Source organism: Typha latifolia, chromosome 4, assembly GCF_019914945.1.
Source record: "Typha latifolia isolate L0001 chromosome 4, TyphaL0001v2, whole genome shotgun sequence".
Taxonomy (NCBI): Eukaryota; Viridiplantae; Streptophyta; class Magnoliopsida; order Poales; family Typhaceae; genus Typha; species Typha latifolia.
This window is the reverse complement of record NC_133089.1, coordinates 10400553-10472641: the sequence shown is the minus strand read 5'-3', so window position 1 is coordinate 10472641 and position 72089 is coordinate 10400553. Positions and strand designations below refer to the sequence as shown.

The following is a 72089-nucleotide window of genomic DNA, read 5'->3' as shown; positions in this document are numbered from 1 at the left end:
AGCTTATTTAGTAATTTATTTATTATTTTATCGAGTAAAAACTGCATTGTCCCTAATTAATCAAGATAGTGTATGAATTATAAATTTAATTATAATTAAACCTTGTCTATACTTATAGTTATTTAGCCTTTTATTTTATTTTATAATTATATATTTAGAAATACTCTCATATAAAAGGAAACGGACCTCTTCTCCTTACGTTATAACTAATATTTTATGATAATAATATAATTATAATATTTGAATCGTATCTATAATATAGACCTAGTTATGTAATAAAAAATAAAGAGAAGTGATTCTAAACCTAATAAACATTTATATTATAATTGAATTAATTCTAAATAGATAAACGGCTAACATCATACTACTTAAATATTTTTAGATCCCGAACCCTATTATGTGAGACCCTGTGGACCTTGACGATGAGTTGATGTTTGACTGACGGACGTGAGAGATACGTGGTTTGTCTTCTAATCAGACTATGAGTAGTCTTATCCCCTAGATGTCTTTCTCAAATTAGGTTATAGTATATATTATGTACATGCATATTTTGGCATCCAGCATGATTATATGTATATAGAGATGATTATAGTCGAGCATATTTTTATCATGCATAGAATTATGCTGATCTTGGATATGAGTATGGTGATGATAAATAGAGATGATTAGAGATGATTATACTATTATGACTTTGTGTCGGAGTGATTTCTAGTATGAATGTGTATGTGATAGACTAGCAGGAGTATGCATGTATTAGGTACATGGTTGGAGTCTACATTGCATCATTTTTCTCTTGATTCCTGTTCTACCTAAATTCCTGCTATGCATTGACTCATTATCGTACTGAATATATGCATGTGATCTGGCATTTAGAAGGAAAGCATGAAATGTGATTGATAGGATAGTTGATAGAAAGCGTGAGGATACCCGAGTAGGCACCAGGGTTAGGGGTGCCTGGAGTGATGATTATGGTCGCTGATATGCGATATCTCGTGGCCCATGTCCGAGGTCAGTTAAGTCTATGCGCACAAACAATCAAACACATGTCGTTCGCTAGGGTATATGTGGCGAGTTATCCTCACGAAGTTTCTATCAACTATGTGGGTGTCCGGTTTGGATGGATGTTGATACCATAGCAGGTGGTGGGGTATGATTATATTTGAGATACTCTTGCGGGTGGCGGAGTATGCTCTGAGCCTTCGAACATGATGTTGAGACCGGGTACCGGGTGTTGACTATGCACAGTGGTCTAGTATGATGATATTATACCAAGATGTCGGTGATGATTGTGATGTTGAGAAATGCATATGATTTTATTATCATCGGGTTACCTAATTATCGAGTGATCAATATGAATCATATATGGTTGCATTTGATATCATAGCATGGTCATGGTCGGCATGCATCATGTGTCATATTTGAGAGATAGTTGTGATGATAGTATATAACATGGAGATCTGTTTACTCATTGTCAAGGATTATATACTTCTTATCAGTTACGACATGCTATCTAATTTTTATTTATATATTATTAAGGATACATTCATATACTCATTCATGACATGATGCTCTTGCTGATTCATATTATCCAGTATATGATTTACTCTCTGTTTGGCATCACTGATTCGGGGTAAGATCTATTCACTGAGCCTTTTGCTCATGACTCTATTTATTTCTTTCTTTTTAACCCCCACAGATATTATAGTACGTGATATCGCCTTGAGATACCCTGATGAGATATTTTAGAGCAAAGATGAGGTAAGCTATAGATACAAGACGATATAGATGATAGTTTATATAGAAATTGAGTTGTACTAGTATTTGATATTTGTACTCTTTTGTATTAGACGATGATTTGTATGATAGAGGTCGAATCATGGTGTACTATTGTACTAGTCATTTTACTTGTATCTTGATGGTTTGTTGTGGCCTGTGTGGGTCCTGTCAGATTATGTAATGGTTTAATGTATATTATTGTGGACGGGGACATTCATATGTTAACAGGTTTATATTGGTTAATAGTATGATTTATCTGGTGATGGATTATGTGATCATGGATATGTTAGCAAGTTTTATTTAATTATGTCATGATTATATGTGTACATGAGAGTATCTATGCGTGACCGACCTTGCTTGACTTATCATAGGCACCGCGTGGGCGTGGGCGTGCATGTGCCCGTGCCGAGTGGGGGCATTACAGGCAGGGTATGATTATGATTGAGATACTCTTAGTGTATGGCAGGGTATACTTTGAGCATACGGGCAGGATGTTGAGATCTGGTACCGGGTGTTGACTATGCACAGTAGTCTAGTATAATGAAATTATATTGAGATGTCAATGATGATGGTGATGTTGAAAAATGCATATGATTTCATTATCATTTGATATACCTGATTTTCAAGTGGTCATTATGCATCATATGTGAGTGCATTTGGTGTCATAACATGGTCATGGTCATCATGCATCATATGTGTCATATTAAGAGAGTTATGATGATGATATGATATGGAGATATGTTTATTTATTATCGAGAATTATATACCTTTATCAGTTATGATATAATATCTAGTGATATGTTTATTCATTATCGAGAATTATATACTTTTATCAGTTATGACATGATATCTATATTTTATTTATGTATTATTGAGGACACATTCATATACTCATTCATGATATGATGCTCTTTCTGATTTATATTATTCAGTACATGATTTCCTCTTTGTTTGGCATCACTAATTCAGGGTAGGTCTATTCACTGAGCCTTTTGCTCATGACTCTTTTTATTTCTTTTCTAACCCCTAGATATTCTGTTTCATGACAGTGACTTGAGATATCCTGAGGAGATATTTTTAGAAAAAAAATGAGGTGAGCTATAGATGTAAGATGATATAGAAGATAATTTATCCAAATATTGAGTTGTACCATTATTTGATATTTGTACTCTATTGTTTAGACAAGGATGTATATAATACAGGTCGAATTATAGTGTACTCATGTATTAGTGATTTTAGTTGTATCTTGATGGTTTATCGTGGCCTATGTGAGCCCTGCTAGATTATATAGCTGTCTAATATGATTGTTGTGGGCTTGGATATTCATACGTTAACCAGTTTATTTGGTTAATAGTATGATTGATTTTTGAGATGGATTATGTTGAGTACAAGTGTATCTCTGCGCAACGAGCCCCGTCCGACCTGTCGTGTGCGCGCATGCTGTGTGGGTGCGTGGGTGTGCACGTGTACGTGCCCATGCCGAGTGGGGGCGTTATATTCACACGGCTAAATGAGTGAACAATATTGACAATGAGAATGCAAGACAACTAGTCAAAATAATAGAGTGGAAGATCTTGCTTGCTTCTTGGTGATGAAGAACAACTTTTAATGAAAACCCTAGATGAGATTTCTGAAGCACACAATTGATGGAGCAAAAACTCTAAACCTATTTAGAAGATAACAGACAATAGGAATGATGGATATCCCCCCAAAAATCATATTTCCTTCTTAATTATGAAAAGGAAAAATCAATTTTCTATTTAAACTCATTAATTGTAGTCTTTTCAACTGTCCAACCATCCTATTGTACAAATGGCAAAGTTGAAAGGAAAAAAAAAGGTTTATGCCTCATCTACAATGGAAACCGAAAATGAGTTTGAGTTATAAAAATAAAAAATCTACCATGTTTTTATTGCAAATTCCGATAAATAGTCTTTTTTAAAAAAGTTAAAGAAAAAAAGAGAAATAATAAACTCAATGAGATGCATTCTAAGTGACAATCTTGAGTTATGAGCTCCACCAACCAGCCTCGGAACTCTTCTCATACCTTTACTCCAAAAGAGCCTCTTGATCTACCTCATCTAGATTTGCATGTTGCATCCCCCTTTCGAGGAAAAGTCTTTGTCATTTGAGGTGAACATTAAGGGGTAGACCAAAGAGCCATCCTGTAAAAACCCAAGTAGGGTTATAAAGAAAAAAAGGTGGCCTCGCCACACGCCCACTACCGCTGCTGCAGCGAACTCGCTGCGACCAGCTGGCCGTGGTGGGCCCCAGCGCTGCCACCCTTTTCCCCTCCACCGTCTCTTTCTCTCTCTCTCTCTCTCGCACTCCTTTCTCTCATTGCCGACACCTTTCCTGGAGCCGCCGCCGCCAGTGAGGTCTCTCACTCCCCCTCTCTTTCCTTTTCTTCCTCTCTCTTTCTCCCTCTCTCTTTCTTGCCTTGAGCTCGGGCTTGTCGTAGCTGAGCAGTCGGCGAGAGGTCGGCCGTTGGCTGGCCAACAGCAGCCGAGCCCCTCCCCGCCAGCCCAGGTTCACTCCCTCTCCCTTCTCCTTCTCCTTCTCTTCTCTTCTCTTCTTCTTCTTCTTCTTCTTCTTCTTCTTCTTCTTCTTCTTCTTCTTCTTCTTCTTCTTCTTCTTCTTCTTCTTCTTTTCTTTCTTTCTTCTTCTCCTTTCTTCTTCTTCTTTCTTCTTCTTCTTCTTCTTTCTTCTTCTTCTTCTTCTTTCTTCTTCTTCTTCTACCTCAGCTATTCCCCCTTCTGCAACAGTGCTGGGCTCGGCCTAGCACTGTAGCAGACAGTGCCGAGCCCAGCACTATGACAAGGGAATTGCTCCCTTTTAATTTGTTACATTAATTATATGATTTAGTTTCTAAAATTTAGGTAAATCAGTTTGTCTAGATGGTAGATTATTTTGATAATTTATACTCACTAGTATAAGTATTAGCTAAGTATTTTAGTATAATAATTTATTAATTATAGTTATAAACACTTGCATATGATTATATATAGTTTAGCCATTGTTTATTAGATTAATGCATGTAATCATTTTGATAATAATCTTATATTTTATATAGTTAGTTTTATTAAAAATAATTAAATTATATAAGTTTCTATCAATGTTTATGTATGCTTATACATGCATATATTTAATATATTTGAATATGCAATGTGTTTCTAGCACCTTATTATTATTATATATTATTTTATATGCAATAAAATGCTGAGCTCAAATAATTATTTTTATATTTATGGATAACGATTATTATATGTATGATCAGTAGCTAGTTAAGTAAATGTAGTAATTGCCAAATAGTTGAATTATAGTTAGTTATTTTATGTACATATATTTTAATTATATTATTGTATATCTGATTCTTTTATGCTTAAAGAGGTTAATTATTATATGCCTAATATATAATTAGAATAAGGACATCTTAATTATATATATAATGTATATCATGTTATTTAATAAAATCAAATAATTTATTATATTTTGCACCAATGAATTCTAAATGGGATAAACGACTAACATCATATTACTTAAATATTCTCAAACTCTGAACCCCCTTATGTGAGACCCCGTGAACCCTAACGATGAGTTGATGTTTAACTGACGGATGTGAGAGATACGTGGTTTACATCTTCTGATCAGTGTGAGTAGTCTTATCCCCTAGACGTCTTTCTCAAATTAGGATATATTATATATTATGTACTTACATGTTGGCCTCCAGCATGATTATATAACTTTATCTAGAGATGATTACAATCGAGCATATTTTTATCATGCATCTAATTAGGCTGATCTTGGATATGAGTATGATGATGATAAATAGAGATGATGAGAGATGATTATACTGTTATAATGTTATATCCAGTTGATCTGTAGCACGAGTATATATGTAATAGATTAGCATGAGTATGCATGTGTTGACTACATGATCGGAGACTACATTGCATTATTTTTCTCTTGATTCCCATTCAACCTAAATTTCTGTTATGCATTGACTTATTATTGTACTAGATATATGCATATGATCTGTCATTTAGAAGGAAACCATGAAATGTGATTGATATAATAGTTGATAGAAAGCGTGAGGATACCCGAGTGGGCGCGAGGGTTAGGACGCGCTTGGTGGATGATTAATCGCTCGACATAGTCACGATCCTGTTGGCCTTACGTCTGAGGTCGCTAGTCTGTGTGCGTAATAGACATTCAGACACATGTCGTTCGCTAGGGCATATGTGGCGAGTTATCCTCACGATGTTTCTATCAGCTAGAAAGGTGCCCGGTCTGGATGGTTGTTGATACCCTTAGCGGATGGTAATGTATGATTATATTTGAGATACTCTTTACGGATGGCAGAGTATGCTCTGAGCCTCTGGGCATGATATTGAGACCGGGTACCGGGTGTTGACTATGCACAGTGCTCTAGTATGATGATGATATATAGAGATGATATTGATGACGGAGATGTTGAGAACTACATATGATTTTATTCTCATTTGAATACCTGATTATCAAATAGTCAATTTACATCATATATGGTTGCATTTGATATCATAGCATGGTCATAGATAACATGCATCATGTGTCATACTTGAGAGAGAGTTATGATGATACTATGACATGGAGATTTGTTTACTTATTGTCGAGGATTATATACTTTTATCTACATTTCAATTATATATTATTAAGGTTACATTCATACTCTCATTCATAACATGATGCTCTTTCTGATTCATATTATCCAATACATGATTTACTCTTTGTTTACCTTCACTAATTCGGGATAAGGTCTATTCACTGAGCCTTAGCTTATGACTCTCTTTGTTTTCTCCTTTCTAAAAACCTAGGTGAACGAGTGGAGCAGGTTACTCCTTTAGAGATCTTGCTAGTAGGTGAAGAGTAGAGTGTGGTTAGTATTATGCGCTATATAAGTTATCTTATTTGATGTATTAGTAGATATCCTCCAAAGTGTGTCTTTATCTTTGTCTTATATTTTAGCATGTGACTTTGTACTTGTATAATTATATATATACCACCGTTGTGTATATGTTGTGGTGAAAAGCTCTTGAAAATGTGTTATGGCCTGTATGGGGCCTAAGTAGGGTTATCCGTGTACTGTTGACTGTTAGACTTGTGTTATTCTTAGTTTAGATATTGTGGATAAAATTATAATGTTGATACAAGTTTATTTGATTGTTAGTAACTAACCAAATAGTCAGGTGCCACGCACGTGCCATGCACATGTTTAGGGTTTGAGGGTGTTACACATCCAGTAGCTAAATAGGGAACAACCGGTTAAATCTTCACTAGAGGTAGGGGCAGGAGGTCCTACATCTTGGGCCTAACTATTCAAGGGTGTCCATACCAATTTAGGGAAGAATGAAGCAAGGCAAACTTGTACATCTATCTTGAAAGGCTTCAATCGTCTTCATCTAGTAAGGTTAATTTGGACCTTGATTGATTAAAGGAAAGTCGTGTTGAGCGGAGATTTAGCCTATTTGGTAAATTTTTGGGTCACCCTCCCCTCCCCTCCTACCGACCTACTTGATCAAATAGACTGGTCGCTACGAGAAGTTGGCCAAATCTTTAGATGTTATCGGTATGGTTACTGGTTTGTTTGCTTTTTGGTTCTCATCTGATGCCAATATGTTGAATGTTTTGAACTAGAGGCCCTTGGTCATTTTGGGGTCTCGTTCTAAATCTCATTCCTTAGGGGCTTAATTTCTAACCTCTAAGTGAGGAGATCTTGATGGCATCGATGTGTGTTGAGTTCTTGGGGCTCCCAGGAGAATACTGGTCAAAAGACATTTTGATGAATGTTGCCTCCAATATAGGATGCCCTATAAAAATTGGTGCCTATACTAAGGCCAAGACCAGAGGTAAGTTTTCTCGGATTTTTATTAAGATAGATTTAGCTAACCCTCTTAAGCAATCAAAGCATGTCAAGCTTGATAGGGAAAAGGTGTTTCAAGCTATGGCTTATGAAAATCTTCCCGTGGTCTCCTTCTGGTGTGGGCAAATTGGCTATAATTTGAATAATTGTCCGGATCTAAGTTTGCATTAGAAACTGAAAGATCTTATGGCAACTGTCCTTACTTGGGATCCTCACAGTCGAGGTCAGTTGACCATGCTACTTGAGGCTCCTCTGTCAAACTCCTTCGATCCCTAGATCTTAGTCCCCAAAAAACTCCACAAGAGTCATAATACTGGTGCTGTTAGGTCAAGCAGCACTAGTAATGGCGATCCAGCCATCTCTACGACCTAGCAGGACCATTATGGGAGTGGTCCTCTAGCATCACCAAGTGCAGTGATTTGAGATTAGCTAGTAGTTGATGCTTCTTTTCCCTTAGGTAATCGTACAGTCTCTAGCTAGCATGCGCAGTCACGTGGCCTTCGTACACATGGTAAGCAACAAAGGATGACCCATGTGCTATCTCTGGTCGTCCCCAATCATATGGAAATTCAAAATGGCTCTCGTTTGGGTTCTCAAACTATTTTGCATGTCACTTCAAATCTGAAGCCCCATTCTCAAAATCCCTCCTCACCTCAAGCCTAACTCACTGACTGATACACTTAGTTAGGATTTTATTTAATTAGCTAAATTCAGTTCTGTGTAGTTTTGGAAAAATATTTGTAGAATATTCTACACATATCCAAATAATATCAAACAGTTTAGTAAGGTCGCCAACCTCTAGATATACAACTTTGATATTCATGACTTCTCTAGATTGGGAATCTATCTATGACAAAATGAAAGCTTAATCCGAGTGTTAATCGGAGAAGATAAGGAAGACTAGTTTAGTTAGTTTGTTAGAGTTGTTTAATTTAGTTGATGAGTCCTTAGGGTGAGCCTCTATATATATGTGGAGGAAACTCTAATTGGAGTATGATAATGATAATGCAATTGGATTATTGATTTCTTGCCTCCTATCTTCTCTCTAGACTCTCTCCCTCCTCCCTCTTCACCATCCTTCCACCTCTACCGTTGGCAATGATTCTTCTAACTTCTAATCTCCCTCAACTATCGAGCCATCCCTCTTCTTTGGGATCTCGACACTTCGTTTCCTTCATTTATATCCCTTAATCACATCCACCATCCACCTTCATCTCCATATCTATCCATAACCCTAACATCCACTCCACCCATCATCACTACCATCACCCATGTTATTCCGTATTTTATTCCAAGTTATAGTTAGAATCTGCAAAGGGTTTAAATATGAAAGCCGTAGATCATGAAGTTACGGATCTAATACACTTAGTTTTGTAATTTTCTAACTATCGAAAAATATTTGGTGAATATTTTCTCACGGTTGTGTGGACTGATTCCTATAATACATCCAGATCTTGAAAGAATCGTTGCGTAGCCTATCTTTGGTTCGAGACCTCATCAATTAGTATCAGAGCTTATCATTGACATTCATATTAATCATACCACTTTACCTAGAAGTGCCTAAGCTGCCTCACCTATCACTTTGAAGCTGAAGCTCTAGATTCAAAACCCTCTCTTGCCTCAGGCCAACCCGCTGCCACTCATAACACTAGCCAACTATTTTGCCTCGAGCCCATCCCATTGGCTCTACTCAAGTCACGAGATCTGGGAAATTTACTACCCTTAATGCTGCTATTTCTTTGAATGATGGGACAACCTCTAGAAACTTGTTCGTTGACTTGACCTCCTCTTGCAGTGATTGGATGGCCATTGGTAACCCTTATATCGCTACTTTTGCCCCCGATCCTAATAAACCCTAACTCAATTGCTCTCCCTTTAGATCAATCTATCTTGTCCAACTCTTTTTTTCTCTCCTCCCTCACATTCTTTTGGTTTTTCTCCGTATCTTTTCATCCTTCCTCCCCCTTGCAAATGATCATGCCACCTAGCTTCCATGGTATCCAACAAGCTCAGCAACGCACCATGGAGAATATTGTGGACATTCCTAAAGAGCCACATGATTCTAATCTTCTGTTAGCTCTTTGGTCGGTCTCCCGCAAGCAAAACAAAAAAGCCTTGGCCGCTCATTTTCTTGTAAAAGTTGGGGCTCTACTTAGTCCTCATAAGAGCAAGAGTAATTAAAAAAAACCCTTCCGAAGTTGCCAAGCCAATAGAGCCCCTTGGGGTCATGGAAGGATGTTCTAAAGACTCCATGATGATGGAGCAGAGACTGACATCACCATGGTGGATTAATGCATCTTATATCCTAGAATTGTAGGAGGCTTGGCAAGGAGGGTCGTGCTTCTCTCTTAAACCTTCTTCACTATTTTAATCCAAATCTTATGATTTTGTTAGAAAGCCACCTCGCCGCTAACAAATCTCATGGTTTCCTTTGTACATTCAGATTGGCACGAGAAGATGCCTTTATGCCGGGCTCTGGAGTAGCCAGAGAGATTAAGTTCTCCTTAGTACACTCCTCTTCTCAGGCTATGCATGGTATCATCTCGCAATTAGGTAAGAACTCTTTGATGGTCTTTGTGGTCTATGTTAGTACTCATTCTCTCATTTGTAATTAGCTCTGGCATGAAATGGGTTTCTTTAAGGTTGGTACAATTCCCTGAATTTTAGTATGTGATTTTAATTGTATGCTCAATCATGATGATAAATTAAGGGGTTCTCAATTCATGTTAACTTACTCCATTCAAGTTTTTCAAAATTTTGTGGCTAAATATGCTTTTATTGATTTGGGTTTTGTTGGTTTACCATATACCTTGTGTAATAATCGCTATGGTAGTAGTAGACTTCTTGTTCATTTTGATCAGATTTTCTTAAAGAGCAATTTGCCTCTGATCATTGCTATTTACTTATCTCACTTGGCCCTGACCCTAAACTGTCTAGGGCGTTGTTTAGATTTTAATGGTTCTAGTTGGATTACCTAGAAGTTCGACAACTTGTTATTGATCATTAGGTTGACAACCGAGATACAAATATAAATTCCCCTATAGTGATCATTCACAAGGCTCTGATTAATATCAAATTTGCTGTTATTAATTGGAACAAAACTTGCTTAGGGAAACTTGAAGTAAATTTGCAAGATGTTAAGGACCAAATTGCTGATATTGAATCTCGCAAATTTTTAAATATCCTTTTAAATTATGATAGTTTAAATTTATCCTTTTACAAAAAAAAATATTGCATTTCTTCAACAAATTAGTATCAAATGGCAAAGTAAATCTAAGGTAAAATGGATTGCTGAGGATGATGACTATACTGCTTTTTTCATCTTGCTATTAAAATTTGTCATCATATGAATCATATTTCTGCTATCAATTATGGGGACAACAATAGTATATTTGATTCCCTAGATATTGAAAAAGAGTTTGTTTCCTCTTATAAGAGGCTCTAGTTCAATGAGGTCAGGTGAAATAATCCATCGGATGACATGATTGGTCTTTGCGTCCTTGTCTTGAGGATGTTTGCGATGATGACTTCACAAAATTTTTTAGTGAGGATGAAGTGAAAAAAGTTTTTGGTCGATGCTCGCTAGAAAAGCCCCTAGGCCTAATGGGTTTCACATTGAATTTTTTAAAATTTTTTGGATATTATTAGGACTAATGTTTGTAATTCTTTGATTTTTCTTTCAAAACTATGGTGCTCTCCCCCTTAGTTGGGGGTAGATGTTTATCACTCTCATTCCTAAGCGAGCTAATCCAACTTGTGTGATTATAGGTCTATTTCCCTTTATAATGTTATATATATGATTCTGGCTAAATTACTCGTTGAGAGGATTAAGCTTGTCTTGGATACTATTATAAGACCTAAGTAGATTGTCTTCGTGGCAAGTAGAGATATCCATGATAATATTATTGTTGTGCAAAAAATTTCTCACTCTATTAATCTTAGTAGCAATAGCTAAATGTTTATCTGTATTTCCTCTGCTAGTTTTGTTTTGAATTTGAATGGTAAATTCTCTTAGTGGTTCAAAGGTGAAAGGGATATCAGAAAAGGTGACCCTTTATCCCCCTTATCTTTTTTTTGATGATTTGGCGCTAATTAGCCAAGCTATCCTTCTACATGATATCTCCCCTTTTTAAATAAAATCATATCTTTAAAATGTATTTCTATTTGATAAATATATGTATTAATTGACAAAAATAAAAGTACTTTTTCCCAGTAATTTTGCACCTGTTGATAAAAATAATATTTTAAATATGCTCCAAATAAGGGACGGAAGCTTTTCTTTCTTCTATTTGGAGCTAAAATTTCGCCCAAAAGATTACTTATCAAAGATCATAAAGACTTCCTTGCCAAAATTAAAGGTAAGTTTGCTGGTTAGAAAAGGCCTAATCTTAACTAGGCGTGTCGTCTTACTCTTATTAATGTTGTTATTAATTTTATGCCTGTGCATTTATTATCTTCCACTTGAACTCCGATTACCATTATTAATAGAATTAGTAAGCTTATTAGGAAGTTCTTATGGGCCAAAGGGGATGGGTCTACTAGCCTTCATCTATTGGGTTGGGATACTGTTACTCGACCTCGGGTTGATGGTGGTCTTGCCATCTGTTGATCTTAAATGATGCGTCTGTCCTTAATTACGAATAAGGCCTTATTGATTTTGAATCAAATTCTAGATCTATGGATTGCTTTAGTTTTGGCCAAGTATGGCATGCCACACCTGTGGAAGCATACTTTCCCTAAGCGATATGCCTAAAGTTGAAGTTTGTTTCTTAACTCACTTTATGTCATTAAAGATGGCTCCACAAGATTATTAGTAATGGTAGATCTACTTATATGTGATCTAATCCTAGTTAACAAATATGCCCATGGATAAGTGGCCCACCTATTTTAATCTTATGATGTGGGATAAAAATATGTTTGTCTCATATTTGGAATGAAGATAAAATTAGACTTCTGTTTAGGCCTTGTCTTGTTAATCAAATTATGATGTGGGATAAAAATATGTTTGTCTCATATTTGGAATGAAGATAAAATTAGACTTCTGTTTAGGCCTTGTCTTGTTAATCAAATTATGAGTATCATGTTACCTTTAGACAACATTGACGATTAGTGGATTTGATAGCCTCACCCCTCTAATAAGGCTACCTCTAAGTCCACGTATTAATTTTTTAGATCCATAGTTTTGAGATTGCCTTCGTGGGTGGCAAACCATTTGGTCACTCCCTTCCCCCACTCCTTTCCCCCTGCCTCCCTTCCCCCCCCCCCAAAAAAAAATCAAAGTTTTTTTGGAAGCTTAAATGGGGCTAGTTGCCACTAGTGACTACCTTCATTTACTAATGATTTCTAGTTTTTTTGGAAGCTTAAATGGGGCTAGTTGCCACTAGTGACTACCTTCATTTACTAATGATTTCTACTTAGGGGAGTTGCCGAATATGTGGGCTAGTTAATGAGTTTATAAATCATTTGTTTTATCTTTATCCCTTTTGCCACCTACATTTGGAATCATGCCTAGACTATGTTCAATATTCACAACGATAGCTCCAACTAGGCAAATGGGGGTGGGTTACCTGCTCGAAGGTCCCTGCCTAAAAAAAGCCTTTTCTCCTTATTTTGATTAGCACTGTCCACTAATAAATATGGAAGATTCAGAATGAAAAGTTTTTAATGGAGCATCTAAGACCCCTTTGCAAGTCTGTAACTATGCTTTAATCCTAACTTGAGAGTATTTTAATATTCTTTACACCGATATCACCAAACCTAATAAGCCTAATTCTATCATCATAAGGATATCTCCCCCTTTGAGGTGGATAATAGTAAACACTAATGAGTCCATTAAAGACCTTTTAGAATTGGGTGGTGCTAGGTTTGTAGCCCGGTGTTCTAATGAATTGGCTTTAATTGCGGGATATAAATGTTAGCATTTCCAATCACGGATTGAAGCTAAAGCTTGGGTAGTTAGGGAAGCACGATCTATTGATCATCCCTACTAGTTTGGATCGAGAGGGACTCTTAGCTGCTTGAGTACGTGTTGAATTGGCTGCACGATTCAGGATGGACTATCAAATGTATAGCTAATGATGTTTTTTTTTTTTTTTTCCCTTTTAAACTATTTTCCACAATGTAGCTGTCGATTGGTTACCGAATATGGAACGCCTCTCAAGTTTTGGGTGCTCTTGGGAAGGGTTCTTCTCTGCTACTCTCTAGTAGTGGCTTTTCCTGTATTCTCGTGGCTAAGTTCTAATATATTTTTTCGTTATTTTTTCAACAGAAATATATTAAAACAAAGATGCATTCTGAATACGTGTAACGTTGCAGGATACCCACTTCTTATTCCTGTGGCCAAAATATGCCGCGCCTATCTAATGCCATTGCCAACTCCAGCGGTAGTGGATAGACCGGCGCCCCCTCCACTCCAACGAGAGCAGAGGAGGCAAAATCCAAAGCCGGCGACGGGTAATCCCTTAAATGGCCACAGACTTTTGCCGCGTCCCCGACTTCCTTCCGCATCCCAAGTCTCCGCAAGCATGGAGGCATCGTCCGCGCTCGGCTCCTCATTCTTCCAACGAGACCCATCTCTTCCGACGGCGGCCTTTTAGTCCCCTCACCACCGCCACCACCACCTCGCCACTTTCTTGGTCCCCGCGCTTACGCGGAACAGAATGTAAGGCCGTTTCCGATGCCGGAATCGCCGCCGATCCCGGGCAAGACCGTCTGATGAAGGTACTCTCGTCACCTACTTACGCTTGAGCTTTAGGACGAAGGATTTAAGCTTTAATTCTTGGAAATTGGACAGCTTGGTGGTTGACTGTACAATGATCTTAGTTGGGACCATTTTAGCAGAGTTTGGTGTAGAATTTTCACACAATACCTTGAATTGTCTAGCATTTTTGCTGGGAAAACCTTTCATTAACATCTGCTTCTCCATATCTTCGCACGAATAGAACGTTGACTTAAATTTAACATGTCCAGAGGGAATAACTCAGGAATTTCTTGAAATTCTTAAAAGCTTTAACTCTAGAACGAAGATTATGGATTTATTTGGAATGAATATCTCATGAGAACGTATATGTGATACCCTACTGACTTCTTGAGGGTTTGTAAATTTATTATATAAGAATTTCGGCTGTATGAGTTTTGTTATCCATCTTCTGTAGTGTCTCTGGGGCCTGAAGAAGGAGGGTTGCACCACATTGCCTGACAACTAATATAAAGCAATAGCCTGCACAGACTCTTTATAGAAGCTGATATTCTTTTGATGATTTGATGAGAATAGTCTTTCTCAAGTGATCTTTTGGTTCTACTATGGAAAACCTTGTAAGATGTCATGTCTGTAGGCTATCCATCTTATGGTTGCGTATGAAATCCTTAGGATAAGGGGGACTGGGAATCCAAGGATTATCCCTTTGGATTGCTAATGTTGTGTTTATCCTCTTACTCTTTTTTGCATCTGAACTACGCTGGAGATAGAATGAAGTAATGGAATCCAATCCAATGCCATATGCCATTTTCACTTAACCTAAATATGATGACTATTCAAAAGGAAAACATAATTGAAGTCAGTTTTTTGTTCTATATAGTCATCAGATAAATATCACAAGGATGAAATTATCATGTTTAATTATATATTTAATCAAATCTGCAAACATGTCTGAAATTTTTGAATCTGCATGTATACAATTAAAATATAAAAGCAAGTAATATCACGTCCAGAATCAAGCAATTAGTCAAATTTTATATTACTAAAAAGCATGCCTTTTATGACAAAACTGGAAAATATAACCACATAAGTGAACAATGTCCTAGAAAACCATAATTACTAAATTAAAAATAGTAATTAGAAAGTTTCCTACATCAATTATATTGATTAGGTCAAGTATCCTCCCCATAAATGAAATTCCGATTGCAATATGTACTGATTTTATTGGTTTAAGAGTTGACAAACCATGGGTAGGACAATGCCCTCTCAAAAGTGCCTGGAAGAACATTTTGAGTGGTCATGTGATGTCAATGCTACCATAGTGATTTCAATCTTATTTGCTTGTCAATTATCAACTAGTTTTTATAAAGCACACCATCATTAGAGTACTTTTACAATATTTTGTAGTTGCAGACTAACAATTTGGTCTTCTCTTGTGCAGGTTCCCATACCAAATATTAGAAATTTCTGTATTATTGCTCATATTGATCATGGGAAGTCAACCTTAGCAGATAAGTTGTTGCAAATGACTGGCACTGTACAGAAGAGGGAGATGAAAGAACAATTCCTTGATAACATGGATTTAGAGAGAGAAAGAGGTATCACAATAAAATTGCAGGTAAGCTTGATAATGTAATCTTGGCTATTTATGAACTATTATGAAAACATCTTAATTTTGGTCTATAAGTTTTACAGATACTTGTTTCATTGTTTTGGATAATAGCAACTAAATTCTATTTTTTTTTTTTTTGTTTACTCCTTGTTATATCTGCTGAACTTTGTAATTTTCTGTTCTTTATATTGTTTTGAGTTTAATCTATACTTTTACTTTATAGACTTTTAGTTTCTCAATAGTAGAATAAGGGTGTCATTGACAATAAAGCTTTTCTCCATGTACCCAATTGGTTATGGTTTAAGTCATTGTAACTATTGCTCCAGTAATGTGGGTAACACTGCAAATATCTTCGTCTTCAGACACCGCACTTTTTGGAGCCTTATGCTGTGAAATTCCTCTCTCTTCTTGATTTGAATGCAAAATTGATCTACTCATGAACCGATTACAATGACAGTCATCTGAAGAACAAAAGATATTCTCATAGAGTCATAGTTATCCCTTCATAAATAGCAGGGCTTAAAATCTGCATCTAGTTTCTCAAATACACAATCACCTATGTCAATATAAGTAAGAAATGGCAACTTTGTGGCCAAGTCTGTCATCCAAATCTGAGATCCCTCTCCATTTTCCTTAAATAGCCACTTTATTACTTTATTTGATTATTGCATTCTTACAATAGGAACTTAGCCATCAAAAGGGTATCAAAAGTGGTATATATGGGCCTGTAGAATTAGATGATCATCCCTCTGTTAAAGAAATTCTACAATAGTTTGATTACCATTGCTGTGTCCCATTTTGTTGCATGAATCCTTTGTGCAAATTTGGGTAATCGCCACAGCAATATGCCAAGCTACCAGGAGTTTAGTCCTACTGAAGTGAAAGTGCGGATGTATCCCAACTATCTCTCAATTTCTCTACCTGATTGTATTATGATAATATATCTGCATAGTTGGGTAATGACCACATTTCCTGTTGCCCTTGTTTTATCTACCGTCCTATCAAAAGTTGAATTGCATTAGGGGCCAGATGGGGAAAATTGAAGAGTAGAAGATATTAAGGGGTTTATTGTGCAAGATATCCTGGAAATCAATGTCCTCTGAATGGATGATTGGGTAGCTATTCCAACAATGTGAATAGAAGATTCCTAGTGGGAGAAGCTTTCTTGTTCTCGTAATCTTTAGTAGGTTATAATGCTGATTCTCAAAGATCTGGCTGTTATGACCTTTCTAGCCAGTCAAAGTTATGTAGGCCATTTCTTGGCAACTAAGCACTAAGGTTGGTTCTTGTAGTTCTGTAACATATGTTCTAGGATACCAGGGCTAGGAGCAATAGTGTATATGGTAGGCTGATGAAATAGGAGAAGAGTCAGAGGAGAAAGAATAGTATTGTCAAGAATTTGACGGTTAAATAAGCAACATCAAGCAAGATATCTGAGACGACCTTCTAAAGTGTACATGGGATAGAGAAAGATGGAAAAAGATGGTTCTCAGTTATTTTTTCAGGATTGGAGGCAACTACTCTACTGCAACTTTCAATAATAATCACTTTTCGTTTGTGTGCCAAATACTTACCAACTAGATAATTATCTTTCACAATATAGAGAATGAGATTTCAGTAGTTTTGTTAAGGAGGGAAGGAGCAAAGAAACCCTAATGCAATAATGGCTACGTGAAGTTGGCAACCTGATATTAGGGTCAGTTAGAGAAGTTTAACCAGTTACCCAATTGATTTGGTGCTTGCCAGAGCAAGAGCAGTTGAGACTGAGACTGTGGAGTTCTAGCAGCATTTCAAAGAACAATATTTAGCAGAGAGACAACTGGTCCATAGTCTAGTAGGTTTAACTATAAATTCCTGATTAATTATAAAGGATGGCTTCTTTTCCAATGTCAAAGGTGAGGAATGCCACCTGTCTTAAGACTTTGACAGGCAATGGATGATGGTGTCCCTTTTGAGATGAAGATGTTTGCTCTCCCTTTTCATTCAAAGAAATTATGAAAGTGGAGTTCAAGATTTTCAAGGAGATCGAAGTAATTAAGAACTAAGAACATATGTTACAATTTACAACTGCTTGTAGAAAATATCAGTTGATGAAGGTAAGCTTTTCCAGCAAGGAAAAGAAGTTCAATTTTCTAATCCTAGTCTTTATTGAGCCATTTACTTAATCTAGGTAACATTGCATGACTAGGAAACAAGATAGATCTTGTTCCAAGTTTTACACTTGAGAGATGCGATTCTTGAGAGTTGTGAGCACAACATGATACATAGAAGTCGATAGAAGTCCATATTACCTGTGTCCTCTGTTACATTGATTTTCTGTTAATAATGCATGTGCATGCATTATATTTTTCTCATATATTCTTTATCATTCATGCACTTTATACGATTAAATGGACCATAATCTTACTTAATAATTTGCTTTCTTAGATTTAATGTCATTCTGTTTCATTCTCTGTAGGCAGCTCGCATGCGTTATGTAAGAAACAATGAGCCATACTGCCTTAATCTAATTGATACACCAGGACATGTTGATTTCTCATATGAGGTAGGGTTCAATTCTCTATCGTTATCTTATAAATTTAGTTTAGTAGCGGCAATTTGTTTCTATTCTCATAATAAGTAGAACTTCATTGTCTTACAAATCTTTATCTTCTATCATTTATGAAAGTATTCAAAGAGATTAACATAGTACCTAAACAAGCTGTGGCACTTTCCAGCAGCTGGCTGTGCAGACATCTTCAGATTGGCATGGTTCATGCTAGTGCTTACATTTGACACCTATATAGATTATGGAGGAGTTTCGTATAATCCTTTGTAGTGATATTATTGATTGTCAGAGCTCTTAGGGAAACATAATTTGGGACAGTGGAATCTATTTGTCTGGAAACAAATGGATGCATTCTGCTCCTCTCTATTAATAATTCGGAGTAATGGATGTCATTCTGATTATTCTATTACTATTATGGCTAGAAACAAATGCAGGAATTTTCTCTTCTAGGAGTTTGATGTTGTAATGGTAGCATCACATACTACATGAAATCATATATCATAAGTTGATATCAGAATTTTCTTTTGTTTTTTGACCTTTCTGATAGACTCCACAAGATGGATATGTAATCATCAATCAGTTACAAGTTAATTGGAATAATTTTATTTCATGTAAGTAGAAATTTAGATCATGGTTCAGCTGAGTTGAATTCCTTGTGGAAATGAAAATGCATTATTGGATAGATGTATAAACTATAGCATGGCAGTGGCAAGTACTTGGCATTTTTAAGTTGCAAGCTGATTTCAAGATATAGTATCGACCTATGATATCTGTTAATTGGTTTGGCTCATTAATATCATTTTGTTTCATTTTATAAGTTCTTTTTTGTGATAGTATATTTACATCGTAAACTATGTTCCAGTATCACTTGTACCTGAACTAAAAACTGGACACAAGGACCCCCACCCCCTGAAATATTGAAATGTTTCAAAAACCCCTTCTGTTAGTATGCTTTTTTCATTTTCTGTCTAAAATTAGCATGTGATTATCATGTGAATAGTTGTAACTCTCATTACCCTTCAGTTGGAGGGAGAACTAATAGTTGGACAACATTATCCTTCTGTGGGAGGGAAAACCTTTGGCTCTCCCTCTTTTGCTGACCTAACTAACCCATTGCAACTTATCTTATTCCATTTTCTCCTCTTTCATTTAACCTTTCCCACATGTAAGCCCTCCTAATCTTTCAACTTCTCTCCGTCCCCAATCTTTTCTTCTACTAAGCAATTTCTCTTTAGATAAATGTAGCCACCTCTCGGAGATGACTTCAAGCACATGTAGTATGAGTAGGCAGCCATGTGGGGGAAGTGATGTGCCATTGTGAAAATAAAACAACAACAATGAGGATCTCATTCACTAAGCAATACGCTGGAAGAAGGTTCTGGGGTTGCTTTAATTTCAAGGAAATTATATCAATCAATTAGATTATTTTCTAGAGTACATTTTACTCATTTTCGTTACATTATATACAGAAAGTAGATTTCGGTGGTTTTTTATTTTTATTTTTTTGGGTTGATCCACCTAAAGGAAGGGAGAATAATTCGATAGATAGCTTTGATGCATTGTAATTGGAAAAGCAAGTCTTAGAGAAATTGTTAAGCATGGAGGCTAATCAAAAGTTATCTAGAAAAAAATGTTGTTATGTTTGAAAATTGTAGGATTAGAGAGAATCGCAAAGAGTTTAATAGGATTCTACATAGAAGAAAGGAGGTTGATTTAGGGAAATTCTGCCTTCAACCCACCTATAACAATGAGCAATATAGTTATTTTCCATTTTACATCCATTAGCCAATAAGAGTTGGCCATGTATTTATAAATATAGGGGGCAATTTAGTAAAGTTATCCGTTAACAGGGGGTAACTCCCTATGAGATTTTCAATAGTTCAAGGAGTCCTCATTTTTGGTTTTTTAGTTTAGGGGGTATAAGTAGTACTAGGTCATAATTTAGGGGTGTAAGTGTAAATTAGCTTATATAATATGCATATGTCTGTTTCTCCACATAGTCTAGTCATAATGTCCCAAAAATATATGGTTTCTACTTTCTACTTATTGACTTTAACATTCTCATAGTTCACTTACGAAATACTCATAGTTTATTTCTACTAAAGAAATGTGTACTTGTGAATACAAGAAAATGTTGCAATTAGCTATATTATATCTAAAGCATTCTACTAAGATCATGTATCCTATTGGTGGCTAGGTATCTCGTTCTCTTGCAGCGTGTGAAGGTGCTCTTCTAGTTGTTGATGCTTCCCAGGTGCAATTTTTTCTTCTTTACTAGTAAGTTTCAGAAATCAAGTTTTGCCATAAAAAGTTACATCCAGTCATCTGGCACTGATGTGACTAATTAGATGCTTCAGAAAATAAATATATAGATTACATTGCCAGCAGTTTTCATTTAGTTGTTGTGATGATTCAGGGTGTGGAAGCACAGACTTTGGCTAATGTTTATCTGGCCCTGGAAAACAACCTGGAGATTATACCTGTGAGGGCATTCTTTATATCTACATTATCTTCTTTTTCAAGGTTTTCATTAATGGTGTCAGATATCTCATAATTTTGTGTTACAACAAATAATTCCTTCGACTAAAATTTACCCAAGTACAATGACTAAGGGTTACAGGTCAGCAATCTGTATCATCCTCACAGCAGTAAACTAGGTTTGCTTTATTTGTTTCAGAGCTGAGTCTAATTTAATCAATATTTGAAGAACCCTGTCATAAGCCATCCTTGTCTCAAGTTGGTGTTCTCCAACCTTATCCGAAATCAACCATATGCAGTTCCTTTTAGGATGGGTCGAGACAGTTTGGTTAGACCCTAGGTCGTTGTGTTGCAATTCGTAAAGTAGGTGGCTTTGAATAAAAATCATATTGAATTGCGCATCAAAAAGACAATAGATTCATTACATCCAAGTATTTGAATTGGGCTATGTTGGACTAGATCTCGGTTGGGTTTGGGTTTCCAACCTAAAGCAAGGCAATATCTTGAGCCCATTCCAAGCTTATACATTCTGTTGGTTAGAAATTCTTCATTCTTGTTCCTTTAGTTTACTTTGCATTTGTATGATACCACTTACAATCCAATCATAGTGTTGTATGCATTTTCCTATTGATATCTCCATTGGATTTTTCGTTCGCTATGTTTTCTTTCTACTCCATCAAACATCAATAGCCATGTTAATCAGCAAGGTCGGCATAGGTCTGTTTGTAAATCATGTCAGCGAATTATCGGCATTGATACAGGAAGAGTATCGGATACTCTCACGTGCACCCAACCCTTGCCACTAGGTATTTAGCATATCTTAGTTCAAAGAGACCATCCCTTTCGATACTCTTTTCCTTCTCTTGCTTGGTCTATATAAGTTACAATTGAAATTTTAGAAATCAAAGGTGCAATTTTTGTCTCAACAAAATTAATTGCTCTAATTTGAAAAAGTCCGAATAATTTAAGGAAAATCTCAAATTCAATCATAATTCCTGTATTATTCAAGTAGGTCTTAACACTTTCTATGGGAACTTGGATGTGTTCCACTAATATCTAGTGCTAAAAGACTTTACTTTAATCCCTAAAATATATTTTAAGACTATTAATGCCTTTAGTATGGCAATCCCTGCTAGAAGGTCTTGCTCATTAGCACTTAGATATTCTGGTAAATTTGTTTAAAATATCCATATTATGGATAATGCGTTAGGTAAATTGGATTATGGGTAGTCATATTAAGGTCGTCTTTAAGCTCAAGTCAAGAAGAGCACTATTCCTTCGAGTATAAAATTTCTGTCAATACTGACAACTCTAAGTCTGCGTTTAATAAATGTGTTGGGGAAAGATCTTAATGCTTGTAATATAATAGACTGAGTTTTAAGGAATTTTCACTTAGATGTGAGGACTTCAGGACTTTATAATTAGTTTATAGCCAAATACCACCTATTGGTTCCTGTTTGGTTGAAGTATAAGGGACCAATATCTAAGGATTGTCCTGCCAGTCGCATGTGCCATTTGGTACCCTTTTGGCACGGGCCTTTGGCACTGCCATCCTTGCCCCTATGCACAAATTTGAGATCTCTTGTTTATGGTTTGTAGCCAACCAATCTATTTTTTATAGTTTGTAACCAGACATCACCTAAATCTAGGATAACTGTATCATAGCTAGTGATTTAACGTTCCTATAGTATTACTAATTCCATGGATACAAAACTCTTTATTCCTATTTTCTAATTCCAACTTAGAATTGGAATAAGGGAGAGATGCCTTAACCATGTTTAAGATTAACATAGATATTTATCAAAATATCCCTGAAAGAAGTTACACTCTTTTAAAAGCATCAAAGGTATTTTTGATATTTGGCCTAAGTCCTCCTTGTTTTATACTTTTAATAATTAAATACCTCTTTATCCATGACACCCTCTATTTTAGTATTATAACCAAACATAAAAAACATAATTAAGGATAACTCTTTTCTAGTATAACACTAGTCATAAATTACCTTATTCTTCAACCAAATGAGTTTAGTATAATTAATACCATGATAATTTTCCTATACTATCACTAATACCATGGTTACCAGACCCCTTATCCCTGTTTTCTCATTCCAATTTTGAGTTGGAATAAGGGAGATGAGACTTAACCATATTTTAAAGTTAACATAGGTATTTACGGTCAGGGGTATTTTTGATATTTGGCCTTAATTTTCCTCCTTACTTTTATATTTAGCAATCAAATACCTTATTCTTTATGAAATTTGTTAAATACCTCATTATCCATTACACCCTCTATCCTAGTATTGTCAATTTGCAACCAAGCACGAAAGGCATACTAAGGGATAATTCTCCTCTAAACCATGAATAAAAAATGAGTATAACACTACCCATAAATTATATCATTATTCAACCAAACAAGGCCTAGCTTTCCTTAAGAAAAATTAAAGGGCTAGGAAATTGTTTCTATTTGAGTGTTGGATGACATTTTTGAGGGAAAACTTTCCACAGGAAATCCCCCTTTCCCAAGGAAAAAGTAAAAAAAGAAAAAATAAGTCAAATTTTTTTCTTTACACTCTTTCCCTCACTCTTTTCCTCAATCTCAGTTTCCCATCTCTCCCTGTGCCTCTCCTTCTCTTACCACTGCTCTCTTCACTCCTCCACCTATCACCATTTCTCCCTCCTCATCCTTTGTCCACCACCACCACCACCACCACTACCTCCTCCCATCTCTCTTCTTTATAGTTTTTCCTTGAAAATTTCCTAAACTATCCAAACAAGATAAACTAATGCAACCCAAAGAAAAAAAAATCACAATGATCCTTTAGTTGCAGTTTTTCATTCATACAGATTGATATTCTTATGAATTTCTTTTCCTAATTTACCCAAGTAGGCCCTAATTGTTAATGCATTCCTTCCTATTGAGGCCATGAAAGCTAAAGTTAGAGGTTCAATAAATACTTACATTGGTACTATGTTTATGAGATTCACATGAAAGTGGATAAGGCAAAAGACCAAATTGTTTAGTTAGTTGATTATGCTATGCAAGGATTGATGTGCCAGTGACACATGATGTGTCAAACCTAGCTCAGAACAACTTAGTGTGCTATTGGCACATTGGCATGAAATTAAGCAGGTTTTAGACCTTTTTTAAGTTTTTGTGCCTAAAATAGGCTTCAATGGCTAAATTGAAGAATTTAGCAGTAATTATTGGTGTAACAAATGCAATTTTGTATAGAAATAAGAATATGACTTATTGGGAAGGTACATTAGGGGATCCCATATTTTAGATTCATGGCTGAAAATTGAACCGATAATTGTAAAGTTCATGTTGAAATCAACTGTTATGTAATACATGAAATGGATGTTACTACAATTAAGCTCTAATTTTATTTCTTACATAATTTTTCCTTAATTTTGCTCCTTTTTTTATTTTATCAGAATACCTAATTGCATGGTGATATCTTTGGTTCCCTTGAGCCCTATGCAAGTACTCTATCGCAATGACATTCCTTGACATACTTTTTTCACCCTTACTGTAACCATTGACATAGTTGTAATTCTTGAGGTTATCATTTAAAATTGAAGTATCATTTAGTCTGAGTTCGCCCTTTACTTTGGATGCAATAGAAGATAATTATTTAGCACTGATTTTGATTATTGAACTAACAACCTCCAAATTCAGATCTTCTGCTAGAGATATATCTTTGTGCAGGCATACATGTATTATAATTTGAGAAACTTAGACTAATTTGAAGATTCTTTGCAAATTATGGCCTGTGTCCTAATGTAGGTTTTGAACAAAATAGATCTGCCAGGTGCTGAACCTGATCGTGTCTCACGGGAGATTGAAGAGGTTTGTGAAGAGATCTTTGATTTACTTACCTTTCCTAACTTTAAAACCTTTATCAATGTTTTCTTATGAAACTTAAACTTGTTCTTGAAGTATCCTTTTGTTAGTTTTGATGGCTGGAAGCCTACAACTTAGTTCTATAAAATGATTTTGTAAACTTTGCAGATTATTGGATTAGATTGCAGGGATGCAATTCGTTGCTCAGCTAAGGTTAGTTCCTCTGTAGATGATCTTATTAAACTGAGCATGTGAAAAATATTTGATCAGTGATACATGTTAGAGAGTAGAGAGGTTCTTTTGCCAATTGATGAACCATGTATTTTACTTCTAGTTGTTTTGTCTCTTATGCAGGAGGGAATAGGCATAGCTGAAATTCTAAATGCTATTGTTAACAAAATTCCTCCTCCAAAAGATACCGCTAGGAGCCCTCTAAGGGCTCTTATATTTGATAGGTACTTTCCACAATTCTTAGGCTTAGATATACTTGTATCAAATGTATTTCTTGAATATCTTTGTATGCTCTTATTGTGTATTTTTGTTGACACTAGATCAATGATGGCCGCACTAGTGTCATGTGCCGTGCCGTGCCACTATCGGCATTGCACGGGGTGTGTCGAGCGGCATGTCTTGGCACGCCTCTACATGGCCGTGTTAGTGGCATGCATTTGTAATATTTTTAATAAAATTGTTAGGATATTTAGAAATATTTTTGGATTTTCAGCATATCAATGTTTGGGTTTTGATTTAAATATATGTATTAAAATCCACATTATAGTATTTTATTTTTAGATTATTTTTGTAAATGACCTATTTTATTAAATATAAAACAATAGCTAAATATAAATATTATTTAACACATAATATGTTTGAATACATTCATATAAACTAATATTAATGATTGAATACTTCACAATATGATTGAATACTCCGTAATATAATTGAACACATAATAACATTCAACACATAATATTAATTGATAATAATTTAATAATTAAAATTAATATCTAGTTGAACGTAGCATGACAAGGAGGATTAAAGGTTTTATTTTTGGCACAAAAATAACACAACAATATTGTACTAAATATTGCCGATAATATTCAAAACTCATCTGCTGATAGTATTGCTTGTTGTAACGTCTCACATAGTCTTCATACAATTAGAAATATAATTCTCCTATAATATGATGTAAATATTGAACATGCATAGGAACTAAAGTTGATTCGATAATTATTGATAAAAATAAGAAATAGAAAAAAGGGCTTCACATGCCATACTGGACTGTGATGCGAATTGGGTCAAATCGGATCGCATAATAATGATATTGGGCTCGATGGATTGAGCTTATTTATTTTTTAATTAATTTATACTTATGTAAGCCCTTAAGTTAAGTCTAGTTAAGTCATACAAGTCACTAAGGCAAGTTCAATTAAATTATGTAAGCCATAAGCCACCAACACAAGTTCAATTAAGTTATGTAAGTCTCTAAGGCAAATTCTAGCTTAAGTTGTATAAACATTTAGAGTAACAAGTCACTAAGGCAAGTTCAATTAAGTCATGGAAGCCATAAGCCACCAACGCAAGTTCAATTAAGTTATGTAAGTATCTATGGCAAGTTTTAGCTCAAGTTGTATAAGCATTTAGGGTAAGTCCAAGTAGGACTTATTGTACCCGACCTTTGTATATAAAGGGGTTGGTCTTTTTTTGTGAAGCATTCAAATATCCAAGTATTGAAAATTAATTGAATTAAGTTATTTTTTTATTATCGCAATTTTTTATTGTAGTCGTTACATCGTCTTTATCTTTATAGGAGTAGATTGTAACCGTAGAATTCTTATAAGCATCCAAACCCTAGCCACCACCACCCTTTCAAGCACCCTACTGTACGGCTTCCATAATCACCCTTGGCTATCCACCACCTTCCAACGACTGCCGCAACGTCAGATAATTATCGTTCTGCCCTATTTCGACTTTCCTTCACTATTTTATTTATATTTTTTCATTCAGACCTTTGATTTTGGTGAAACTAGAGCCATTAGAATTCTAACTCACGAGGCTATCACCACCTAAATTTTTATAATTTTTTTTGTTCGAATCGGTCCAGATAGGTTTTTGACATTGGTATCATAGTCGACGTTTCTCGGACGATGATGAACATGTGATCCAAAGCTAAACCAGGGGAGATCGTGGCCATGGAGGACCAAGAACTCATCTCAATGCCTGTGGAGGTTTTCTCATGACCACCACCAGCTGCTAGCAATGAGCCACCGGTGTGGGTGAAGGCATTGGTAAAATCCATAGACTCGTTGCGAGAATCATCAAAGAGAGCAATAGAGAGCTCCGAGAGGATCAAAAAGGTAGTCTAAGCCTTAACGATAATTATCCTAGCTTGACACCACCCCCTTGCTTAACCAGAACCGTCGACCACATCAAAATCAGCCACCCACGACGAGACAAACTCCACCCTTGAAGAAGATGGAGGAGAGCTCCAAACTGCTACAACTCCGGCTGTGGTGGAGGTCCCTCCACCATCGCAGATCTTCCAAGCCGCCCCTACCGAGCTGGAGAAGCCCCCAGCAACGACCCTAACACTATCTTCCCCAGCTATGGTGGAAGCTAGGGCCGAAAACCCTACCTTTCCACCGACGGCAATCCAGGTACTTTTGGTCCAAGTCACCATTGTCGGCACCTTCTACGGGATACCTGCACTTGAGCCATGGCCTAAACTGTATTCACTAGTACCTTGGCTCGAACCACTCATGGCTAGAATTTGGCTTGAGCCACTCGCGGCTAGGGTAGATTATGGCCAAATAATTGGGCCCTTGAGCAGAACCTATCGTGGGGCCCTCCTCGTGGCAAACGAGACCCACGTGGAGATTGAGGACATGTAATTTGAGAGTGATAGAAGATATGGAAACCATTATGGACACTTTGAGGAAAATGTGGTTGGATGCGTGGTGGATTGATGCGAACTGGGTCAGATCGGATTGCATCATAAGGACATTGGGCTCAATGGATCGAGCCTATTTATCTTTTAATTGATTTATATTTATGTAAGTCCTTAAGATAAGTCTAGTTAAGTCATGTAAGCCTCTAAGGTAAGTCTAATTAAGTCATATAAGCCACTAAGTTAAGTCTAATTAAGTCATGTAAGCCATTAAGACAAGTTCAATTGAGTCATGTAAGCCTCTAAGGTAAGTCATAATTTGAGTCATATATATTTTTAGGACTAAGTCCGAGTAAGATTTATTGTACCGATCTCTATATATAGAGGGGCTGGGTTTCTTTTGTTAAGCATCTGAGTATTGAAAATTTATTGAGTTAAATTATTTTCTTATTATTGCATTTACCATTTTTAATGTAGCCGTTAAATCGTTTTTATTTTCATAGGAGTAGATCATAACCCACCCTTTGCCGTTTGCCACCCTTCGACGACAGCACAACATCGGATAATTATCATTGTGCCCTATTACGATCTCCCTCCATTATTTTTTTTTATATCTTTTCATCCAGATTTTTGATTTAGATGAAACTAGTACTACCACCTAAATTTTCATAATTTTCTTACGTTCGGATTGGTCAGATCTGGTTCGTAATAGACCAGTATAGCTCAGCACAAGGGTGTGCCACTACTGGCAACGGGGTGTGCCGACCAGCTTGACCATCCTTGCACTAGACTTTCGCATAGCTGTGATGAAGAATTTGATGTAGGTCAATATAGATGATATAATATTGCTTGGATCATATGTGAGGGTATATGGATAAATTTGCAATGATGATTTGAGCTTAAATACTAATTAAATTAGAAAAAGAGTTTTGCATTTCTTTTTAGAAATGTAAGAGTGAAATTATTGTGAATAAAAATATCCCTTTTGTTTCATTGTGTACAGGTATCTTTATTTGTTTTCCACATAATTAGGGTAAGTCCACCTTTTTTCTAAACTAGAGAAATCTGGAAACATAATTACTGATCTACAGGTTAGAGAACTTTCTTCTATTGGGGTTTTGTTGTATCTCTGATGTAGCTTTCTACTTTTTGTTACTAGTATGGGAATCTTGTAAATTATTATGTCCTGCACAACTGAATTGGGGGTCGATCAATATATTAAGAGAGTATCATCTGTTGCATACTTGTATGTCTATCAATATGTGCATTTGTGTATATGGCCACATTGTGAATTAAAAATATTGTACCAAATTTAACATCCCTTTGTTGTACACTATGTATCTTTATATGTACATATGGAGTTATTCTACTCCATTTATAGATATGTATGTTTTGGACCTGTGTGTATACTCAAATTATGCACGGTTTCAGTTTCTAAATTCTATTCAACATTCTAGTTGTTAAATAATGCAGCCGCTTAATTCTTGTACTTTGTGGCTGACTCAATTGTACTTTATATGTTTTTGTAGCTATTATGATCCATATAGAGGTGTAATTGTTTATTTCCGTGTGATTGACGGGACTATAAAGAAAGGCGACAAAATATATTTCATGGCTAGCGGAAAGGTAAGTCTTTCCTATAGCTTGGCATTTCATCAAACTCATGTTCACATTTTCAAAGATATCAACTTCATCTTGCTTTTGGTACTTTAGTGTTTATTTGGTTTGTACCTGAATTGGCTTTAAATCATCTAAATTGATGTGTTTTTGGTATGGCAAGGTTTTGAAGATCATTAATTTAAGGAGAAGATTGGCTTGAAATGACTTCTATCACATTTGTCACGACCCGAAATTGGAACAATGACCGGCCGTACACCTTAATACGCTTGAGATATACGAAGCCTTACTAATACTTGCTAAGTGTACAATGGCAAAAATAAATAAACGAAGAAGATCTGCTTTATTAAATTTAAACTAATTGTAATGAAAATAAAACAATATCATTATTACTGTGTCTCTAAATGAAATGAAATTAACAATTAATCTAAAACATAAGATCGAAAGAACGGAAAGGTAAATAGATAGGTCCTTAGTGGAGGTAGGGTCTCGGTCCATCTCGGTCAGTTATCATACTGACCATTACCTGAGATAATAAAAGAGAGAAAAAGAAATCCATGAGCTAACAACTATAGCTCAGTGGGTGGAATTCACTCGAAAACTAAATAAATTCTAAAATTTTATAGTGTTTTATAAAATCCAAGTTCAACAATATAAATGACGAATTTCCAACAGGCATGCTCTTAATATAATGACAATGATAACAATAGAGAGTCATAACTTATAGCCTTGTTTAGTTTCAGCATATTAACATCATTCCAATGTTTATAATATCATTTGTCTTAATGGGTCTATACCCTATGAATCCATATCAACTAAAAGTCACCTTAAGATAATGCTTATATCTTTTCCTTATAGCTGATATGGTTAGCGTCATCAGGAGGTGTCACTATATGATCAACACACTCTGTCTTTTCTACTAATCGTTGAGAGAGGTTAGAGTCACCTTAGGAAGTTTCTAATCTATTCTGGGATTGTTCTTTAACCCCGCTAGACCCCACCAAAGTCACCTTAGAAAATCACCGCAGTAATTTAATATAGATCTTTCTCCTGAACTTCCATATAGACTTGAGTCATTATGAAAAGCCGTAAGTGAACTATACCGGGACTGTTCTCTAAGTCATTCTGATACTAGTTTTATATTTTTTTTCTACTGAAATTTGTAATTCACACAAGGTATGGCGATGCACTTAGTATAATAATTAAATGCACATATAAAATGTAATAAATAAATTTGCACATAAGAATGAAATAAATAAATTTGCACATAAGAATGAAATAAATAAATTTGCACACAATAAATTACATAGTCTGATAATGGTACGAAATATGACAAATAAATATGTGATTGAACCCACTCACATGAGTCTAGGTAAGACAATTGAAATTTTTAGTCTTTAGTCCACGTGCCAAAAATCACCACTTTTAAACAATACAAAAATAAGAATAATTTTATCCCTTATAAAGTTTTCTAAATTTTTAAAATCAAATAAATGACTACAATGGGTTGAATAAAACCCATTGGATTGGATTGGGCTGCAGCTGGCTTGCAGCCTACCCTTTCACTTCATACTAATTGGGCTGGGCTAAGGCCCAACCCAAAGCCAACAAGGAATTGAGCAGCAGGTCGACCTATAGCCCATGACTTAATATTAAAGGGTCGGGTCGGGTCCGCAACCCAGACCCGAACCTAAGAGAACCCGAGCCCAACCTTTTCTTCCCCCAAAGAGATCAGTGAGGGAGAAAAAGAGAGAAAGAGGAAAGGGAAAGGAGAGAGAATCCTCGGTGACGACTATCGCTGGCGGCCTGTCGACCTCGTCAAAGCCTTCCTAGCGACCTCAATGCCCTGAACAAGAGAAGGGAAGATTAATCATGGCGATCAGCAGTGGAAGACTTTCCACCCATGGCCGACCACGACTCGAGCCTCGAGGGCCTCCCTAGAAGGTATCATCGACACAAGGCTTAAAACATGAAGCTTCCAGTGATGGAGCGGTAGCAACCCGAAGCTGCCGGTCGACGAGGTTCACCAATGAGGCCGCAACACCGAAATTAGGTCTTTCTATTTTAATCCATTAAACTGAAATTAAATTTGAGGGGTGGGAGAGAGCTTACCAAGGAGTCACGTGATGGTCTCCACTCTCCAATGGCTCCGGCGGCACTCCGGCAGGCTGATTCCACGGCGTGACTCCGACAGTGAGAAAGAAGAAAACGAAGGAGGAGAAGAAAAGGGAGAGGTTGGGGGTTAAGGGGAGAGAGAGAGAGTTAGGGTTTATTTTATAGCGTAAAAATTCAAATCTAAATTAGATTTGAATTCGACGAGATCTCCGCGGCTGCCTTGTCGCGTGCCAGAGGGGGAAAGGGGAGGGGCTGCACATGCACCCTCTTCTCTCTCAAATATATATATATATATATATAGTTCTCACAATATTTTTTTTCTTTTTTGAGAGTTAGTGGGATAGACACATCTATTTTTTCCTAATTAAAAGGGAGGAATAGAGTGAGGGAGAGAGGGGGAAGTTGAAAGATGGTCAAAATAAATGAGAAGTAGGAGGATAATAGAATTTCTATTGGTTCCGGATGTCACAGAGGGAGATTTGCAACTCAAATGGGTTCGAAGTATGGATTAAAATTTCGGTCGATATTGATTTGCATTGCCGAAATGGATTGGCCAACCCAAATCTAAATTATCCAAAACTGACAACCTATACACCGATATGATATATATATATATATATTTATATATTTTTTTTCTTTTCTTTCCAAGCGGCTATTTCTGATCCCCAAAGCTGATACTTAGAGCCTTAGTACAAACCTCAGCTTTGAAGATTCTATTGTTTCTCTCCCAAATAAACCGCCAGAGAAGCACTACGAGGATGTAACAAGATAACAAAGCTAACTTGCAATATTCTTAGGATCTATATGAAGTATAAAGATAAATATATTAAGGAGTATATAAATCTTTTATAGTGTTTTCATGATGGACAAATTGAAAGAATAGTTGATGGGGGAAACCAACGATGGCCGTGCTAGTGGCACGTGTCGTGCCGGTGCCACCATTGGCACGGCATAGGGCGTGCCTAGTGGCATGCATTGGTACGCCTTGCCGTGCTAGTCGCACACCCTTGTGTGCTACTGGCACATATTTATAATATTTTTAATAAACCTTTTAGGATATTTAAAGATGTTTTTGGGTCTTCGATATGTTAATCTTTGATTTTTAGTTTAAATATATGTAGTAAAAATTTAAAACCTACATTATGATGCTTTATCTTTAGATTATTTTTGTAAATGACCTATTTTAATAAAAATAAAACAATAGTTAAATATAAATATTATTCAACATATATTATGATTGAAGACATTTATTTAAACTAATATTAATGATTGAACACTCTATAATATAATTATACACATAATATTAATTGATAATAATTTAATAATTAAAATTAATATCTAGTTAATGTAAAATGACGAGAAGGATCAAAGACTTCATTTGCCGAGAATAACACGAGAATATTATATTAAATACTGTCGATATTCATCAAAACTCATTCACCAATAATATTACTCATTGTAATATCCCATATAGTCTTCATATAAATATGAATTTTATAATTCTCTTATGATATAATATAGATATTGAACATGCATGAGAATGGACAACATCGGCATAGACATAGACAAACCATAAACATATACAGATTGTAGATATAGAGTATAATAAAAGTGTTCTAGCTCTAGTGGGTGTGATTGATATGATGGTAATAATAATTAACTTATATCATCCTGTTGGTGCACCTCTCTTAATGTCCTACTACCTACAAACTCAAATCTTCTATAAAAATAATACCTCTTTGAGAATGTTATGTAACAGGGACGTATGTCTTATCTCCATCATCACCTTTAGCAGATTGAGTCTTGTTATTATCACCATCACTATTACTATCATCATCATCATCAATTTTATTTAAGCTTGGTAAATGATCAATTGATCAGTTGATTTGATAATGATTGATGAAATTTTTTTTTTTTTTTTTTTAAAAAGGAGTCCACATTGTACAGACAGGGCACACGGCCGTGTGGCTCAGCACGGGATGTGCCGATCGGCATGGCCATCCATGGGGGAACCATGCTTCCCTGTATTATCTTGTGCCTTATAGTATCACATAACCTATGATATTTATTATATATCAGCATTTGACAGTTCTTATTGTGGCCTAACTGTTGTAGCTTTTCATATCCATATAATATGTTGACCAGTGATGGATAAAATGAAGTCCTTTCTATCTGATTACAAACATCTGCACCAATACATGGTTGGCAAAGTGGGCACATGCAAACTAAGCCAGCTTGTGTGGTTCAATTGTGCTGTTGTCAAACCATGTAGATGAAAAAAAGGCACATACTAAGGGGTGTCTCTGTGTTGCGGCATTCAAATGTTTCATGGCCCTGCCACACATAAATATGCTCTCTACAGGACATGATCAGAGTACATTTGATTCACTTCTTTCTACTTTTTCCAACATTAGAATCTCCAAAAAGTAAGCTAAAGTTGTATTATTGACTATTGAGTATTGAAAATCTCATTATAGATATTCGTCTCAAGATAGAAGTTAGACAAAGCTACTCATTAACTCATGAAAGTCTTCGTACCTAGTTCAAATGGAAACCAATTATGTTCCCAGCATTAAGAACATAGTTTTCTGTTGTTGATATTCTTTTTGTGTTATATAATATTAAGTAAAAAGTATCATCCTCAAAATGTTTAGCACTCTGAGATCATCAAGTATATGCACTGTACTAAGCTTATTCTGGACAATGTCAGGATTATATTGCTGATGAAATTGGTGTACTGTCTCCCAATCAACTGCAAGTTAATGAACTCTATGCTGGTGAGGTAAATTAGCAAATTGTTCTGCTGCACTAGTATTTTCCCTTTTCACTTCAAGTCTTCATGCAGTTTGTCATTTTGAATTGTAACATGTATTTTGGACCTTCATCTCGATCGTTTCTTTACAGGTGGGTTATCTTTCCGCTTCTATAAGATCAGTAGCAGATGCTAGGGTTGGTGATACAATTACACATTTTGGGAGAAAGGCGGCGAATTCCTTACCAGGATATGAAGAAGTCACTCCAATGGTCTTCTGCGGTCTATTTCCCATTGACGCGGACCAGTAATGATCTTTTAAATCCTTAATTATTGTTGTCAAGAAGATGGTGTATGATTTCTCTTCCAGGTAAAGGTTTTCATTCACTGCTTGATAGGTTTCCTGAGTTGCGCGATGCACTAGAAAAGCTTCAGCTAAATGATGCAGCTTTGAAGGTGGGTTGGCAAACTACATTATTCTTGTACGTATGGTTTTTATCGAAGCATTGAGAATTTTAAAGAAGTTGAAATTAAGAGTTCTAAAATTTAGATGTACTTTTGTTTAATATTTCCTAAACCTTGTTTATTCTAAGGTTTTATTTATGGAGCACTACTGAAAATATTTATAAATTTTTGCTAACAAATATTTAAATTATATCATATTAAAACCATAATTAGCTACTAGTGTAACATTGCAACCTATTGTTGCTAACAAATATTAGAGAATTTACGATTAAGTAAAGGCTAGAACTGTTTAACAATGCAAGGAGTTGAAGCATTAAAGAACCACAAGGTCTTCTCTTAAAATGTAAATAGAACCCAATTCAGCTTCAAGTTAACAAAATCAACTTAGTACTGCGAAGTATGGCAAGGCAGAAAAGTGGATCGACTACTTGACATAGATAAATTATGAAGAGGTCAAAGACAGGTCTAGGCTTCAAGAAAGCATATATGGTTGGAGGAATTTCTGGTAGGACATCAGAAGGATCAAGAGGGAATGCAAAACGGTGGTAGAAAACTAGTCAGATCTCACCTGCTATGATGGTTTCAACCTCAGGTTTTCTCCTTTCTCTTCAACACTGGGTACCAATAGTGCCCCTTGGATTCCAAGGACAGGAGGAAATGCTTGGGCAATTTTGGGGAGAAACCAATTTCAGGGAAAGAAACCCACAGGAGTCATGGGAGGCCTGTAGGGAAGCATCAAAACTAACAAGGTTGTCCAATGAAGTAACATAGACAGAAGAGAGAAAGAGAGAGAGAGGCATGGAAGGAGAGTAAGCAGAGATTTCTTAGAGGATACTTGACAGCCTCAAAGATAATTCCTCTAGGGGCTGCACTGTATTTACAACGAGAAGGAGAAGACCTAGGATTGAGGTGTGTTAAGGGTTTATTTAGAGATGCAGCCTATTAGCCTAATCTAGCCCGGACTGATTACCTAACCTAGTAACTGATCCAATGATCTGGTGCTACAAAAAGCCTCACAAAAGTCTAATTAGACCAGTCTAATGGAAATTGATGATCGCATCAGCCATGGTCGATGATAATACCTGCTTCTCCTCTTTCTGTAGGACTGTAACTTTTGAAATTACTTCCTTATGCAAAATTACCTAAAGAGTAAGTTTGCGACTCATTCAAGAAAATATTCAGTTACTTCATTTCTTCTACTCAATCACATTGCATTTGTAACTCTGTTTGCTTGCTAACTTCCCTGCAGTTTGAGCCTGAAACTTCTAGTGCTATGGGCTTTGGCTTTCGATGTGGTTTTCTTGGCCTGCTTCATATGGAAATTGTGCAGGTTTGATATGTTTTGTTCATCAATAAAGCCAAGCAGCACTTGTAATTGATGAACATGCACTCTACGGTTTTATTGCATACTCTTTAGTGTTCTTTTCTGTTCTTTTGCAGGAAAGGCTTGAGAGAGAGTACAACTTGACCTTGATAACAACCGCACCTAGTGTCGTTTACCGCGTCAATTGTGTCAATGGTGATACTGTAAATTCCTTATAACCTTTGACCTTTTTCACCTCATTTGGTAGTCCTAATCTGCACTATGCACAACATCCTTCTATGACTTCAGTAATTTGTTTGGTCATTGTACTCTAGGTAGTAGGTATTGTGCTTATGCTTCAAAAAATTAAGCATTTAATACATATTTGTTGCATCTTACTTAACTAAAGAAAATGATTTAGGGGGAAAATACATTTCACCACCTCTTGGTTAGGCCAAAATTCAAAGTGCTTCCTAGACTTTCATTTGTGTTACATAACCCTCTTGTAGTTCTAATTTATATACAACCATTAAGTTTTCACTTTTCAGTCCAAAACTAACAATGAAGGTAATACTTTGTTAAAACTGTTGAACTTTTGACCATTTTGTTCTTTATATTATTTCTTTTTGGAATATTTTTGATGCCCAAATTGTAGAAGCAAGAAAGATTGAGATGAAAGAAGCATAAAGATGGACAATCTTCACAACAAAATAACTTTTTTTAATTGTTTGTTGCGAAGAAAGAGAGGGAATTTGGTCTTTTATATTAAAATTAACATCTGTCAGCCAATTGCATATAGGTAAAATATATAAGAAGGCTAAGTTTCAGAGTGGGAGGGGGAGCACTCTGAAATCTGGCCTAATCATATGGGTGTAAATTATATTTTGCCCAATATTTTATCTATTAGTTTCTTTATCGGTTGGATCAGAAGGGGTATCTTTTGTCCAATCCAGATTGTACTTTTGTCTTTTATCAGATTTAGGCTTATACCACAATAGGAGAAGTCAGAGTCAAGGTGGGAGATGATTAGTGTGTGAATTAACGCTTTCTGAATTTTGCATAACAAAATTAGACCAGTTCTCTTCCTAGATGACTGCTTGGAAACATAGTTTATCTACATCAAGTTGCACACATGGCCATTAAATGAATAGTTGAATAAATTAAACTAAAAGCAATAATATCCATCACAATATGCAATAGGCATGCTCTCTAAATAATAGCGATGATATAATAGAGAGATGTCACAACTTGTAACCTTGCACGTTTTCAACATATTAACATTTTTTGATATTTATACTGTCATATGTCTCAATGGGTCTAAACCCTGTGGATCCACATCAACTAGAAGTCACCTCGAGATGACGCTCGGGATTTTTCTTCATAGCTGATCCGGTTAGGGTCATCAGAGGGTATCACCCTGTGATTAACACACTCTGTCTTTTCCTCTAACTGTTGAGAGAAGTTAGAGTCACCTAGGAAATTTTTTCATTCATTCTAGGACTGTTCCCTAACCCCGCCAGAGTCACCTAAGAAAGTCACCGCAGTGATCTAATTTTGGACTTTTCCCTGGACTTCCAAATAGACTTGAGTCATCACGGAAAATCGCAAACGATTTATACCGGGACTATTTCTTAAATGGATTGGGCCAAGGCCCAATCCAATTAGATAATGGAACTGGGTCGGGTTCCTTGGATTCAGATCCAACCCGACCCGAATCCAAACACTAAAAGAGAGAAGATCAGACTCGGGCAACCCTATTATTCTTAAATTAACTTTGAGGGGTGAGAGAAGGCTTACGAAGGAGTCACGTGGTGGTCTCCGCTGGCTCCGACGACGCTCCGGCAGGCCGATTCCACGGCGTGACTCCGTCGGTAAAGGAGGAAGAAAAGAGAGAGGAGAGGGCTGAGCTCGTTAAGCAGGGAGAGAGAGAGAAGAGATTAGGGTTTAATTTATAGATTAGATGAGGATCAAATCTAATCCGATTCGGATTAGATGATATCCCCCCCCCTAACAGCGCCTCGTCGCGTGCTGGAGAGGGAGAGGGGAGGGGCTGCACGTGCATAGCACATGCACTCTCCTCTCTCATCCCCAAATTTTTTTTTATTTTTTATTTTTTATTTTTTTGATTCTGACAGAATATCTAGATAATAACTAATAAACATGCAGTCAACTTTGGTTAAGACTTAGGAGCCCAAACATTCTACAAATAGGCGTAAAGGTATGAGAGACACATGATAGGCATAATCTATTGACAATTTGACATATAAGGTTACATGTTTCTTCTAGTATATTTGCATATTTTATGTCTTCTGGTAGCTTTATCTATATTATGACTGTACAAACAACCTACTAGGTATACATGGCATAGCAGTGTACCACACCTTGTGTGTTTGTTACGAATCAGATCTGGACCGATATGGACGTAAGAGTGGTAGCCTTATGAATTAAGGTTCTAATGGCTTCGGTTTGATACGATCTCCCCTTCAAAAGGGTTGATCCAACTCGCAACTAAATCTGTGTAGGAATTTGCAAAAGTTTTTGAGATATTTTCTGACAAATCTAGCCATAGGATCGATGTGAAATTTTAATATGTTATAGCCTTAGGAAAGAGCTTTCCAATGAATCTAATTTCACTTGAAACAAATGACTATATCAAGAGATATCGTCGAAATAGTGTACGATGGTTGGAAGGTTTGAACTGATTGAATTTAGATCTGAGCAGAAATTAAGATCCGTGGTTGGAGGTATAGACACCTAGGTGAAATATGGTGGTAGTAGACCGACGATGATGGGGTGGCATTGGTAGAGTTGATGGTGGTGGAAGGTTAGGGATGGTGGATGGAGTTAAGATAGGGGTGAAAATGGGTTGGATTAATTCCAACCCGACTTGCTATCTGACCAAATTCGGATCGGATTTGGATAAAAATTTCTTATCCGATTCAGATACAGATTCGGATGTAGATAAAATTTTCGAAAGAAACCCAGATACGGATTCAGATACGGGTCGGATATCCATTTACGCGCATATTTTTTTAAACAATTTATAGTTTTTAGTTTGCTTATTTAAATAGTGAATATTGATATTGTTACTAATGATATGTTATATATTATTTGTAGAGATTAATTTTTCTAATTTTATATGTATTTGACATACAAATTTTTTTTTTGAAACTCTTAATATTTTTGTGTTAATTATATATAAATAAAATATCCTAATTCGTTTAAAATTTAATCAACATCCGTTTAAGATCCGATCCTCTATTTTTAAAATTATCTGTATCCTTTTGGTTAGGATATGGTTTTAATATTCATATTTGAATTTGTATCCGGACTAAAAATATGGATCTGGATACGGGTTGAGCACTATCTAGTCTGTATCCGATCTGTTTTCACCCTTAGGTTAAGGAAATAGTACGGAGAGTAAAGGAAGAGGGAGAAGTGGGCATGCCCTAAGGGTCTAGGGTGGTAGGCCAGTCGACGGGGTTAGAGGCGGCGTAGCTGTGGTGGGTAGGAACAAGAGAGAATGAGAGGAGAATATTTGGGGAAGAAACTCAATTCTACAATAAGGTTGCCTTCCACATATTTAGAGGTTAACCTAACAAGCAAAACAAATAAAAGATAATCTTAGAAACAATGCATCTACATCGAGCGCATTTGAACGGGGTTGGGCACGTTCGAACAAGAAAATACGTTATTTGTATTTGCGAACGTTGCATGTGTTCGAACGCGACAGCCAGAATCTTTATTTTTTGAAACAAAAGTCCTCATTCGAATGCGATAAACAGAATCCTTATTCTTTGAAGCAAAAGTGATTCAGCTCGAGACAACTAGGTCCAACACCAGTCGTATCATATTTCACCTAAATCAGAGGTCGGGATGAAATGATATAAATAAAAGAGTGGAGTAAGGTCAGAACAGGCCAGAATGGTAAAGATTCGATGTTGCGGTAGTCGTCTGAGGGTGGCGGACGGATGAAAGTGGTGGTAGACGGTCGTAAACTACGGTGGCTAGGGTTTGGAAACTTAGGAGCTATTTGACTATGATCTACTCCTAGAAATATAAATGTAATCTAAAACTGCTACGGTAAAAGATAAAAACGAAAAGAATAATTTAGCCTAATTCATATTTATTCAATGATAATAACAACTCATGATCACTATGGTTGGATCGTAATTATCCGATTTATTTAAAATTTAAAATAATAAGATAAAGCTAGCTAACTTGACTTGACTTAACTCATATGGTTGGATCGTAATAATTCACCACGCTTCTGACGCCTTATTTGAAGGTGAGTAGTCTCTCATGTTCTTGTACTCGTACAGCTTATCGTGCCAATCAGTGGACTCGAATTCATCCTCTTCAAGTCCCCTTAGGAATATGACGTGGCTGGCTGGTGCTTGCATTTATGATCGGGGATAAATATGTTATAATAGTAAAAACACAAGCCTTTCCTTCTGCACTTTTCCAAGTCACTAGTTACAAAGCGGTGCCAGATCATTTGACAGTTGGGCTGAGTCGTGTACGTGAGCTAGGTCAGGGTAGGTGCAGTCTCTAGTGGCCTTTGGACTTGGGCTTTCTTTCTTCTCTCATCCTTGCGTGTCTAGTTTAATTGATCCAACTTGGTCTCTATTAGAACAGCTAAGGTGAAGGCCTCGTTAGAGCCTTGACCTTAGCCTGAATGCCATGCTTGAGCCTATTAATGCAAGTACTATTCAGGGCTGAGTCAGACTAGTTAGTGACTCAGTTGCAGATTTGCTGAAATTCCTCCTAGTAAGCTCGAACTGTTATTGACTAAGTCAGCTTAGTCAACATAGCATGAAAGTCTTTATACTAAGTTGGATCGAACTGAGGAAAAATTGCATTCGCAAAGTGCTGCTAAGACTTGAATGGTTGAGTCTGCTTAGCAGACTGGTACCACCTAATCTCTATGCCTTCAAGTGGAATGATGCTAGCTGGACCTTCTAGTGGTCGGGCGTGTTATGGTATGTAAAAAAACTAATCTACTAGATAGGTCCAATCTAGCGGAACTCTAGAGAATTTTGGAAAATCAAACTTGATGGTCCGAGCTTGGGTCTCAAAATGTAGCTTCTCATCGCGGGCGAAGTGACCTCATGGTCGAGGCTGGTCACGTGGGTCATGGGCCCACGGGTCCGGCTCATGTCGTGCCCCAGTTGCATGCAGGTTCGGCTCAATTTGATGGCATGGGCCCACCGGGTCGTTCCACCAGTCATCCACATGGTCATACTCAGGCTTGGGGTCATGCACATAGGTCCTAAACTGTTTCGCACGAGGTGGTCTAACTAGTTCACAAAAATTTGGCTTGCCTCGACAATTGTGCACTTCATCATCTCCATGCAAGTGCCTTAGCCCTAACCCTAGGGTTAATTTTTGATTTCGGCCTGGGGACGCCACTAGAGGCCTCTGTAGCTTTTGTGGCGGCTGGGCAGGGTGGCTGGCCACCGGTAGTCGCCATCAGGTGATTTTCGTAGCAGGGAATGGCAGTGGATGGCCAAATTTAAGCTCGGGCTCAAGCTCTTGCAATTGTCAAAGGGACCTATGGCCTTACTGTACGGGAGTGGTGGTGGCTGGAAGCAGTGGCAAGGCCATCCTAACAAAAGGATAGTCTCCTGCGGTGATAGCCGTTATGTCACGACCCAAAATAGGAGTCATGACCGGCCATGCATCTCAATATGCTTGAGATGCATGAAGCCTTAATAATACTCTCTACGTATACAATGACAAGATAATTAAATAAAATGAAAATGTGATATATTAAAATTTTATTTCTAAATGCAATTAAAATAAAAACAATGTTAACGTTTTTGAGTTTCTAAACTAAAAAAATAAAAACTTCTAATCTAAAGCACAAAATCTAAAAGAGCGGAAAAGTAAATAGGTGAATCCTAAGTGGAGGTGAAATCCGGGTACATCACGCTCAGTCGCCCCGCTGACTATTACCTGAAATAAATAAACAAATACAAAAAAAAAATAGAACTCGTGAGCCAACAACTATAGCTCGGTGAGTGGAATCCACTCGAACCAAATAAATTTTAAAACATAATAATGCTGAATAAATTAAACTAAAAGCAACAATATCCATCATAATATGCAATAGGCATGCTCTCTACATAATAACAATGATAACTATAGAGAAATGTCACAACTTGTAACCTTGTACGTTTTCAACATATTAACATCTTCTTGATATTTATACTGTCATATGTCTCAATGGGTCTAAACCCTGTGGATCCACATCAACTAAAAGTCACCTCGAGATGACGCTCGGGACTTTTCTTTATAGCTGATCCGGTTAGGGTCATCAGAGGGTATCACCCTGTGATCAACACACTCTGTCTTTTTCTCTAACCGTTGATAGAAGTTAGAGTCACCTAGAAAATTTTCTCATACTTCCTAGGACTGTTCCCTAACCCCGCCAGAGTCACCTAAGAAAGTCACCGCAGTGATCTAATTTAGGACTTTCCCTTGGACTTCCAGATAGACTTGAGTCACCACGGAAAATCGCACACGATTTATACCGGGACTGTTCTCTAGGTCGTATCAATACTAGTCTCATTTTTTGTTTTCATAAATTTCAATATTTGCACGAAGTATGGTGATGTACTGAATATAATAACTAAATGCACACAGGAAAATTTACATATTCGACAAAAATACGAAATACAATGAAATAACATGTGAATGAACCCACTCACCTGAGTCTAGGCAAGACAACCAAAATCTCAAATCTCTAGCCCACGTACTAAAAATCACCACCTTAAATAATAAATAACAATAACATTTTTAATTAAAATAATTATTAAAAATGTTTATACAATTTAACCTAAGAATAATTAATTTGGGCTAAAATAAGCCCAACTCAATTGGGCTGGGCTGCAGTTGGCCCGTACAGCCCCCCCAATTAATTCTTAAATGGATAGGGCCAAGGCCCAATCCAAATAGATAATGGAACCGGGTCGGGTTCCTTGGATTCGGATCCAACCCGACCCGAATCTATCACGAAAAGGGAGAAGATCAGACTCGGGCAACCCGAGTCTGTCTTCCCCAAACCGAAGAGAGAGAGAGAGAAAAAGAGAGGAAAAGAGAGAAAGAAGAAGAGAAAGAGGAAGACGCCGGCGATCGCCACGGCGAAGGTTCGCCGGCCGCACCCCTGGCTTCTCAACACCCATACGATGCCGCCGTCCTCGCGAGGTGGAGGAGAACCCGCGAACGGTGGTCGATCCCATGACCGACGGCGACCGGAGCCACGAGGGCTCCAACGGTGACTGCCCACGGCACGACGCTTCGGCAGGCCAATTCCACGGCGTGACTTCGTCGGTGAAGGAGGAAGAAAAGAGAGAGGAGAGGGCTGAGATTATTAAGCATTAAGCAGAGAGAGAGAGAGAGATTAGGGTTTAATTTATAGATTAGATGAGGATCAAATCTAATCCGATTCGGATTAGATGAAATCCCTTCTTTCCCGCTGCGCACCAGATAGGGAGAGGGGAGGGGCTGCACGTGCAGAGCACGTGCACCCTACTCTCTCAACCCAATTTTTTTTTTTTTTTTCTGTCCTAACACGTTAGGTTCGGCCACCCGACAATCGCCGACAGCTGTGGTGGCCACTGCTGGCTAGCATTCAGCCCAAGGAAGCTAGTCGTGGCTATCGGTGGTTGTAGGAGTGTCGGACTTAGGGCCACCGGTCGCAGGTTTGCTGCACAAATAACTGCTGTCGTTGGTAGTCTTTTGACGGTTGTTGCGGCCTTCCGATAGTTGTTGGCGCAAATGGAGGCCATGTCTCAAGTGCAAGTGGTCCAAGGAAGGTGTCAGACGTGGAATTCGGCGCTAGTGGGGGTTGGATTGCCGTCAGTGGAAAGCTAGGGTAGCCCTAACTTCCACCGCATGCAAGAAAAAAGACCTCGGCCCTTGCGGTGGTGGCTAACCCGATGCGGCACCGGCCACTGTGAGGCCCTGCAGTGGTGGAGAGACCTCCACCGTGGTCGAAGGAGGGGTTGAGGCTATAGTTTTGGGTCGGCTCGTCCCCTTTCTCACGACTTTGAGTTTCTTGCTATTAGAGGGCTTGCTCTACTGTAGCCTGCGGTGCTGGCGGCGCGAGTTGGCTGTGCTGGGCTAGGAGAACCTCTGCTAAGGCCTAGATCGAGTCCTTGGTAGCAGTTTGGATTTCCTTCAAATTCTCCTTCAATTCGGCCAAAAACTCTTTAAATATCGCCTTCACCCATGCTGATGGCTTATCGTCGATAGTTGCTGGCGGTGGAGGGGGTGCTAGAAAAAGTCCCATAGAAATGGAGATAAGTTCCTGATCCTCCATAGTCACTCCCTCCTCGTTTGTCTTAGATCGCAAGATAACCATTGTCCGAGGAACATTGGCTATGATACCAATGTTGCGAACTAGATCTGGAGCAATCTAGACATAAGAATATTATAAAAATATGGTAGCCTCATGAGTTAAGGTTCGAATGGCTTTGGTTTCACCTAAATCAAAGGTTGGGATAAAAATTTATAAATAAAAGAGTGAAGCAAGGTTAGAACGGGACAGAATGGTAAATATGTAATATTGCGTCCGTTATCGAAGGGTGGTGGACGGCGAAAGGTAGTGGTGGACGGTTATAAAATAGGGTGGCTGTTGGAGGAAGATGGTGGCTAGGGTTTAGAAACGATTACAATAAAAGTTAAAGTTGAGAAGAATAATTTGGCTAAACTAAGATTCATTTGATGATAATAATTAACTTATTGACTATTCCTAGCGGATCAGATCCACACACGAATTATTAATTTATTTAAAATTTAAAATAATAAAATAAAGCTAACTAACTAACTTGACTCGACTTAATCCATGTGGTCAGATCGTAACAGTGCTATTATATAGATGCATCATATTCTTGTAACATATTAATATTTCACTAGCGCGGCATCAGAATGAGGTTCTTTGCATGGTAGTATATATAAAAAGGGGACTTCCTCAAGAAATTGATAGTTACAAGCTTACAATAGTGAATAATAAATTTCTAACATCTACAGCCATAAAAGCTCGCCATAGATTAATGTCAAGTAATATGCAGCAAAATATGGATTTATGTGGGGATGTGTCTTCACAAATTCACTCTGTTTTGCAAAGTATTTATCTTGCTTGGGAATACTCTAGGATGGTTATTATCAACTGATCACTCGTGTCGGATGTCTTCATATTGCTGGCCTTCTTTTATATGAATTGAACTTGCAGGTTGAAAGTGTATTTTCCCAAACTCTGGAAATTAGATTTAATCAACTTATAAAATTTTCTAACTAATGGATTTCTGTTTAAAAATTGATCTTCAAGACAAAAAAAAGATATTTTCTTTTACAAATTCTCTTGATTACTGATAGTTTGATATGATTAACAAGTGAAACATAGGTTTTGACTGTTAACGTTTTATGCAGATTGAATGCTCCAATCCGTCTTTACTTCCAGAACCTGGAAAGCGAAAGTCAATTGAAGAACCATTCGTCAAGGTTGTTCTTCTCAGAAATTTTCTCTCTATTTGTGATCTCATTAACCATTGATATATCAATATCATGATCCAGTGTAATTTTATAGATTGAAATGCTCACTCCGAGAGAGTATATAGGCTCTCTTATGGAGCTTGGTCAAGAAAGAAGAGGAGAATTCAAGGAAATGACGTATATTACAGAGATCAGAGCCTCAATCATATATATGCTACCACTAGCAGAGGTACTCTTTGTGGTGACTATGCATTTTGGCATTTTCAGCAATCATGACAGGAATTCTCATAACTCACTTTCAGCAGTCATTACAGGAATCTCTTATCTATGTCCACATAACTTTATGCATTTATACTTATTTACCCATGCTTTGTAAGTATATGGATAAATAGAGGAGCAAACAAATTACAATTATGATTTAATAATAAGATAACTACAGATTCTATTTCCTCAAAATTAATTGGTCTTGTGGGTCATAATAGTTATGTGTTTCTTTTTTCTTTTCTTTTTTTTTTTTTTTTTTTTTTTGGCCGAGAAAGTCAAGTTTCTTTAGGAGTTATATATGTGAGTTATTTGTATATTTTTTTTTCTTTTACTTATATGTGGTACTTCCATATTTTCTTATTTAAACTTACGAGTTAAAGTTATGATCCAAGGACAAGACAAGATTTTTCGGTTAGTCTTTGATTGGTCTTGTGGGTCATAATTATTTCATTTTTTTTGTAGGGAAAAGTTTAGCATTTTTAGTTAGTCTATTTGATTTATTTGTATATTTTCCTTTATTTATTTGCAGTACTTTCACTTAGTGTTGATCAAGTCGTTAGTGTTTTGTTATGGTTTTACCATATATACGTGGTGATAACTGATAACTTCTCTTTTTGTCTATAATTATTAAAACTTTGAGTTTCTTAGAAGAGTCCTCATCCACTTGTTGCTCAAAAACGGGATGGAATCATCTATGAACAGTTTTATGGTTCTTTTCATTGAACAAATGAAGAATGGGAGGAACTCTCTTCTTTCTGTTTGTTAGTATAGAATTTCCTGTATGAGGCCAAAACCTATATCAATTTTTCTTTTATCTATGTATTTATGTAACTATGTACGTATCTACACATCTATGCATATGTGTATCTATGTAGCTATGTATATAAGCATGTATCTATGAGCCAAAACCTGTTACTATAGAACCCTAAACTACAAACTATACCCTAACCTCTAAGCCCCCTAATAATTAAACCCTAAACCCTAGAACTCTAAATCCTACAAATAAACATAACTACATACATACACAAAGGGTGCTCATAAGGTCAGATCAGGCTGGGTTCAAACCAAAATTTCAAGTGCACATCGGATGAAGACCACCCATGCGATCTAAATTAGGCATTGGATCAGGATTGATGCAATAAGGACGAACTTGGTCCCGGTCCAACCGCCGAAGCCCATGTGACAAAAAAATAGTAAATATTAGAAAGTGAGGAGGAAAATGAGGAGAATTAGAGGAGGGGAGGGGAGGGCTTAGAAGGTAGGAGGAGAGTGGAGAGGAGAATAGGGAGGAGAGAGGGTGAGGTTCGAGGGGCGAGGAGGCTGATAAGGGAGCTGCATGTACTAAGAGGGGACTGGTTGAGTACCCCTACACTAGTCTTTATACGTTCTTAATAGTTTTAGGGTATTATATATAAGCATGAGTTTTGACTTGAACAACGGTGGGCACGGGTCAATAATAGGTTTTGGGGTGTTGCAAGGGTTTTGGGGCAGCTGGACAAGCGTTAAGTCTGGGCTTATTGATGTCTTAACCGATGCCCAATTGAGTCCAGCATGGGCAAAGGTTTAACTCGATGTCATTTGTTTTTCAGCTTGTAGGTGGCCTGACCCAACTTGATGAGCACTCTTATTTCTGTATGTATTTACGGATATATCTGGGGTTTTGATTTTTTGAGTTTAGTGGTTTGGAATTTTAGGTTTAGGATATAAGTTTTAGGTTATAGTTTGTAGGTTTAGAATTTTAGGGTTGAAGGTTTAGAGATTAAGCTTTAGGGTCTAAGTACTAATTCTCTAACTAAAGGAAGAATCCTCTCCAAAAAAGTACTTGTAGGCCTTTTAAGTGATAATAACTCAAATCCCTTTAACAAGTTGATGCCAAAAAAGTACCTATACGATTGAAGGTTTAGACCTCATTACATCTAAATATTGCTAAGACCAACAATAGCCATGCCACCACCGGCGCGCTCTTACATGCCATTGACATGTACTTGTAATATTTTTAATAAAAGTTTTAGGATAGTTAGAGATATTTTTAAGTCTTTGACATGTTAATCTTTAGTTTTTGGTATAAATATATATAATAAAATCTACATTATTGTGTTTTATTTTTAGTTTATTTTTGTAAATGACCTATTTTATTAAATATAAAATAATAGTTAAATATAAATATTATTTAACACATAATATGATTGAATATATTCATTAAAACTTATATTAATAATTAAATACTTCATAATATGATTGAATATACTATAATATAATTGAACACATAATAACATTCAGCATATAATATTAATTAATAATAGTTTAATAATTAACACTAACATCTAATTGAACGTAGCATGACGAAGAGGATCAAATATTATATTTGTTGGCACAAGAATAAGACGAGAATGTTGTACTAAATACTATTGATAATCTTTAGAACTCATCCACTAATAGTATTACTTGTAACGTCTCATATAGTCTTCATACAAATAGAAATTTTTATAATTCTTCTATGATATGATATGAATATTAAACTTGCATGGAAATTAAAGTTAATTTAATGATGATTGATAAAAATACAAAAAAAAAAAATTTAAAAAGGCTCCACATACTGTGTTAGATCGGCACCCACCTATGCTGGTCAACAAGACTCGGCAAGGCTCAGCACGAGGGTGTCCCACTGGCACACCCCATGCCAAGTTCCATGCCACTACTAGCATGGCCATCCTTGGCTAGGACCATGTTTAGTTGGTATATAAACCTTATACACGAATAAGAGATTTATGCATATTTTGGTAAGGAAAGGGGTGTGATAACTTGATCACACCTCCTCATGTAAGATAGGAAAATGTGCGTAACTTAAAGTTACATATGTTAGCCACACTTATGAACATTTTTAGAGAGAGTGGTATTTGGGTACTATTTACAAATAAGAGGAAATAAATTTGCAAATAAGATAAGCTTATGTGCCAATCAAACGAGGCCTAAAGTTTGTGAGTCAAAGCAAGGATATTCACAGTTGAAGTTTTCAACTTGAATGGGCTAATTTTCCATTTTCTTCTCCATAAGCATTTTTATAGTAAGATACTGCTTATATCTATTCTCTGCTAATGTACAGATGGTTGGGGATTTCTTTGATCAGCTAAAATCTAGAAGCAAGGGATATGCTAGCATGGAATACTCATTTGTGGGGTACTGGCTTGCAGAACCTTGAACTTTTGAGTTCTATAATTCTCTTTCTGAAATCTATACGTTGTGTTCGTTTTCCTCTTTTGTCATGTCTGATACTATGCTAAATTGCTAATCTTATTGTTAGCTGGAAGAAACATTCAGTCTATAAATAATGGTCATTCATCCTGCATTACTTTAACCTTGGCTTATGTTATCAGAATTGCTAACTCAGATAAATAAATTTAAACAGAAGAAAAGTTTCCCACTAGTACTACTGTAGACATATACGCAGGTGAGTACTACACCAAAATTCTTTGAAGTATAAAAGGTTAATAAATGGGAGGGACAGACAGATTTTGGGGAAAAAAAGAGATCTTTGGAAGTGTAAAAGTTTTCTTATATCTGAGTACATATTCCCTCCCTAGATTGCACTTGGAGTATTGTACACTTGGGCACCTTGTTTTACAATGTATCATTTGGAAATTCAAAATAATTACCTCCCACCAGAAAGTCATGTAGCAAATTTGACTCAAGTAGTAGGAAATTTGAAAGAGGGGGTCATCATTTAGTGTAACGGTAAGGCTAGCCCTTTGCATATGTTAAATAACCAATTGACCTAAAAACTTAAATTTGCAAGTGCAATTATTTCGTAATGATAAATTCATGGACAAAATCACATATTTTAGAATTGTATAAACTAGATTCAAATGTATGATCAAGTCGCATAGCTTACTAAAGATCAGATGTCAAGAAATTAAATAAAAGTGATAAAAAAAACTAATTTAGTGTACAATTTCAGAATCCCATCTAAACAAACTAAGGGCTTCCAAATGTCGGCACAAGAACACTTAAGGTAACTTAAGGACATCCAGATGAGACTTAAAAGGGCATTTGGATGACATGCATAGATTTGAAAGGGAAATTTTAGAAACAATTTAAGATTTGGAGTTTCCTTTAGTGGATTCTCTTAGTACTCACTACAAATCAACGATGGCCATGCCAACCAGCATGCCCTCGGCACACCCTGCATGCCACCGGTATGCATCGGGTTACTTTTGACACATTTTTAATAAAAATTGTAGAGTATTTAGAGATGTTTTTAGGTCTTTGGTATGTCAATGTTTGATCTTTAGTTTGAATATTTGTATTAAAGCTTACGTTAGGATTTTTTTTTATCTTTAGATTATTTTTGTAAATAATCTATTTTATTAAAGATATAGCAATGGTCAAATAGAAACATTTTAGTACATAATATAATTGAATACATTCATTAAAACTAATACTAATGATTAAACACTCTATAATATGATTGAATACTTCACACTATGATTAAACACATAATATTAATTAATAATAGTTCAATAATTAAAACTAGAGATAATTTTCATTTTACCCTCTAAACTATCACCATTTTCTATAGTGACTCCTAACTTTTTTTTAGTATATAATGATCCTTTAAACTATTAAAAATATTTTACCCTCTAAAATATTTTTCAGATGAAATTGAAAAATTAATCAAATTGCCTCTCCATTTCTAATGGCGGGATAGTTAAGTGGTTAAGCTAATATAAATATATTTTTTTGAAATTTCTTCTGGCCCTCATGCCCTTTGTAATAACCCAGAATTTTAAAACATAAATAAGTAAATAAATAAGTAGAAATATACATTTAGATAATGAGTAATTTTATTTTATCTTTTATATTTTAAGATTTTTATTAAATTAAATTAAATTTTTAGGTATATCTTTTAAGATATTAGAATCCTTATTCTTAGGACTCTTATTACATTATTTTTTTAACTATAAAAAAGGGGGCCTAGAAGAAAACGCTAGAGGAGACTTTAAGGGAGTAGTTATGGTGGACTGTAGCAGTACTACAGTACCGAGAATAGGAAAAAAAAAAGAGATTTTTCTTAAGAGAGAATAGAGATTAGAGAAAAAAGAGAAAAGAAACAAAAAAGAAGAAAACATATAGAAAAAGAGAAGAGAATAGATAGAAAAAAAGAAGAGCTTATCATATGAAAGAGAAGAAAAGGAAAGCATTGGAATCTGTGCTGATTACGATTAGGATGCGAAATTAAATTATTTTGGATTGAGCGATCAAGGTATGTTCCCACTCATAATTTCTTAAATTTTTATTATATAAAAAAAATTGATGAATTAAAAATATTTCTTTATATTTACTCTTATCCTGTTTAATTTTATGAGATAAGAAATTTTACAATATGATGATGCCAATTATACGGAAAATTAAAAAAATTATTATTTCAAGGATTTTCAACAAAGAATTAGAGATGTTAAGATTTTGTATTTTATAGAAAATTCAGATTTATTATTCTTGGAATAAAAAAAGGGATTTTATTGTTTATATTTTCAGATTTCTGAAAAGTATTTAATATTTATTTCTATTGCAGAAAATAAGATATAAATTAGGAATATTTCAATTTAAATGAATTTCAGATTTCCGAAAATAATTAATATTTATTTTTATTGTAGAAATAAGATATAAATTGGAAGTATTTCAATTTAAATTAATTTTCGGATTTCTGAGAATAATTAATTTATTTCTAGAAAATAAGATATAAATTTGAATTACTTCAATTTAAAGGAATTTCGGATTTGTAAAATTATTTATTATTATATTTTATTTTCAGAAAATAACAGAGGAAATCTTTATGCTAATATATTTTATTTTCTGTAACTAAAATATAACAGATCTTTATTTTTGAGAATATGATCACAAATAAAATATTATTTTTGAGATGTGAAATTTTGTAAGATCAAATATTAGATTATTATTTATTCATGTTTTTTGACTTATTAAGAATAATTTATATTATATATATATATATATATATTAGAAGAAATAATAGTATTTGGATTTATGGATTATTCGTGCATATATTATATATGAAGAATTGAGAATTTTGATGATTGAGGAATTTGATACTTGAGATTTAGAATGAATCAATATAGTTGAATACTGATAAAAGTGAACTTTGGAACCCAATTTGTTTTCAAGAAAATAAGTCCAGGGAAAAGATTCTTGGAATGTAACATTGCCATGTGCTGCCAAGTGACTCTAGCGGGATTAGCGAAAAGATTCTTAGATTTTTAATCTGGTGACTCTAATCTTACTCAACGGCTAGTGAAAAATTCGATAGGGCACTATAGAGTACCTATTATGATCCTAGACAGATCGGCTATCTAGAAAAGTTTCTGGTACCACCCTGATATTGACAAGGTAGTGGGATGTGGCCATGGGTCAGAGTACCCATTAATGAGACAATATGACATTTTATCAATTTTGGCAGGTTTCCATGATAATATACTTTTGGCAAAGATCGACTCTTTTTATATTGATTTATTTAAATTGAGATATTATGAATGATTTATAATTTAATTTCTATGGTAATACACTTTAGTGGAGATTGATTTGTTTTATATTGATTTATTCAAATTGAGATATTATGAATTTATGATTTTAATTTAGCATATATGGATTTTGAAATTCAGTATAAAAGACAAGAAAATTTAGCATATATGGATTTATCATTAGACCTATTATTAGTAGAGTGGGTTACTTGCTAGGCGTCTAGCTCGTGAGGATTTTTTATTTTATAAGAATTTAAAAAGCCACTTAGTGAGAATTCTGAAGGTGGAGTACAATTTCCGTTGTGTCAATCAATTTTAGGATTTGATTACTATTTGGGCTTTTGTATTTTGTCCGGATTTTATCCTAGAGATTCGCGGCTCATATTCCCGGATCAGAGCGTGACACCCTTATCCCCTTTTCTCCCAAATTTGACATATCTCTTTTCTTTCTCCTCTCTATCTCCCAAGCATATCGCACCCTGAGCTCTCATCCTCTCTTGTTTCTACTTTTCCGAGTAACATCCCTTCCCCCCGCTATTTTTTCTTCCTCTCTTCCTCTCTTCCTGTCCTCTCTCTACCCCAAGCAAATCCCTATCAAAAGCACTCCTTTCTCGTCTCCACTACTCCGAGCAGCATCCCCTCCCGGTGCTATCCTCCTCTCTTCCTCTCTTTTTCTGTTTTATATGAAACCTATCTATCATCTATTTGAAAGTTATTTATGTTAATGGTTTGGATTGAATGTTAATGGTTTTAGAGAACTTATTGATTTATCTGAAACCTATATAAAATGCTTTCAATTGGTGGATGGTCTTGTTTGTTACCAATAATTTGATGGCTTGTATCATTTTTAAAGAATGAAACTTGATGGGTTGTATAGAAACATCATATTACATGTTTGATACCAAGGTTTCTTTATTTCTCTCTTAGTTTTTGTTTCTTCTGCTCTCTATCTTCTTTTTTTTCTCTTTATTTCTTCACTGTGCCATAGTTTTTCTTTCTTTTATTTGCTTTTCTTCCAATCGCTCTCTGATCTCTTCTTTTCAATTTTCATTGCACCATAGTTTTTCTTTCTTTATTTTATTATTTTTTAGCATTTTTTCTTAATTTTAAAAAAATTTCTGCATTTTTAAATAATATTTAGAATTTACGTAATTAAAAAAAATCTGATGCGATCTAAGCGACTGATACAGCTGATCTGATCGATATGTATTATTTTTCCGGAAGAATGATCCCAATCCTGATTCTAATTTTTTGAACCTTGTTCTAAACCGCATGCGACCCGTGTCAATCAGCATGAGTCAGCATACCTCGTGCTAGATGTCGTGCCACCATCTACATGGCAAGTGAAGATCGGCATGCCCCACTACTATTATTGCTACAAATTATCCCCACCTCTATTTAAAGGACCTAGAGGCTTAGAGGAAGGCATCAAAGTGAAGGAGTACTCAATGAATTTTTATCTTTATCTTTAAGATTTACTCAATTTTCCTCATGAAACATATTTTTTATTATGTGCGAGGAGAGCCATCTATACATTTCCAAGTGCTACTCATTAAGCATTAGAGGAGATGAAATAAGTAGTCTACATCGACTACCACCACCAACCATCGAAGAGTTTGAGGAGTGATTTGTAGTGACATATTGCGAGCTAGAGTCGTAGACAATATAATCATTGAATAGTTAGACAAAATTCGAGCAAGAGATTTAGACTTCAACACTTAGACAACAAACTATCCAGAGAGTTATAATAAGTATTTCTTGTTTCTACGAACGATATAATATAGATTGATCTAGTTTGTCTGGATTCATTTTTTTTCTAATTTATTTTGGCAGAGTAGAGGTTTTCTGCGTTAAAAAAGTCGTCGTCATGTGATTACTTTTCTTATTCTTTTTCGGTTTTGCTTTTTACTACTCTTATTTGGTCTTTTACTTTCCCACCTGATTCTGCTTTTTATAGTTTGAATAATATTTGATTTTTCTAGCCCTAGAAAGATTTGGCTTTCCTAATCCAACTAGGATTTGAGAATGGTCGTTTGCTTTTGACTTTGACTTATATTTTGTCTTTTACTTTTCGTATCTTCTTTACCTAGTCAAACTGAGATTCTTATTTCTCCCCTGATATTTCAAAGCTGGTAGGTAATATATCAACAGTGTAATCATACTTTTAGGATACTCCCCCATGTGCAAACCCTATACATCTGATGTGAATAGAAAAAAAAATTTAGGGTGTGCAGCCCTTTACACCACAAAATAGATAAATAAAAAATAGTGGACCTTACAAGACGAGTGACATACTACCTTTTGGGGTTTCCTATTATGCAATGGTGGACCTTATGGTAGAGATGAATAAATATAAATTACTTTTCAGCATGTCAATACTGTTTAGTGTGCTAATGGCAGACCAGCTAGGTACGCCTCGTGCCACTAGCATGGCAATCATATCATAAGATATTCCAACTAAGTTAAAGAACTGGAGGATGATCTAATTATGTCATATTAGGCCAGTTTGTAGAGATTGTCTTGATTGATACCTTCTCAATCGCCAGGTATAGGGAAAGTGATCTGGTAAAGCTTGATGTCCAGATTAATGGTGAGCCTGTAGAGCCATTAGCAACAATTGTGCACAAGGACAAGGTGCCATAACCTCTTCTTTTTCCTGCTATTTTTATAATTTTTTATTATATACTGCTGTAGATCTTGTGATTAAACAGTACTCAAAATAAACTTTTATTTTGTTATCCTTTTGTAAGGGTTGATGTTCTTGTTATTTATATGAAAAAGGAACTTGTCTTGTTTCTTAGTGATCATCTAAAATCTTAGTATCTGCTTTTGGTCAAAATATTCCACATTTATGGCTTATGTTATTTAAGGTTCAAAATATCATTTCTAGTTTTTGCAATCCTGTGGAGTTTCAATACATGAAACTTCTGCTGGTTCATCAGTTGCCTTTAGGTTTTGCTTAAAATGTCTATGAATTCAATTAGGAATATTGATAATTTGGTACGACAATATACAGATTCACGAAGGATATGGAGATCACATATAGTATATACATGTACATATATATCTCTGTGTGTGTGCGCATGCATATCTATATATATCTCAGCAAACAAAACATATATTTCTGTATATCTGTATTTTATTTGAATTAGATATACTTAAACACTCCTTTAATGCTAGACATGGATGTTAAGAGCAAGAACACTGATCTATAAATCATGAGTTGATTATGCATTTGTCGCATGCAATCCTAATATTGCTTCCCTTCAAATTTGTAGGTCAAGAATAAAATGACATTTATGGTCAACTTGTTACATATAGAACTTTCCTGGCCTAGTTGAGAAGTATCCTAGAAATTTCAAAAAAGAATAAATGACATCTCGAAGGTATTTAAAAAGTAACCTGGAGATTTCCAAAGAAAATCTATATTTTCTTTCTTGTTTTCAAAAAATTGTACATATAAAGGAAGTATCTAACATGTATCCTTAAAGTATTTGACAAGTATAATATTTGATACGGTAATTGATATGGTTACAGCTAGAGTTTTTGAAGTATTTGAGTTTCTTAGTGGTCTGCAAAGGAGTCAACTGAGAAATTTATGATCCAACAAGTATCGTATCGATATGGTATTTTATATGATTTCTCTGCAGTTCTAAAGATTGTGTTCATAGGTTTTCAGCTATTTATGTATACCAGCATGAAATAAGCTAAAGCCAACTGAAAGATAATAGACGAGAAACAATATTTTTATTTCCAAACTTCATGTGCCAAATGTATATCAGTCCATGAAAAATGGTTGATATAAATATGCATGGTTAGTTGGTTACTTGTCATATATTGTGAGTATTGCATCATAACCATGACTTAGTAACCTAGTTAGGAGAATTTATATTAAATTGCAAACTGCATCTTCTTGTCCTTTATATCAAAAAGATTCTTCTTCTTTTTTTGGAGAAAGTGTAACATTTTAGTACCTACCTCATTTCTGTCTTTTTTCTCTTCAGGCATACCAAGATTTTATATCCACTAGTTCCAATTTCTCTATATTTCTCTCCTATCCATTTTTTTTTAATAGCTTTATACTTTTCCTAAAAAGCATCCCTATATTTCACGCAGCTAATCAAAGTTCTTTGCTTGCACTCACCGCATTGCTAACCTAAGTGTTTGTATGTGTTATCTTGTAGGGTGTTATGCTCCTCATTGCTCATTGCTACATCTTGGTAGTGGGGATGCAATGCATCAGTTGTAACTAGTGATAACCTAGCATTAACATTAATTATTCTAGGATCCATTTTCATAGTTTTCTTGAGAAAATTTTTACTCTAGCTATCAACCTATCTAATGCAACTCTCCTTTATTTGGGCTTGGGCCTGGACTGCTGAAATATGTCACACGAAGTTGTTATAAATACAAGAAATTGCTTCAATTGATCCAACCAAGTTAGTCTGGTTATAATTGTTTCCTTCTGAGTTGGGTCTTTCTAGTAATTGGAAATTTATTCAAATCTTGCCATAAATAATGATGTGACAACTTGGTGGCTACCTATATTAATTATGATTCCGCTTTCCACTCATAGAGCAAACTCTTCAATTACGAATAAGACTGTTTTTAGAAATTTTAAATAAGGATTTTTAGACATGTTATAATTTATAGAATGAAGTCTAAAACGACGGATGGCTCTGTAGGATTGAGCCAAATAATTTGTTTTAAACTAGCTTTGTTTCAATTTGTATTTTTTTTTTTCCCAACATTCAATTTGTAATGTCAGATTATAAATATATATATATAGTCTCCTGCAGATTTGAACTGTTGCAATATTAGCTAGAGTCCATGAAGCTCCTTAAATTTCAGGAGTTGATTGGATTCTTTGTGGTAATAAGTAAAGTTAATATAGCTCTATCTCTACCATAGAGTTTATATCTCATGCAACTCATTATTTCTACCCTTGTAGGCCTATTCTGTTGGGAGGGCACTAACTCAAAAACTAAAGGAACTTATACCTCGACAGATGTTCAAAGTGCCAATCCAAGTAAGATGCTTTCCTCTTCTCTACTTGTTTACTTTTTTTTTTATTTCTTTTCCTTTTGATTGGAATGGGTGGGGGAAGTGGGGAAAAATGTTGAGCTCACGTGACAAATCTACAAATCTGGTATACTTTCAGAGCAGTTTTAAGTTTTAACATTCTTATTAATTATAGAACTGTCAAAGATTATGACTCGATAAATTTCTTGTTTATGATTTGGTAAAGTTCTTATGGATAATTTACTAACTTGTCATATATTTTGGCTTTTTAATGCAATTTAGCTTGCTAGATTATTCTCTACTTATTGATGCGAAGGAAATTTTGGTAGAGTTAAATAACTTAAAATCATGAAGCTCTTTGCTCATGAACCAAAATTGACCATTAAGGCTAAAAGTTGGTTAACTAGACAAGGTTGAGACCTGGAATTTGAAAGAGACAAATTTCAACAATTAAAATTTGAAAATAGGTTGTAAAAAGATGGAATAGTTTCAGATCTCACCTGTTTCGATGCCGTTGACCTTTGGCTCATGATGTTGAACTTTAGGCCTCTAACAACTATTTTGCAACAGCAAACTCATTTTAAAGTCTGGCAGTCAAGCAAAGGGCAAAGAAAGGAATAAAGAACATTATTGCAGATAATATTATAGTGATATAAAGCAAGGTTCTGGAACTCGGTATTGGGATCAGGATAGGTTGTTAGAAAAAATAATACGTATCTGCCGTATCGGCTATATCAGTTATATAGACCGCCCATATCAAATCAGATTATTTTTAATTATATAAATAATAGAAAAATAAGAAATAGAAGTTAGTCACATATGAAGTTTAAAAACTAAAAAAAAAAACTCACTCAAAACTATAATGAATTTTGACTTTGAATTAAACAAATTTTTATACTCGTAAATTTTTACTACAAAACAACATGAAGAGTGAGATCTCTCTTTATTGTTGTTTTATAGCAGTAAGAAAAAAGGAATTAAAAAGTGAGTGAGAAAGAAGAAAGGAAAATAAGAAAAAAAACTCATCCGAGTTCACCAAAGTATGGACTAGCTAGAGAGGCTCATCGAAACGGCCGCCTGTTACAAACCAGATCTGGACAAATTCGGAGGTAAGAAAATTATGAAAATTTAGGTGGTGGTAGCCTCGTGAGTCAGGGCTCTAATGATTCTGATTTCATGTCAATTGAACATCTGGATGAAAAAATATAATTAAAATAGTGGAGCAAGGTCGGAACGGGGCAGAACGGTAAATACCCGACGTTGCGGCAATTGTCGGAATGTGGCCGACAGCTAAGGGTGGTGGTGGACGGCCATATAATAGGGTGGTTGTTGGAGGAAAGTGGTGGCTAAGGTTTGGGTGCTTGGAAGGGTTCTACGGTTACAATCTACTTCTATAAAGATAAAGACAATCTAACGACTACGATAAAAATAATAAATATGATAATAAAAAAATAACTAAACTCAATTAATTCTCAATGTTTTGATGCTTAGATTAATAAATAAAAAAGCCCCTCTATATATAGAGGTCGGGTACAAGGAGTCCTACTTGGACTTAATCCTAAAGGATTATACGACTCGAACTAGAACTTGTCTTAAAGGTTTACATAACTTAATTAAACTTGCCTTAGTGGCTTACATGATTTAATTAGACTTGTCTTAAAGGCTTACATAAGTATGAACCAACTAAAAAATAAATAGGTTTGATTTATCGAGCCTAATGTCTTTATGATGCAATCCGATCCGACCCGGTTCGTATCAATCCATCACGCTTCCAACCACCTTGTCTTCAAGGTGTTCATAGTGGTTTCCATATCTTTCGTCGCTCTCGAACTGCATGTCCTCGATCTCCATGTGGGTCTCATCTACCACGAGGAGGGCCCTTTGGTAGGTTCTGCTCTAGGACTCACTTATTTGAGCCATAATCTGCTGTAGCCACGGGTGACTTGGGCCAAACCCTAGCCATGAGCGATTTGAGCCAAGGTGCATGCAGTTTAGTCCATGGCTCGAGTGCAGATGATCCAAAGGTGTCGATGATGATGGCTTGGACCGAAATTACCTAGATCGCCGCCGATGGAAAGGTAGAGTTTTTGGCCCTATTTTTTCATCGTGTACGGGGAAGATGATCTCGGCCCTTGCACTGGCGACATCTCTAGCGTGACAGCGGCAGTAGTGAGTGTCTGCCAGTGGGGTGGGGAGAGGGCTCCATTGAGGCCGGATGAGAGGTCAAGGCTGCGGCATGGGCCGGCTCGTCATGTCCCTCACGGCTTGGATCATTCACGCTGTAAGGGTCAATTTCGGCCATGGTCGGCGGCGCGGGTTAGTCGTGCTTGGCTAGGAGAACGGTCGTCAAGGCTTGGATCGCCTTCTTGATCCTTTTGAAGCCCTCATTCGATGATTCTCTCAACAAGTCCACAGATTCTATCAATGTCTCCGCCCATGCTGGTGGCTCGTCTCCGACAATTGCCGGTGGTGGTTCCGGAGAAACCCCCACAGAAACGGAGATGAGTTCCCGGTCCTCCATGGTTGCTCCTTTCTCATTCGTCTCGAATTGCGTGTTAACTATCGTCCGAGGTACGTCGGCTCTGATACCAATAGGCTTGACCTAATTCAGATAAGTTTTTGGACAGAAATTTGTACGAAACTTACAGAGAGTTTGAGGTAGATCTGGTTGTTGGATCGATATGAAATTTTGATAGGTTGTAGCCCTAAAAGCGATCTTTCTAATAATCTAATTTCGCGCAGATCAAATTCTAGCTTAGAAGATATCTTAAAAAAAGTGGATGAAGGTCGGAGGGTCAGCTTTGATACCAATGTTACGAATCAGATCTGGACAAATCCGGATGTAAGAAAATTATGAAAACTTAGGTGGTGGTAGTCTTGTGAGTTAGGATTCTAATGGTTTTAGTTTCACATCAATCGGACATATAGATGAAAAGATATAATTAAAGTAATGGAGCAAGGTCAGAACGGGGTAGAACGGTAAATATCTGACTTTGCGGCAGTCGCCGATGGGTCGCAAACAACCAAGAGTCGTGGTGGATGTTGGCCATATAGTAGAGTGGCTAGTGGAGGAAAGTGGTGGCTACTAGAGGAAAGTAGTGGCTAGGGTTTAAGTGTTTGTAAAGGTTTCACGGTTACGATTTACTCTTATGAAGATAAATACGATCTATATGATAAAAATAGTAAATACGATAATAAAAAAATAACTAAATAATTAATTCTCAACGCTTAAATGCTTAGATTAATAAACAAAGAAGTCCACCCTCTCATATAGAGGTCATGAGTCTTATTCGGATTTAGCTCTAAAGGCTTATATGACTCGAACTAGGACTTGCCTTAGAGGCTTACATGACTTAATTGAATTTGTTTTAGTGGCTTACATCACTTAATTAAATTTATCTTAGTGAGGGTTGCACGTGCACCCTCCTCTCTCAATCCTTTTTTTTTCTAGTTCTTACAGCTTATATGACTTAACTAGACTTGTCTTAATGACTTTCATAAGTATGAATTAATTAAAAGATAAATAGGCTCGATCTATTGAGCTCAATGTCCTCATGATGTGATCCAATCTGACCCAGTTCGTATTACCGCCAAATGAACTCGGTAAAGTGTAAGAGTGAGAGGAGAGTGTGTGTGCAAGATAGGAAGTAAAAATTAAAGATTTGAAAATAAAGCAGTTGATGACATCAATTATTAATGTTTCCTAAGTTACATTTTAGATTCAACCTGAATCTTAAAAAAATTAATTTCAGCCGATATTGTTGTTTTCAGTTGATACGGTCAAAACTAGCTGAAATCGGCTGATACTGGCCAAAAATCAGACCGTAACTGGTTTGATTAGGATCAGTTGTGGCCGATCTTGTTCCGGATCGGCCAATCCGACTCAGGATTGACCGATTTTAGGATCCATGATATAAAGTGAGCAAGTACTCAAGAGAGAAAATGTATGATCTTCGAGAAAGATGAGTGAAACAGGGTGAAGAAGGAAGATGACAACCCTAGATGCCAAGGAAGGAGTAACGGAAAGTTGGGGTTGTAGGTTCGTCGGTATGTAAGGGGATGGAACTGTTGAGTGTTGATTTACATTTTCTTCAGCAAATTATTTCTCCCTCTTTTTAGGTTGTTGGTTATTTAATAAAGGTTTGTGGCTCCTAGTTTAGTCTGAAAAAAGTTAAGGTTTGCTTTATGACTATGACACCTATTTGATCCCAAGCAAGTGACTCGCTATAGTATATATATAAGTGGCTAATATCAAACATGTAGATGGCCCTATTTCTTTCTAAGAATAGGGTGGTTGCTAACTTTTATTGGTTATTGTTTAACATAATATATGGGAATAGTGAAGTTATCCAAGTAAAGTAGCAAATTCAACCATAAACCAAGTTAACCGAAATTTGAAGTCAAAAGCTTATATGACAGATCTGATTATTGACGTAGTAGGTCTATTTTGTGATGGAAATGCTTGTGTTAGGCATGGCAGACCCCTTAATGTAATTTGTGGATCAAGTGGTTGAGAGAGGTCCTATTTTCCCAATTAATCTGTGGTTTCCCAATTATATAACTACCTCAACCTAGCACCCCAAAAGAGTTGATCCTTGATGGGATTTATCACATCCAATTCTTTCATCTTAACTATTCTGGCTAGGAACTCCTGCTTTTAGAACATAAGCTACTATTTGTCTTGCCAGCTTTAAAGCCTGTAACAGCCATATGATCAGATTCGCTTTTTGGTTCCTACATTTAGTTTCTACCTGTATCATGAATTCCAAGCAGAAATTAGAATACTGTTTACTTCAAACATAGCTGCTCTCTTGGAGAAGCCCTTTTCTTTGTACTCTCTAAATGCATCAAATTTTCTTGATAAAGGTCAAAGTACTTGGTTTGTTAGCTATTGATAAATTGAGGAAATAGACCGCCATGAAACTGTTTTTTATTTGCCATTGTAAACTGATTGCTGGTGGTTTCTGATTATGCAATTGACCACTTGTAGTTTTTGTTTCTGATAGTTTCTCTTTTAAGAATGCTGATATGCAAATTGTATTATATCATGACAGGCTTGTATCGGTGCAAAGGTGATTGCGAGTGAATCCTTATCAGCAATTAGGAAGGATGTTCTGTCAAAATGTTACGGTGAGTAGAACGTTACACGCTTCCAAGTATATATAGGTCCTGTAACCCAGCTACTCGTTTCATTGCTAAATCTTTTTTGGGATCTCATGCAAATCAGATGCAGAAGGTTTCCCCTGCTTAAATGTATCGAGACTGCTGTATTGTTTCATACTTAAGATTTTATTTACTACTGCAATTGTTCACTTCTCATGCAGGTGGGGATATATCAAGGAAAAAGAAGTTGCTAAAGAAGCAGGTGACTTTTTAACCGTTACTTTCATCTTGTCCTGTTAAATATGTCCTTGCCTCCTTGCAGTTGTAATTTTTCAATTTTGGACATTTTATATGCTTTCTTGTTTGTCATCATCTCTGAGTTGTCTTTTATCTACTATTACTAATTATGTAATGCATTTCTGGGTTATTCAATTATCTGCTGTAATCATTAGTTATCAAGTACATGAATCAAGCTCAGAAGGGCCCGCCATAGTGGGAAATCTGAGAGAGACTGGAGTGGGTAGTCCTTGGTTTGAGATCTTACAGATCTTACAGAAGGGCCTGCATGACATATAGAAGAGTGGCCCTGCATCGGGCTTGCCAATCAATCACAGACCTTAACCCAAAAAGGGTTTGAGAAAGATGGGCTTGAAGCAATCGGGCCCAATAAGAACGAAGATAATAACCTCACAACAAGGCACCCAAACAAACTTAATGCTTATAGCTGATAAACTTTCATCTTAAAAAATAAAGAAACAAACTTACAATACAAGCTTACAAGAGTGGCAAGAGGTAATAGAAGATCACCCACCTTTAGCAAAACCCCAAGATTGGATCTTTTTCCCTTCTCTTCCTCTCCAAGATGACACCAATGAAAAAGATGACTTAGAGGTTGTCATACTAAAGTCCTCTTGCACACTATAGCTTATTTAGTTACCTGACTTTACAAGACCATTAAATAAAAAATACAAGCTATTCCCAAAGTGCCCCTAATAATTAATGACAACTATCAAATTGATTGTGGTAGTAATATACTAATTAGATAAGAGAAATAGCATGAGAAGCAAGTGAAGCACTAATTTTGAACACTCCTTAGTGCAAAGATTAAAGTAAATAAATTGAGCATTCTTTGAAGTTCTTTAATCTTGGCCTTCAAAAGAGCTTTAGTAAAGATATTGTCAAGTTCTCTCGAGAGCGCACATCCATAAGCTCCATGTCTTTTTGAAGCATTTTCTTTTCTTTCATATGAAGTGGTGCTCCACTTTAATGTGTTTTGTTCTTACTTGAAAAATTGGGTTTGTCACCAATTTAATTGCATTTTGGTTTCACAACTAACCTTCATTAGATAGTCAATCTCCTTCTGAACATCACTAACCAAAGTTCACAACCATACATATTTTTCTTATGCCAAAAGAGTTACTGCTTTATACTCTATTTCCGTGCTAAAGAGCGCCATGGTATGCAAACATAAATATTTCCTCTCATGCAAGCATGACTAATCTAAGCTAGAAACATAACCCAATGTCGACTTCCTCTCCTCAAGATCACCAGCCCAATCTGTATCAGTGAGACCTACAAGCGCACAACTTGTATTCTTATAAAGTAAATCAATGTTAAGAGTGAAATTGACAAAACTAAGAATTCTCCTGGCATCATCCAAATTAAGCTTTTCTAAGTGTTTGCATATACTGGCTCACTATTCCAACCAAAAATGCAATATATGTCTCTATAATTGTAAGATACAATAAGTTATCTACAAGTGTCTGAAAAAGTCCTAGATCTTCAAGAATCTTGCCATCGCTTTTCTTCAGTTTGACATTCACATCCATGAGAGTAGAATATAATTTACTTCCTTGTAGATCAAACTTCTCAATAAGCTTTTATGCATAGTGCTTTTGAGAAATGAAAATGTTATTAAAACATTTTATCTCCAATGCAAGAAAATGATGGCTTCCTAAGTTCTTCATTTCAAATTGGATAGAAAGGTCTACACAAAGCTTATTAATCTCTTTAATCATTTTTAACAATCATGTCATCGACATAAAGTAAAACAATGACATGCATATACCACCACGATTTTTCACAGACATGCTTGGATCAGAATTTGAAACATAAAAGTCACAAAATAAAAGAATCAAGCAATTTTATCGTACCAAACTCTAGGTGCTTGCTTGAGCCCATATATCTTCTTCTTCAATTTGAACGTATAATTTGGAGAAGTCTTCGAAATAGAATCCATAGTCAGTCTACCTCACCATACAAGAAGGAATTCTTGACATCAAGTTGTCATATCTTCCATCCTAAGCTAGTTACCAATAAGATGAAACCGAACATGTCATCTTGGCCACCGAATTAAAAGTTTCCTTGTAGTGTTACATTGTTGTGTGAACCCAAGAGCCACCACCCTTGCCTTGCACCCTATAATTTGTATCTTTTACATCAGCAAAGGATGTGTTTCAAGGGTGACTGGTTAAAGAACTATGTGATTTTATTTTACTTTTCTTATCTTGTTGGGGCAAAGGCAATGCTGGAAAGGAGGATGCGTTCCCTCATAAGGGCAGTATAAAGTCAGTTATGCCTATATGTGGGTTTTCTTCAATATTAGAAGTGGTCATCAATTAAAAGAAACCCTTATAAATCATGTTGTGTGGAAATCTGGGTGCGTATTAAGGGTTTAGTTTCCCATGGATGACTCATGCACCTATAATGTTTTTGATGTTCTTCCACAAGTAATAAATATGACCACTTTACCAATGCATTAATGGTTCCTTTGTTTTCCTGCATATTTGATTTAGTCAGTAAATCATCCTTTTTTCTGAATAAAAATATACAGTGCATTAAACAGTCACATGTATTCATAAAACACCTAATTCATGCTGAGTACACCTTCACAAAAGTAGATGCATACACAAAATGATACACTTAAAAAAATCGATAAATACATATTAAGGATCTAAGATTATGCAATGTGTTGTCTCTTGATAGTTATCCCAGTGGTCAAGACACCCAATTCTCACTGAGGTTGTGAGTATGTTTCCTCGATTTATGGTTCAATTGAGATGCCATAAATTCCCATTATCTCTCAAAAAAACAAATCTATTTTTTGAATTAGCAAATCTCCCTCATGTTTCTTGTTTCAAAAATTTGCTCTCTGCCATGTATTGTCAAGGTTGCTAAGCTGTCTAGACTGGAAAGCTAATGTCTTATGATATATGAATATGACAGTACTTTGTTGAACTAACACTGACCCTTTTCATTGTTATCAGGCTGAAGGAAAGAAAAGGATGAAGGCAATTGGCAAGGTTGAAGTACCACAGGAGGCTTTCATGGCTGTCTTGAGACTAGAGAAGGAGGTTTTATAATATATTGCTCATCTAACAGCAGTTGAAAGACCTTAAATCCAGATTATGACCTCTGCTTAACATGGAAGCTTAATTTTAATCAGAGACAAAAAAATGGAAGCATATTTCCAATTCCATGCATTTATGATACTCCTTGGTCCTTATAGATTGAACAGATGGGAATATGAGCCTGGAGCAATCAATGCACTGATTCTTCAATATTTGTGATCTGTCACTAATGTCTTGCATGAATGATGCCTACAAAATCGGGAGGTAGGCACATTGATGGTTCTGGACCTGCAATATTGAAAGGATTTATGAAGTCTGAATCGTCTGTATCACTCCCTGTACATTATTGATACAAAATGTGTAGCTCAAGAAGGAATGACTTCAATAGTTTTGTTCCCAAATAGTTATTGTATGTCATATACTCTTCTTTAGATAATTTAGTGGAATATTTCATTTTCTCAATGTAATTTTAGCAGTAAAAAGTACTATGAAACATTAAAATTGACAATAATTTTTGCCTGCTTATCAAGTTAAATTTATTATTGAAATAATATGTCAGCATATTAAATTCTATAATTTTTTTTAGAAGATTTTTATAAGCCAGAATAATGTGTGTTTGCCTCACTATCCATTTTAGTTTTCCTTTACAGCTTTATCTATTTCAGTTGTGAATTACCGTAATGCCCTTATTTTTTATTTTTCTAGTTTTATAATTATTCTTTTATAGAAATAGCGGGGTTTACCCCAATTATATTAAGATTGAAGAATGTACAAGAAGTGAGTACGATAATTTATAATTTGCAGATGTTTGAGAACTCCTCAAAGGTGACCAAACATGTAATCGGATAGTAGGACTTCCATGTCCTCCAGAGATGTGATAATTATATCATGAATTCAGGGGCGGGGTCTGGGCAGTAAATGAAATAATCGGTTGTTTCTCTCTCGCAAAAATTTTCACCATATAATGACCATAAACATGTGTAAACTTTTGTCGATAGGAGTAGGGATAGATGCCCTCCATTTTGGTAGGCTATTCGGGGAAGATGGTCATGAATAAAACTGTCGTCTTGAGTATATATAGTTTGGTGAGCATATCTGACGATGTTTCTCTCTGTCGTTAGACATTTGTCACTCCAGAGAGATTGGATGTCCTGAAGCTCCTTTGTAATTGTAGCTTCTGACGCTGCCCGCCGTGGTAGCCCGAAAAGAGAGTGAGGTTCTCTTCAGTTCAATCTCTGACATAATAGTGTCAGGCTCCCTTTATGGGCTTTTGTGATTCATGTGGACCGAGGGGAAAAGTGTAGCAAATGAGATGTCCGAACCCCACGTATCCATCAATGGATCTATCCATTCCCCATTCTCTGCATTATATTTAAAGGGTAATTCTATTTTCACCCCCCTTAATTATCACTCTTTTTTATACCTACCCTCTAAATTTTTTTAGTATATAAACCTCCTGAACTTTTTTAGTGTCTATTCACTTATATGGAATATAGATGGAATAGGTATAACTATTCTAATTTTTAATACAAGAAGAAAAGAGCTAATACTACTATAAGCTTTTTAATATTTAGTTCAATACTAGTATAAAAAGTAATAATTATATTTTATGTGATATAAAGTTAATATTAAAGTATTGAAGAATAATGATATTGTATTCGAAATTTGTGATGTTTTCTACTAAATGATGAAAATACCCTTGAGTATATGTTAAAGTAATAGTAGTAAATGATTTTTTTTTGAAATAATATTATTTTTTTGTTATAAAATACGAGCTTAAAATGCTTAATATACCTGCATTAAAAATAAATGCAGACTTACAAATGCATAGCAGTGCATGACAATGTATTGGCTATACAGTGGCGTTATAGTGTGTGGTAATGCGTTGCAGTGCATGAGAATGCAGTGACTATGTAGTGCATGGCAATATATTACGGTGTGTGATAATGTAATGGCAATGCGTTGTAATGCGTGCCAAATGTGCTATAGTGTATACGGATATTTATGTGACATGACTGATTTTAAAAAGAAGAGAGAAATGTGAGAGAGAAGAAATCTAAACTATAGTTGAGGTGATGTGTAATCAAGTGATGTCTAATCTGAGAGCAATATTATAATTGTGGGTTATTATTAAATAATTTGTTAAAAATTATATGAGATAAAATGAGAGATAATGATAAATTATTATATTAGAATAAACTAAGATGTTTAATTATTACACTACAATAAGGAGGCTTATTCTAGAATAAGCTTATTCTTATTTCACAAGTGGATGGGTAAATAATAACCCATTAACGAAATGAGTCAAGTGAGGTGTTTCTAATAGTTCGAGAGGTCATTATGTACTAAAAAATGTTTAGATAGTCGTTGTGAAAAAGGGTGATAGTTAAAAGGAATTATCCCTATAATTAACTCCAATTTGAAACAAAGCCTTTGTCTTTAGAATACTTTTCCAAGCAAAAGAATAGGGAAAAGGATGCATTTCTTGCTAAGAGTTTCTTTTGCGATAGTATGACGGTAGTATGGGATCTTTTAGGGTAACGTGCTATCATCTTTGAACAGTTTAGTTTCCATCACCACTTTGCTAGTAGTGTAATATTTTGATTTCTAAGATTTAGAACTCCCAACACTCTGTCAGCTTTGCTCTTGCATATTTTCTCTCAGTTAACTAAATATTAGAATCCTTTGGTCTCCTTTTTTCTTTGTCATAGAAAGGCTCTTCAGATGGAGTCAATTTGCGTAATAGTCTAACAGGTATCTAAAAAATCGAAATAAAGTATGACCATAATGCTGAAAGAACTAAATTTTACGAAGTTAGCCTACCTTCAATTGAGAGATTTTGTTGTCTAGCTCCCAAATCCCTAGTCGAACTTGCTGATGACAAGATACAAATCCATTGAAAATAAAACACCAATTCTGAGTGGTAACCTGAGATATCTTATGAAAAAAAATTTAGCCAATCATCAGAGTATCTCCGTCCATCTTGTCATGTCACTCCTCACTACATCCATAACACATGATTTTGACAAATTTATCTTTAGCACTATTAGTGCCTGAAGTAACACAACATCACTCCATTACTGTTTTTGTCAATTGCAACGAAGAGTTTTGTAACATACTCTTTCTTTTTCACCTCTATAATAATAATAGCTTAAAAACATTATCTTCAAACCTTTATGCTACCGTGCTTTTTTCACATAGAGTGTACAATAATAGTGGATCAACATAAAATATACTTTTGTTATGAAGGTAGAAGTACACATCTTTTACACACTAGAAATAATTCCACCGTGCTAGCTAGAAGTGAAGGCAAAATTTAATAAAAGAGCAGCTAGATAAATATGATATTGCTATTAAATATCTCTTTCCGTTGAAATAAGTTGATTCATAGTTATTAATTATGAAATTTGTAGTTAGTAACTATGGACTTTATAGTAATTAATTATAAAATCCATATGTATTAACTATAAGAATCTGTTATTGGTCACTATATATAGATTTGAGGTCAACGAAAATCAGTTATACTATCTATTACAGATTGTGTTTGGAGTTATTATCGCTCTAGAATCTCTAGTTAATCATAGGAATCTATAGGTAGTAACTATGAAATCTATAGTTATTTATTATGAAAGACATAGTTAGTAACTATAAACTCTATAGTTATTAATTATGGAATTCATAGGTATTCAATGAAATTTCTTGTATTATCTATAACAGACTATATTTAAAGTAATTATCTCTAGAATCTAGTTAGTATATTAAGATCCATAGTTATTTACTATGGGAACTCGACATTAATATATACAAAATCTGAAGATACAAACTATTGAAACTAGTTAATATGTATGAAATATGTTATTGGTTACTATATTAAGAATTGAGTTTAATGAAATATGTTATATTATACAAACTATCTCTAATTAGTCTCTTAATGTATTAATTACAATCAGAATTTCGTATTTGAATGTAGAATTTGGTAGTTAAACTAGGAATTATACGTTTCCTCAAAATATAGATTCCTAATCTAAAAAAACTCTAAATATAGAAATTCTAATCTTTAAGAGAGGTTTGCATCTCCTTCATTGATTCTTTCAACATTGGCTCCAGGTCGATGATGACCCGATTTAACTCCTTTATATATAGAAGAAGAGAAATACTTTAAGAGATCTTTAGATGGATGGATGGATGGATAGATGTCTTTGATCTGCCTCTGGATCTCTTATATAAGAGTGAGGAACCTCTGCAATTCATATTTGGAGAATCTCAAGAGAAAATTTCAAGTCTGAAATAGTTTTTGATATTTTTTTTTCAGTTTCCGCATGCCTCCGGATACCACTTGTATTACCTTAAGTGATCATGTCTGATGTCTGGACTCTCTTAGTCCTTTCTGGATGGGATTCTGAAACAACCATACTAAATTTGTTTTTCTTTTCGTTGTAATTTGATTTCCTGATCTTTCGTTAGTTATGTGACATATCTAGACACTTGAATTTAATTTGTACAACTCTAATACATTTTATCCACATATTTACCATGACAAAATAATTGTAGTTATAAAGTACATAATCTTACTTCTTGCTTGAGATCCCTGATTTTGGATAAAGTCTATTAAATAGGTCTCTCAGCTTATGAGCCTTATTTTTTTTGTAATCCATTAGATATATGTGGAACTTGATAGTAAATCGAGATGTGGTGGGGCATTGTTATATCAGAGATAAGGTGAGCTATGAGTTATGAGTTAACAATTGTATGTGAAAATAGGGTTATAATAGTATTCGTATTTTTGTATTGTAATAGATCATATTGTAGTTTGTATAGCAAGAGGCATTGTGCATAACTTGTTTGTATATATTTGTATTTACATCTGTTATAATTTTGATGGTTTATCATGGCCTATATGGACCAGGTAGTGTAGTTGTGGAGTAGTGGTCTTATATTACTTGTTACCTAGTGATTTTAGTTGAGAATGTTTATATACTTGAATTATAGTTTACTAATATACAGGTTTAATTTTGTGGTAGCTAGCTATGGAAGAGTCGTACTAGTCGTCAACGAGTTAATTATTGTTTATGCCATGCGTGAACTTATTGCTTATTATACAATAACAATGTCGTTGCTGATCATCCAAATTATATATGATGTACACTGACTACAAAATGGTAGTCACCTCAACGTATCTCAAGTTCTTAAGTTGACTCTTCGTTTAAGTTGTTGTTTACGTTGCTCTCAAATAAACAACCAAATTCTCCAATAGAATACTTATTAGTTTATAATATTCTAACATTTCTGGCTTGGCGTGGCTTGGTTAGGATTGGAACCTGGAGTAAAGCATCCTCTATCTTCTTCATTGTCATCTCCATCGTGACTGAGTCTTTCTCTGTCAGTGTGAAAGAATCTACATCGATCTACTTTCATATATATTCTTCTAGCATGCAATATCCTGAAACTTTTTGGCTCTTTAGTGACGAGCTAGCTAGAGTGCATATATGATCTTATATATGGTCTATATATTCTCAATATATACATACCCACTCACGTACGGCACGGTGTCTGCAGGGTTCACACATATTAAGCCTATCTATTTTATGATTTCACGTACAGGCGACTCATTGAACCTTCCATCCTCTCCAACTATAAAGATAGAAAGAGAGGAAGAGTTACGCAGTGATCATATATAGAGGAATTCTAAACAATGGCAAGAATAAGTTTCTGGCTCACGTTTGTCTGGCTTCTCTTCTTTGGATTAGCAACTGATGCCTCTCTCGGTGGAGGGATTCGTAAGTTCACTGTGCATTTGCCAAGCTTACCATCTCCGGCAACAACTGCCATTGCCAATGGTACATCCAATTCCAGGGTGGAGATCTATGGCTACCAATGCGAAGAACACACTGTAATTAATTATCCCACTTTATCACATTCATTTCCATACAACATTAACCAAAGAAACACTAGAAATGTGACTACTAGCTACAGTGGTTTTGTTCTTCTTTTATTTCAACTCATAATCCTTGAACTAACTAATTAGGAATAATTATACCTAGACCCTTTGAACTGTTGCATCATATACGTACATTCCCTCATTTATTTTTTGGACATATTTAATTACCTCCTTTAGCTACGTAGAATCTTTGAAATGTCTCTCTTATTAGTTGTTCTTTTAATTTTTTTTTCCTATTAGAAAATATCACGTGAATAATGTTAATCGTATTGGAGAGTATTATTTTACTCTTACTTTAAAAATAATAAAAAATGTTGAGTGTAAGATGATTATTTGATATTTTTTTTATTAGTCCCATCAGTGATTTAGAGAGATATCAGCCAGATAGTTGA

At 35.6% G+C, this 72089-nt stretch overlaps 1 protein-coding gene across 1 annotated transcript; it reads left to right on the top strand.

Annotated features, from left to right (window-relative positions):
- Nucleotides 1–13988: 13988 nt before the first annotated feature.
- LOC140787161 (translation factor GUF1 homolog, chloroplastic) lies at nucleotides 13989–66270 on the top strand. Its single transcript, XM_073135943.1, has 22 exons — nucleotides 13989–14395; nucleotides 15814–15990; nucleotides 18443–18529; nucleotides 20730–20786; nucleotides 20949–21014; nucleotides 24797–24859; nucleotides 25022–25066; nucleotides 25208–25308; nucleotides 29270–29366; nucleotides 34183–34254; nucleotides 34377–34531; nucleotides 34623–34680; nucleotides 35939–36019; nucleotides 36130–36216; nucleotides 45428–45499; nucleotides 45585–45719; nucleotides 48858–48931; nucleotides 54831–54918; nucleotides 57236–57313; nucleotides 62361–62436; nucleotides 62631–62671; nucleotides 65676–66270. The coding sequence occupies exons 1-22, from the start codon at nucleotides 14141–14143 to the stop codon at nucleotides 65769–65771; spliced, it is 2061 nt and encodes a 686-aa protein (XP_072992044.1). The 5' UTR covers nucleotides 13989–14140; the 3' UTR covers nucleotides 65772–66270.
- Nucleotides 66271–72089: the final 5819 nt, after the last annotated feature.

Excerpts from the sequence above, each read along its gene's own strand:
- LOC140787161 (XM_073135943.1), top strand. The coding sequence starts at position 14,141 with ATGGCCACAGACTTTTGCCGCGTCCCCGACTTCCTTCCGCATCCCAAG. Across the intron at positions 34,532-34,622 it reads TTTCCCATTGACGCGGACCA|GTTTCCTGAGTTGCGCGATG; the intron begins GTAATGATCTTT and ends ACTGCTTGATAG. Across the intron at positions 57,314-62,360 it reads TGTTCAAAGTGCCAATCCAA|GCTTGTATCGGTGCAAAGGT; the intron begins GTAAGATGCTTT and ends ATATCATGACAG.